Source organism: Callospermophilus lateralis, chromosome 14, assembly GCF_048772815.1.
Source record: "Callospermophilus lateralis isolate mCalLat2 chromosome 14, mCalLat2.hap1, whole genome shotgun sequence".
Lineage (NCBI taxonomy): Eukaryota > Metazoa > Chordata > Mammalia > Rodentia > Sciuridae > Callospermophilus > Callospermophilus lateralis.
In genome coordinates, this window is record NC_135318.1 from 72,272,002 (window position 1) to 72,344,090 (window position 72,089).

Genomic DNA, 72,089 nt, shown 5'->3' on the forward strand with positions numbered 1-72,089 from the left:
AAAAATAATTGAGATTTAATTAAACTCCTGGCAAGGTTGCCTCATGGGAGTGGCATCTGTTTTAGCTTTATTTTGTGGAGCATTAACTGTAGTCACAGGGTGGGAGTGAAATATAAATAAGGAGACAGAAGGCTATTACTACACCTTGGTGGGGGGGCAGATGGCAGTTATTTTAGAATGGGGCAGGTATTTGTGGAAGTGGAGGGGCTGTGTGACGGAGGGGAAGGGACGGGCTTTCTGCAGCTTTAGCCAATCAGGGCTGTGGGGGGGGTGTGGTGGGGCCTAGAGGTGGTGCAGGGCAGAAGAATGGCCCAGGGCAGTGGGGCCCCCTGCACCAAGGATGGGAAGTCCTAGGAAAATGTGGCTTTGTGTCCTTTAGGCTGGTTCGGAGCCTTGCAGGCCTGTTCCTGGATGCCCGACTTCACTCCACCATGATGCAGTAGGCCAGGCCCCTAGACTTTGCTCCACCTTGATGCCCACACCATAGGAGACTTGGATCCCTCTTGACATTATCCTTCCGAGCAATGTAAGTAAGGGGGTAGGTCATGGCAGATGACCTTGGAGGGCCTGCTAGGCTAGCTGGCACCATTGTAGGCTATCAAAGTAAATATTTGAGATTTAATTGAAAACTCCTGGCAAGGTTGCCTCAAGGGAGTGGCATCTGTTTCAGCTTTATTTTGTGGAGAATTAACTGCAGTCACAGGGTGGGAGTGAAATATAAATAAGGAGATAGGAGGCTATTACTACACCTTGGGGGGGCAGATGGCAGTTATTTTAGAATGGGGCAGGTATTTGTGGAGGTGGAGGGGCTGTGCTGGGGGAGGGGAGGAGCGTTCTGCAGCTTCAGCGAGTCAGGGCTGTGAGGGGGTGTGGTGGTGCCTAGAGGTGGTGCATGGCAGAAGAATGACACAGGGCAGAGGGGCCCCTGCACCAAGGATGGGAAGGCCTAGGAAACTGTGCCTTTGTGTCCTTTAGGATGGAGGCGGAGCCTTGTAGGCCTGCGCCTGCGCCTGGTTGCCCGACTTCATTCCACCATGATGCAGCAGGCCAGGCCCCTAGACTTTGCTCCACCTTGATGCCCACACCATAAGAAAACTTGTATCCCTCTTGTCATCATCCTTCAGAGCACTGTAAGTAAGGGGGTAGGTTGTGGCAGATGACCTTGGAGGGCCTGCTATGCTAGGGGGAACCCTTGTAGGCTGTGTCAAAGTAAAAATAATTGAGATTTAATTAAACTCCTGGCAAGGTTGCCTCAAGGGAGTGCCCTCTGTTTTAGCTTTATTGTGTGGAGCATTAACTGTAGTCACAGGGTGGGAGTGAAATATAAATAAGGAGATAGAAGGCTATTACTACACCTTGGTGGGGGGGCAGATGGCAGTTATTTTAGAATGGGGCAGGTATTTGTGGAAGTGGAGGGGCTGTGTGAGGGGAGGGAATGGGACAGGCTTTCTGCAGCTTTAGCCAGTCAGGGCTGTGTGGGCGGGTGTGGTGGGGCCTAGAGGTGGTGCAGGGCAGAAGAACGGCCCAGGGCAGTGGGGCCCCCTGCACCAAGGATGGGAAGTCCTAGGAAACTGTGGCTTTGTGTCCTTTAGGCTGGTTCGGAGCCTTGCAGGCCTGTTCCTGGATGCCCGACTTCACTCCACCATGATGCAGTAGGCCAGGCCCCTAGACTTTGCTCCACCTTGATGCCCACACCATAGGAGACTTGGATCCCTCTTGACATTATCCTTCCGAGCAATGTAAGTAAGGGGGTAGGTCATGGCAGATGACCTTGGAGGGCCTGCAAGGCTAGCTGGCACCATTGTAGGGAATCAAAGTAAATATTTGAGATTTAATTGAAAACTCCTGGCAAGGTTGCCTCAAGGGAGTGGCATCTGTTTCAGCTTTATTTTGTGGAGAATTAACTGCAGTCACAGGGTGGGAGTGAAATATAAATAAGGAGATAGGAGGCTATTACTACACCTTGGGGGGGCAGATGGCAGTTATTTTAGAATGGGGCAGGTATTTGTGGAGGTGGAGGGGCTGTGCTGGGGGAGGGGAGGAGCGTTCTGCAGCTTTAGCGAGTCAGGGCTGTGAGGGGGTGTGGTGGTGCCTACAGGTGGTGCACGGCAGAAGAATGACACAGGGCAGAGGGGCCCCTGCACCAAGGATGGGAAGGCCTAGGAAACTGTGCCTTTGTGTCCTTTAGGATGGAGGCGGAGCCTTGTAGGCCTGCGCCTGCGCCTGGTTGCCCGACTTCATTCCACCATGATGCAGGAGGCCAGGCCCCTAGACTTTGCTCCACCTTGATGCCCACACCATAAGAAAACTTGCATCCCTCTTGTCATCATCCTTCAGAGCACTGTAAGTAAGGGGGTAGGTTGTGGCAGATGACCTTGGAGGGCCTGCTATGCTAGGGGGAACCCAGTAGGCTGTGTCAAAGTAAAAATAATTGAGATTTAATTAAACTCCTGGCAAGGTTGCCTCAAGGGAGTGGCATCTGTTTCAGCTTTATTTTGTGGAGAATTAACTGCACTCACAGGGTGGGAGTGAAATATAAATAAGGAGATAGAAGGCTATTAGGACACTTTGGGGGGGCAGATGGCAGTTATTTTAGAATGGGGCAGGTATTTGTGGAGGTGGAGGGGCTGTGCAGGGGGAGGGGAGGAGCGTTCTGCAGCTTCAGCGAGTCAGGGGTGTGAGGGGGTGTGGTGGTGCCTAGAGGTGGTGCATAGCAGAAGAATGACACAGGGCAGAGGGGCCCCTGCACCAAGGATGGGAAGTCCTAGGAAACTGTGCCTTTGTGTCCCTTAGGATGGTGGCGGAGCCTTGCAGGCCTGCGCCTCCGTCTGGATGCCCGACTTCATTCCACCATGATGCAGCAGGCCAGGCCCCTAGACTTTGCTCCACCTTGATGCCCACACCATAAGAAAACTTGTATCCCTCTTGTCATCATCCTTCAGAGCACTGTAAGTAAGTGGGTAGGTTGTGGCAGATGAACTTGGAGGGCCTGCTATGCTAGGGGGAACCCTTGTAGGCTGTGTCAAAGTAAAAATAATTGAGATTTAATTAAACTCCTGGCAAGGTTGCCTCATGGGAGTGGCATCTGTTTTAGCTTTATTTTGTGGAGCATTAACTGTAGTCACAGGGTGGGAGTGAAATATAAATAAGGAGACAGAAGGCTATTACTACACCTTGGTGGGGGGGCAGATGGCAGTTATTTTAGAATGGGGCAGGTATTTGTGGAAGTGGAGGGGCTGTGTGACGGAGGGGAAGGGACGGGCTTTCTGCAGCTTTAGCCAGTCAGGGCTGTGGGGGGGGTGTGGTGGGGCCTAGAGGTGGTGCAGGGCAGAAGAATGGCCCAGGGCAGTGGGGCCCCCTGCACCAAGGATGGGAAGTCCTAGGAAAATGTGGCTTTGTGTCCTTTAGGCTGGTTCGGAGCCTTGCAGGCCTGTTCCTGGATGCCCGACTTCACTCCACCATGATGCAGTAGGCCAGGCCCCTAGACTTTGCTCCACCTTGATGCCCACACCATAGGAGACTTGGATCCCTCTTGACATTATCCTTCCGAGCAATGTAAGTAAGGGGGTAGGTCATGGCAGATGACCTTGGAGGGCCTGCTAGGCTAGCTGGCACCATTGTAGGCTATCAAAGTAAATATTTGAGATTTAATTGAAAACTCCTGGCAAGGTTGCCTCAAGGGAGTGGCATCTGTTTCAGCTTTATTTTGTGGAGAATTAACTGCAGTCACAGGGTGGGAGTGAAATATAAATAAGGAGATAGGAGGCTATTACTACACCTTGGGGGGGCAGATGGCAGTTATTTTAGAATGGGGCAGGTATTTGTGGAGGTGGAGGGGCTGTGCTGGGGGAGGGGAGGAGCGTTCTGCAGCTTCAGCGAGTCAGGGCTGTGAGGGGGTGTGGTGGTGCCTAGAGGTGGTGCATGGCAGAAGAATGACACAGGGCAGAGGGGCCCCTGCACCAAGGATGGGAAGGCCTAGGAAACTGTGCCTTTGTGTCCTTTAGGATGGAGGCGGAGCCTTGTAGGCCTGCGCCTGCGCCTGGTTGCCCGACTTCATTCCACCATGATGCAGCAGGCCAGGCCCCTAGACTTTGCTCCACCTTGATGCCCACACCATAAGAAAACTTGTATCCCTCTTGTCATCATCCTTCAGAGCACTGTAAGTAAGGGGGTAGGTTGTGGCAGATGACCTTGGAGGGCCTGCTATGCTAGGGGGAACCCTTGTAGGCTGTGTCAAAGTAAAAATAATTGAGATTTAATTAAACTCCTGGCAAGGTTGCCTCAAGGGAATGCCCTCTGTTTTAGCTTTATTGTGTGGAGCATTAACTGTAGTCACAGGGTGGGAGTGAAATATAAATAAGGAGATAGAAGGCTATTACTACACCTTGGTGGGGGGGCAGATGGCAGTTATTTTAGAATGGGGCAGGTATTTGTGGAAGTGGAGGGGCTGTGTGAGGGGAGGGAATGGGACAGGCTTTCTGCAGCTTTAGCCAGTCAGGGCTGTGTGGGCGGGTGTGGTGGGGCCTAGAGGTGGTGCAGGGCAGAAGAACGGCCCAGGGCAGTGGGGCCCCCTGCACCAAGGATGGGAAGTCCTAGGAAACTGTGGCTTTGTGTCCTTTAGGCTGGTTCGGAGCCTTGCAGGCCTGTTCCTGGATGCCCGACTTCACTCCACCATGATGCAGTAGGCCAGGCCCCTAGACTTTGCTCCACCTTGATGCCCACACCATAGGAGACTTGGATCCCTCTTGACATTATCCTTCCGAGCAATGTAAGTAAGGGGGTAGGTCGTGGCAGATGACCTTGGAGGGCCTGCAAGGCTAGCTGGCACCATTGTAGGCTATCAAAGTAAATATTTGAGATTTAATTGAAAACTCCTGGCAAGGTTGCCTCAAGGGAGTGGCATCTGTTTCAGCTTTATTTTGTGGAGAATTAACTGCAGTCACAGGGTGGGAGTGAAATATAAATAAGGAGATAGGAGGCTATTACTACACCTTGGGGGGCAGATGGCAGTTATTTTAGAATGGGGCAGGTATTTGTGGAGGTGGAGGGGCTGTGCTGGGGGAGGGGAGGAGCGTTCTGCAGCTTCAGCGAGTCAGGGCTGTGAGGGGGTGTGGTGGTGCCTAGAGGTGGTGCATGGCAGAAAATGACACAGGGCAGAGGGGCCCCTGCACCAAGGATGGGAAGGCCTAGGAAACTGTGCCTTTGTGTCCTTTAGGATGGAGGCGGAGCCTTGTAGGCCTGCGCCTGCGCCTGGTTGCCCGACTTCATTCCACCATGATGCAGGAGGCCAGGCCCCTAGACTTTGCTCCACCTTGATGCCCACACCATAAGAAAACTTGCATCCCTCTTGTCATCATCCTTCAGAGCACTGTAAGTAAGGGGGTAGGTTGTGGCAGATGACCTTGGAGGGCCTGCTATGCTAGGGGGAACCCAGTAGGCTGTGTCAAAGTAAAAATAATTGAGATTTAATTAAACTCCTGGCAAGGTTGCCTCAAGGGAGTGGCATCTGTTTCAGCTTTATTTTGTGGAGAATTAACTGCACTCACAGGGTGGGAGTGAAATATAAATAAGGAGATAGAAGGCTATTAGGACACCTTGGGGGGGCAGATGGCAGTTATTTTAGAATGGGGCAGGTATTTGTGGAGGTGGAGGGGCTGTGCAGGGGGAGGGGAGGAGCGTTCTGCAGCTTCAGCGAGTCAGGGCTGTGAGGGGGTGTGGTGGTGCCTACAGGTGGTGCACGGCAGAAGAATGACACAGGGCAGAGGGGCCCCTGCACCAAGGATGGGAAGGCCTAGGAAACTGTGCCTTTGTGTCCTTTAGGATGGTGGCGGAGCCTTGCAGGCCTGCGCCTGCGCCTGGATGCCCGACTTCATTCCACCATGATGCAGCAGGCCAGGCCCCTAGATTTTGCTCCACCTTGATGCCCACACCATAAGAAAACTTGTATCCCTCTTGTCATCATCCTTCAGAGCACTGTAAGTAAGGGGGTAGGTTGTGGCAGATGACCTTGGAGGGCCTGCTATGCTAGGGGGAACCCTTGTAGGCTGTGTCAAAGTAAAAATAATTGAGATTTAATTAAACTCCTGGCAAGGTTGCCTCATGGGAGTGGCATCTGTTTTAGCTTTATTTTGTGGAGCATTAACTGTAGTCACAGGGTGGGAGTGAAATATAAATAAGGAGACAGAAGGCTATTACTACACCTTGGTGGGGGGGCAGATGGCAGTTATTTTAGAATGGGGCAGGTATTTGTGGAAGTGGAGGGGCTGTGTGAGGGGAGGGGAAGGGACGGGCTTTCTGCAGCTTTAGCCAGTCAGGGCTGTGGGGGGGGTGTGGTGGGGCCTAGAGGTGGTGCAGGGCAGAAGAATGGCCCAGGGCAGTGGGGCCCCCTGCACCAAGGATGGGAAGTCCTAGGAAAATGTGGCTTTGTGTCCTTTAGGCTGGTTCGGAGCCTTGCAGGCCTGTTCCTGGATGCCCGACTTCACTCCACCATGATGCAGTAGGCCAGGCCCCTAGACTTTGCTCCACCTTGATGCCCACACCATAGGAGACTTGGATCCCTCTTGACATTATCCTTCCGAGCAATGTAAGTAAGGGGGTAGGTCATGGCAGATGACCTTGGAGGGCCTGCTAGGCTAGCTGGCACCATTGTAGGCTATCAAAGTAAATATTTGAGATTTAATTGAAAACTCCTGGCAAGGTTGCCTCAAGGGAGTGGCATCTGTTTCAGCTTTATTTTGTGGAGAATTAACTGCAGTCACAGGGTGGGAGTGAAATATAAATAAGGAGATAGGAGGCTATTACTACACCTTGGGGGGGCAGATGGCAGTTATTTTAGAATGGGGCAGGTATTTGTGGAGGTGGAGGGGCTGTGCTGGGGGAGGGGAGGAGCGTTCTGCAGCTTCAGCGAGTCAGGGCTGTGAGGGGGTGTGGTGGTGCCTAGAGGTGGTGCATGGCAGAAGAATGACACAGGGCAGAGTGGCCCCTGCACCAAGGATGGGAAGGCCTAGGAAACTGTGCCTTTGTGTCCTTTAGGATGGAGGCGGAGCCTTGTAGGCCTGCGCCTGCGCCTGGTTGCCCGACTTCATTCCACCATGATGCAGCAGGCCAGGCCCCTAGACTTTGCTCCACCTTGATGCCCACACCATAAGAAAACTTGTATCCCTCTTGTCATCATCCTTCAGAGCACTGTAAGTAAGGGCGTAGGTTGTGGCAGATGACCTTGGAGGGCCTGCTATGCTAGGGGGAACCCTTGTAGGCTGTGTCAAAGTAAAAATAATTGAGATTTAATTAAACTCCTGGCAAGGTTGCCTCAAGGGAGTGCCCTCTGTTTTAGCTTTATTGTGTGGAGCATTAACTGTAGTCACAGGGTGGGAGTGAAATATAAATAAGGAGATAGAAGGCTATTACTACACCTTGGTGGGGGGGCAGATGGCAGTTATTTTAGAATGGGGCAGGTATTTGTGGAAGTGGAGGGGCTGTGTGAGGGGAGGGAATGGGACAGGCTTTCTGCAGCTTTAGCCAGTCAGGGCTGTGTGGGCGGGTGTGGTGGGGCCTAGAGGTGGTGCAGGGCAGAAGAACGGCCCAGGGCAGTGGGGCCCCCTGCACCAAGGATGGGAAGTCCTAGGAAACTGTGGCTTTGTGTCCTTTAGGCTGGTTCGGAGCCTTGCAGGCCTGTTCCTGGATGCCCGACTTCACTCCACCATGATGCAGTAGGCCAGGCCCCTAGACTTTGCTCCACCTTGATGCCCACACCATAGGAGACTTGGATCCCTCTTGACATTATCCTTCCGAGCAATGTAAGTAAGGGGGTAGGTCGTGGCAGATGACCTTGGAGGGCCTGCAAGGCTAGCTGGCACCATTGTAGGCTATCAAAGTAAATATTTGAGATTTAATTGAAAACTCCTGGCAAGGTTGCCTCAAGGGAGTGGCATCTGTTTCAGCTTTATTTTGTGGAGAATTAACTGCAGTCACAGGGTGGGAGTGAAATATAAATAAGGAGATAGGAGGCTATTACTACACCTTGGGGGGGCAGATGGCAGTTATTTTAGAATGGGGCAGGTATTTGTGGAGGTGGAGGGGCTGTGCTGGGGGAGGGGAGGAGCGTTCTGCAGCTTTAGCGAGTCAGGGCTGTGAGGGGGTGTGGTGGTGCCTACAGGTGGTGCACGGCAGAAGAATGACACAGGGCAGATGGGCCCCTGCACCAAGGATGGGAAGGCCTAGGAAACTGTGCCTTTGTGTCCTTTAGGATGGTGGCGGAGCCTTGCAGGCCTGCGCCTGCGCCTGGATGCCCGACTTCATTCCACCATGATGCAGCAGGCCAGGCCCCTAGATTTTGCTCCACCTTGATGCCCACACCATAAGAAAACTTGTATCCCTCTTGTCATCATCCTTCAGAGCACTGTAAGTAAGGGGGTAGGTTGTGGCAGATGACCTTGGAGGGCCTGCTATGCTAGGGGGAACCCTTGTAGGCTGTGTCAAAGTAAAAATAATTGAGATTTAATTAAACTCCTGGCAAGGTTGCCTCATGGGAGTGGCATCTGTTTTAGCTTTATTTTGTGGAGCATTAACTGTAGTCACAGGGTGGGAGTGAAATATAAATAAGGAGACAGAAGGCTATTACTACACCTTGGTGGGGGGGCAGATGGCAGTTATTTTAGAATGGGGCAGGTATTTGTGGAAGTGGAGGGGCTGTGTGAGGGGAGGGGAAGGGACGGGCTTTCTGCAGCTTTAGCCAGTCAGGGCTGTGGGGGGGGTGTGGTGGGGCCTAGAGGTGGTGCAGGGCAGAAGAATGGCCCAGGGCAGTGGGGCCCCCTGCACCAAGGATGGGAAGTCCTAGGAAAATGTGGCTTTGTGTCCTTTAGGCTGGCTCGGAGCCTTGCAGGCCTGTTCCTGGATGCCCGACTTCACTCCACCATGATGCAGTAGGCCAGGCCCCTAGACTTTGCTCCACCTTGATGCCCACACCATAGGAGACTTGGATCCCTCTTGACATTATCCTTCCGAGCAATGTAAGTAAGGGGGTAGGTCATGGCAGATGACCTTGGAGGGCCTGCTAGGCTAGCTGGCACCATTGTAGGCTATCAAAGTAAATATTTGAGATTTAATTGAAAACTCCTGGCAAGGTTGCCTCAAGGGAGTGGCATCTGTTTCAGCTTTATTTTGTGGAGAATTAACTGCAGTCACAGGGTGGGAGTGAAATATAAATAAGGAGATAGGAGGCTATTACTACACCTTGGGGGGGCAGATGGCAGTTATTTTAGAATGGGGCAGGTATTTGTGGAGGTGGAGGGGCTGTGCTGGGGGAGGGGAGGAGCGTTCTGCAGCTTCAGCGAGTCAGGGCTGTGAGGGGGTGTGGTGGTGCCTAGAGGTGGTGCATGGCAGAAGAATGACACAGGGCAGAGGGCCCCCTGCACCAAGGATGGGAAGGCCTAGGAAACTGTGCCTTTGTGTCCTTTAGGATGGAGGCGGAGCCTTGTAGGCCTGCGCCTGCGCCTGGTTGCCCGACTTCATTCCACCATGATGCAGCAGGCCAGGCCCCTAGACTTTGCTCCACCTTGATGCCCACACCATAAGAAAACTTGCATCCCTCTTGTCATCATCCTTCAGAGCACTGTAAGTAAGGGGGTAGGTTGTGGCAGATGACCTTGGAGGGCCTGCTATGCTAGGGGGAACCCTTGTAGGCTGTGTCAAAGTAAAAATAATTGAGATTTAATTAAACTCCTGGCAAGGTTGCCTCAAGGGAGTGCCCTCTGTTTTAGCTTTATTGTGTGGAGCATTAACTGTAGTCACAGGGTGGGAGTGAAATATAAATAAGGAGATAGAAGGCTATTACTACACCTTGGTGGGGGGGCAGATGGCAGTTATTTTAGAATGGGGCAGGTATTTGTGGAAGTGGAGGGGCTGTGTGAGGGGAGGGAATGGGACAGGCTTTCTGCAGCTTTAGCCAGTCAGGGCTGTGTGGGCGGGTGTGGTGGGGCCTAGAGGTGGTGCAGGGCAGAAGAACGGCCCAGGGCAGTGGGGCCCCCTGCACCAAGGATGGGAAGTCCTAGGAAACTGTGGCTTTGTGTCCTTTAGGCTGGTTCGGAGCCTTGCAGGCCTGTTCCTGGATGCCCGACTTCACTCCACCATGATGCAGTAGGCCAGGCCCCTAGACTTTGCTCCACCTTGATGCCCACACCATAGGAGACTTGGATCCCTCTTGACATTATCCTTCCGAGCAATGTAAGTAAGGGGGTAGGTCGTGGCAGATGACCTTGGAGGGCCTGCAAGGCTAGCTGGCACCATTGTAGGCTATCAAAGTAAATATTTGAGATTTAATTGAAAACTCCTGGCAAGGTTGCCTCAAGGGAGTGGCATCTGTTTCAGCTTTATTTTGTGGAGAATTAACTGCACTCACAGGGTGGGAGTGAAATATAAATAAGGAGATAGAAGGCTATTACGACACCTTGGGGGGGCAGATGGCAGTTATTTTAGAATGGGGCAGGTATTTGTGGAGGTGGAGGGGCTGTGCAGGGGGAGGGGAGGAGCGTTCTGCAGCTTCAGCGAGTCAGGGCTGTGAGGGGGTGTGGTGGTGCCTAGAGGTGGTGCATAGCAGAAGAATGACACAGGGCAGAGGGGCCCCTGCACCAAGGATGGGAAGTCCTAGGAAACTGTGCCTTTGTGTCCCTTAGGATGGTGGCGGAGCCTTGCAGGCCTGCGCCTGCGCCTGGATGCCCGACTTCATTCCACCATGATGCAGCAGGCCAGGCCCCTAGACTTTGCTCCACCTTGATGCCCACACCATAAGAAAACTTGTATCCCTCTTGTCAACATCCTTCAGAGCACTGTAAGTAAGGGGGTATGTTGTGGCAGATGAACTTGGAGGGCCTGCTATGCTAGGGGGAACCCTTGTAGGCTGTGTCAAAGTAAAAATATTTGAGATTTAATTAAACTCCTGGCAAGGTTGCCTCAAGGCAGTGCCCTCTGTTTTAGCTTTATTGTGTGGAGCATTAACTGTAGTCACAGGGTGGGAGTGAAATATAAATAAGGAGATAGAAGGCTATTACTACACCTTGGTGGGGGGGCAGATGGCAGTTATTTTAGAATGGGGCAGGTATTTGTGGAAGTGGAGGGGCTGTGTGAGGGGAGGGGATGGGACGGGCTTTCTGCAGCTTTAGCCAGTCAGGGCTTTGGGGGCGGGTGTGGTGGGGCCCAGAGGTGGTGCAGGGCAGAAGAATGGCCCAGGGCAGAGGGGCCCCCTGCACCAAGGATGGGAAGGCCTAGGAAACTGTGCCTTTGTGTCCTTTAGGCTGGGGGCAGAGTCTTGCAGACCTGCACCTGGATGCCCGACTTCACTCCACCATGATTCAACAGGCCAGGCCCCTAGACTTTGCTCCACCTTGATGCCCACACCATAGGAAAACTTGGATCTCTCTTGACATCATCCTTCAGAGCTCTGTAAGTAAGGGGGTAGGTGGTGGCAGATAAGCTTGGAGGTCCTGCTAGACTAGGGGGCACCCTTGTAGGCTGTGTCAAAGTAAAAATATTTGAGATTTAATTGAAAACTCCTGGCAAGGTTGCCTCAAGGGAGTGGCATCTGTTTTAGCTTTATTGTGTGGAGAATTAACTGTAGTCACAGGGTGGGAGTGCAATATAAATGAGGACACAGAAGGCTATCACTATACCTTGTGGGGGGCAGATGGCAGTTATTTTAGAATGGGGCATTTATTTGTGGAGGTAGAGGGGCTGTGCAGGAGGAGGTGAGGGGAGGGGCGTTCTGTTGCTTCAGCGTGTCAGGGCTGTGGGGGGCATGTGGTGGAGCCTAGAGGTGATGCAGGGCAGAAGAATGGCCCATGGCACAGGGGCCCCCTGCACCAAGGATGGGAAGGTGTAGGAAAATGCCTTTGTGTCCTTTAGGCTGGGAATGGAACTTTGTTGGGAGTTTAAAATATATTTCCATCAGCTAGATTACAAGTACCTAGAACTCCCATTCTTGTTTATGTAATAGTGCCTTCATCAGATTAAATTCTGTACTCTGGAATAAAATAAAATACAAATAATTTACTCATAAGATTCCTACTTAAACCATCTTTATTTACAAATACTATCTTAAGAATTATAGTTTCATTGATCTTCAATGGGAGCCAAAGTATAGTCAATTACTGAAGTAAGAGCAGTTACTTAAAAACTAAAAATGAGAGATAAGTCCAATTACATTTGAAGAGGAGCAACAGCATGAGGTTTCTTGTTTGGTGCTGGATGTTGAGTAACAGGATTATTTGCAGGTGGAAGGAACCCTTCAGGGAACTCACTTGTACTTTCAGAATGTGGGTGTAGAGGGCTAAATTCCAGATCTTGGGGGAAGTTTGTGGAGGAAAACCCCCTTCTGCATAGACATTTACCATTGGAAATGGAGTGGGTGGCGGGCCTGGTGGAAAATAATCTCCAGGTTCCCATCAGTTTCCTGGGAGAGGTGGAGGAAAAAAAAAGGTCCTCTTTGGTTTTTCAGAAGCAGCCTCTTACACAGAGATGAATCCATGTTACCTAGATTGAGTTCAAACCAGTATGTGCACTGTGATTCCCATTACATTGTTCTACCTACTAATGGACAGTTAAGTTTATCCAGACCTCACCCCCTCCCCCATTAAGTAAAACCCCTGTGGAGAGACATGTAGATGCCTTTATGAACATATTGATAATTTTTTTATGGCAGTGTTTTTCCAAAAACCAGTTAGTAAAATCAATTTATTTCTTTGCATCCTGAAATTACCTTCATTAAAGTTTACTGGTATCATGAACCGCACTATAAACAGCAACTATTCACTAATAGTAGTTCAGGCAGAAGTCATTCTAGATAACAATCAGTGCGGGATCCTCCATGTATTTTACACAGCCCATGGCAGGGGACATCCATCCACTCGTTTAGAGCAACTGATGTTTTATGCTGGCAATTTAGGTTTATTTAAAGAACTGATTTGAAAACAGGTGAGACAGACTGATTAGATTTATTATGTATGTTGGCTTTGTTTTTCTAGGCCTGAATTTTTTCACATTTCAATTAATTGTAGGTCAAGTATCAGGCAGATTCTTCCTGGGCTACAAATGTGATAAAGCTGCTTCTTATTTTTAAGAAGGCCGTTGCAATCCTGCATTTATTTTACACCTCAGTGCATGTTTGACACGCAAGCACACACACCCACACACACACACACACACACATCAACAAACACACAAACACATAATTAGAGCACATTTAGCCCCCAAATAAAGCTTTAACTACTAATTCATAGCTAGGGTATTTTTTTTAATAAGTATTGTTTCTTGGTCTCTAATGGGGAAACATTGTTCAATGTGAGTTCTCTGGTTTGTTGTAGGGCAGTGAATGTTCACTTGTTGGCAATGATATAGAAATGGGGAGTAAGCGTTTAAAAGTTTTTATAGCAGGTAGGCAGAGTCAGAGTGCGGAATTTAAGAATAAGAAATTGGGGAATTTCCTCTTTGTTTCTTCATTTCAACCTCCTAATAATTCCTATGTATTTTCCAAAAGTCTCTCAGAAAGCAAGGACTAGGTCAATCCACATATCAGTGAACCATAGCAGAATGCAATTCTGAATTTCATATAAACAGTCATAAAATCAAAAAGATATTTGCTGGGGTTGTGACTCAGCACTAGAGTGCTGGCTTCGCACTTTCAAAGGTCCTGAGTTGGATCCCCAACACCATATGTGAAAGGAATGAATGAACCAATGCATGAGTGTATGATGAATGAATGAAAGGTATAAGGAGGAGGAGGAAGAGGAGGAGGAGGAAGAGAAATAGAAGAAGATGATGAGTAATTTGACAGAAGGGAAAAAGGGGAGCAGAGTGAGTTTAAAGTGTGGTTTCCAATTCCCAAACTTTAAATTACAGCAGATGGGATAGAGAGAGAAGATGGGAGGGCAGAAGAGGGGGGATAGTAGAGGATAGAAAAGGTAGCAGAATACAACAGTTACTAATATGGCATGTTGTAAAAATGTGGATGTGTAAACAATGTTATTGTGCAATGTGTATATGGGGTAAAAATGGGAGTTCATAACTCACTTGAATCTAATGTAGGAAATATGATATCTCAAGAGCTATGTAATGTTTTAAGCAACCAATATAAAAAAGAGGTCTTCATTTTTCTTTGTAGTTGAGACCTCCTGTTTCCGTGACATGTTTCGTTGTGTTCTCTCCTTTGGTCCTCCCATGCTCTAGTTATTCTGATATGGAAAAACTTGCTGATATGCCCAACCAGTCTGTAAATCAGTGACAATTTCATTAAGCCTAAAGTCACTTGACATTTGCTACAGTCATACTAAATACACTTCTTTGTTGGGAGTTTAAAACATATTTCCAGCAGCTAGATTACAAGTACCTAGAACTCCCATTCTTGTTTATATAATAGTGGCTTCATCAGATTAAATGCTGTACTCTGGAATAAAATAAAATAGGAATAATTTACTCATAAGATTCCTACGTAAACCAATTTATTTACAAAATACTATCTTAAGAATAATAGTTTCATTGAGCTTCAATTGGAGCCAAAGTATAGTCAATTACTGAAGTAAAAGCAGTTACTTATAAACTAAAAATGAGAGATAAGTCCAATTACATTTGAAGAGAGAGCAACAGCATGAGGTTTCTTGTTTGGTTCTGGATGTTGAGTAACAGGCTTATTTGCAGGTGGAAGGAACCCTTCAGGGAACTCACTTGTACTTTCAGAATGCGGGTGTAGAGGGCTGAATTCCAGCTCTTGGGGGAAGATTGTGACGAAAACCCCCTCCCTGCGTAGACATTTCCCATTGGAAATGGAGTGGGTGGCAGGCCTGGTGGAAAATGATCTCCAGGTTCCCATACACGATTCCTGGGCGAGGTGGAGGAAAAAAAAGGTCCTCTTCTCATGAACTGACCCCTTGGGTCAACTGGAAACAAGGCACCTCTTACTGGAGGGAAAGGTGCCAACACAGAGCCAGAGCCAGTTGCTTGGTTTTCAGCATGGAGTGGTGAATCAGGCACGTCAGAGTCCCTGAGATCGACTATGGTCTCCTTTCTACTGGATTGCCTTGGTAAAGACATAGGCCCATCCCATTTATCCAAAGGAGGCATATTAGGAGTTCTGTGTTCTGCTGGTCCCGATGGTCTACCACAATTTGAGTAAAACCTATCTTGCCTTTGTAGAGGAAGACGTGGATCAGAAGAATATGGTTGGCCTGGTGGAGGGATCATCAGCCTGCTGGCCTGTTCCCCTGGAGGAGAGAGGGGCCCAGTCTGAGAAGGTACTCTCTGAAAATCAGTGAACTTATGACAGCTGGATTCTCTTCCTTTACTGCTAGTCGCATGGTCCAGAGGATTCTCCAGGGCCCCTTGACCCTCTTCCTCCTCCCACTGGAGTGAAAGCTGAGAGTGTGAGTGGACCACTCTTTTCAAAATGAGGAGGTCTCCTTTCAGATGAAGGCTGACCTATTGGTGAGGGCCCATTTGGAGAAGGCTTTCTGCCCATTGCTGAGTTGGAAACATCCAGTGCATCATAGGGATCTTTTTGTACAAGTTCAAATCTAAGCTCCTTCTCAGTTAATTTTTGACTGTTGCGCGCATTTTGTTTCCTGAAATAACTGAGGTTTCTTTCAGCAATCCGAGCTGCCAACTCACTAGCATGTGCTTCTTTCTCAGAGGAAATAATCTTCCCCAGACAGGAATGAATGGTTCTCTGCAATTCTTCTTCAGGATATTGGGCTCTCTTTCTGTAGGTCTCCAGCTCTTCCATTGTATGGCTCAACTTTTCTTCGACTTTGGAAAGTTTCTCCTCTTGCTCCACCAGGGAGTTTTTCTCCACTCTTAATTTCCTGTGCAGTTTCATCATATTTTCTTGATAGTGTTCCACCATGACTTTAAAGTTCTTCTGTAGGGTCTCATTCTCACTTTGCAGCTGTGCATTTTCTGACTGCAAGGATGCCTGTTCAGTCTGCAGACTTTTAAGGTGTTCTGTAAGGTCTTCCGTGGTTTTCGCCACTTCAGATGAGAAAGTACATTTTTGATTTCTTCCTCCTGCCAAGATTTCTAAGGAGGCCTTTAGCTTAGCACCATCAACCAGGTTCCTCAAAGCTCCTTTGGACTCATCCTCCAAGTGAGCACCAATTTCTGGTTCACTCGTCCTTCCCAATTCCAGGTGACCACCATCCCTTTGGGCTCCCAGGCTTGGAGAAGACCTATCCTTCATCTTCAGCAAGCATACACTCAGAGACTCCATGTGATTTTCTGTGTCTCTTAGAACTTGTTCTCCAGCGACTTTAGAGTCCTCTAATGTGATTTTTGCTTTATATTGGACACCTCCTTGTTCCCTCTGTGCTTCACTTCTCCTTGTGTTGTTGGTCTCTGCGTTTGCGGAAGTTGGGATCCTTCATTCAAAACCTCTTTCATTGCCAGCTTCAGTTCTTCCTCATTGACTTGAAAGAGTCTCCAGTTTGTTTTAGCTTCAGCTATTTGTGATCTGAGGGATTCAGCTTCACCTTGGAGGGCCTGTATCCTTCTTGATAGATGCGCCATCGTTTCATCCTGTTGACCATGTTTAGCCTTCTGTGATTTGAGCTCTTCTTCCAGAAAGAGCATTTCAACGCCATGGCTGGATTCGGACCTATGCAGCTTTTCGTAGGTTTCCTCCAGATGTTGTGCTTCCCTTGAACCCTTCTCAAATCTGCTATCCTTTAAAGATGAATCTAAGCCTTCATGTTCTTTTTCAACAAGGCTAACTTTCTCAAGAAGTCCACATTTTTTTTCCAATAAGTCCAGCAAGATTTAGAGCCAGCTTTTTTTCTCTTCCCACGTAAAGCCTGCTACTGACCGACTGAAAACTTCTCCAGAAAAGTGAGAGAACAGCAAAAAATCCAAGAGCTGTACACATCACCAACTCCCAAGGAAAGCCATAAGAAAGATGGCCTGGCTTCATGTCTTCAGACAATGCTGCCACAACCCTGGGTGCTTCTTCCAGAACCACCCACTAGTATGGCTGAGAGGCAGCCCTTGGCTCCTCCATCACGCCAAGACGGCTTTGGCTCTTGCCACCACAACCACAGCCTGCCCAGGCAGGCCAACACAGGCTGTGGACACTCAGGTGTTTGGTCAGGAACTCCAACCTGCACCAGGCAACGGAGCAGACCACTGTGATCCCCTTCAGGGGCTGAGCGTATGGCGGGTGGTGGGCATATGGCGGTAGGAGCCATGATCAAGGGCTCCCAGGAGCCTTGTTGTGCTCAACTGCCCATCAGGGGAGTCTTGTCCCCTTCCCTACCCAGTGCATCCTCAAGTTCCACAGGTTTAGGTCCCTCCCACTCCAGCCAGAGAGAATTCCTCTCCATGCCACCCACCCCTTGATTTGGTTTAGGCCAGGCCAAGGCGGGGCTAAGTAGGAAGATTCCATCCAGTCATAATAACATTCAGTTTGATGTCACTCAAATTCTAAAGCTGTCTAAACTGTTCCAACAGCTTTTATGGCCTATATTGGTCTCTGTGTCCTTTGCCTTTTGTTTTAGTGACTCAGTCCTTTCCCTGCCCTTGTGCTCTCCCTATTTCCTTCCTTCCTTGCTTCCTTCCTCCCTTCCTGGTTTTTCTCCTTTTCTTCTTCCTTCTTTTCTACCTCCCTCCATCCCTCCAACTTTGCCTCCCTCCCTACCAACTTTCCCTCTCCCTTCCCTCCATTTTCTTTTCTTGCAAGTGTTTGGGGTGAAAGTCCATGGCAGGCCAGCCCCAAGCTAGGCAAGGTCACTGCCACTGAGCTACGACATCCCCAGACCTGCTGCCACTTCCTATGCAAGTAATCTGAATTATCTCTAAAGAGAAACTCTCACATCAGTCTACTTTCAAAGTAATTTCAGAAGAGTTGCTAACATGGGCACAAGTCAGTTCTGAGAAGTCATTTTTGAAAAGCCCGGCATAGCTAATGTTCCAAAAAAGAAGGAGTTGAAAACTTTAGTTGGTTTTCATGTCAGCATTTCTAGATTAGTATTTGTTGAAAATTCGTCAAACTCTTCTTTCAGATTTTTTTTTTTTTTTTTTTGGCCTTTTCATGGGCTTGAAAACATCTAAGGAAGCTGGCTGGTCCTTAAAAATATATAGCCAAGAGAAGGATGGATATGACTCTCTGAAATGGATGTAACTCCTGAACATTAATTATATTGTTGATGTTAAGACAAAGAGTTCATGGCTTGATGTACAAAAAGGACATCCCAACATATTGTTTTCCTCCCAAGTTAACACTTGACTAGTTGATGATTCACATATGAGGTTCGAAGGAGAAGATGCACAAGTAATCACTGGTTTTGTAAGCATGCAAGTTCCAAGCCCATAGGCCACCATGCATGATGAGAGCTGTTGTTATTTACACTTACATGGCCAGAGCTGTATCACTGTCTAAAAGTTGCCAAATGAGAGTAGCTTGTTTTCCTCTGCAGTACCTGTATCAAATGACCAGCTCTCAAGTGCACTTCCCTGAGCCTTTTCAGTAACTGAACATGCGAGTCCAAAACACTTTAGTCCTACTACTAAGAAGGATACTCACTGTAACACTGTTTTTCTGACCATTAAATGGACAATAATATGACCCTGGAGTGCAAAGAACAGGACTCAGTGAAGATGTACTGCCTGTTGGTGCATGACACTTTTCTAGGTTTTACGGGCCATGTGGAGGAATCAGCCCAAACACCTTGAAATAGCACTCAATTCATAGTTTACTTAAGGACACATGTGGCTTAGGGAGAACTTCTTTCCTCTGAAAGTGTTTCTTCAAACGAGATGAGAGTCAAAAAGAAGGTATTGAGAACACTAAGTAAAATGGCTGTGCTTTGTGGAATTGGCAGGATTCATCAATACATGTAACAATGTTTGTCACTGCCTTTGGACCTAACACGTATCAGTGTAGATGAACAGAGGCACAGTAAGAAAGAGAGCCTGCATAAAACTCCAAGGGGAAGGGGCTAAGCTGTCTTACTAGGTTTACTTTTTTCACTCTGGTGGCACTTTCTGTTGTCTGCATGAACAGAGTTTCCAAGTACTTTCCCACTTAGCCGGCCTCTCTGTTATTCATACAGTTGAACTACCAGGGAGAGATGGATCAGTTTACCACCTGTGAGGCCTTTTCTTCCACATTTTCTGCCCATTGCATGCTTTTGTTTTTTTTTTTCAGCTCTTCCTACAAGCCCCCCTCATCCTGATCTCTCCTTAGTCCTTATGATTTCTTTAAGTGTCCCCTTTGCTCCTGTTCATGGAGTCATGTGTACAGATATTATACCTGGTTCTATTGAACTCTTCTTAATTCTTTCTCACCTCTGTGCTCCTTTTACCAAGTCACTTCTCAACACTTACTGTAACCCTTTGAATTTTCTGTCCATTGTCATTTAAAAAACTCTTTAAAAATTGAACCATCTCGCATGCAGATACAGTCTTCTTGATCTGGTATTAATCTCCCACTACTGACATTGTAAGTTATTGAAATGTACACTTCTAGACCGTTTTCAGATTTTTGATTTCTGTATATCTATCTGTCTGTCTATTTACAAACATAACATGGTATTCTGAAAGTATCGTTCTGCTTTTGGAGCTCTACATTGTGTTTTTCAGAAGCAGGCCTCTTACACAGAGATGAATCCATGTTACCTAGATTGAGTTCAAACCAGTATGTGCACTGTGATTCCCATTACATTGTTCTACCTACTAATGGACAGTTAAGTTATATCCAGACCTCACCCCCTCCCCCATTAAGTAAAACCCCTGTGGAGAGACATGTAGATGCCTTTATGAACATATTGATAATTTTTTTATGGCAGTGTTTTTCCAAAAACCAGTTAGTAAAATCAATTTATTTCTTTGCATCCTGAAATTACCTTCATTAAAGTTTACTGGTATCAGAACCGCACTATAACAGCAACTATTCACTAATAGTAGTTCAGGCAGAAGTCATTCTAGATAACAATCAGTGCGGGATCCTCCATGTATTTTACACAGCCCATGGCAGGGGACATCCATCCACTCGTTTAGAGCAACTGATGTTTTATGCTGGCAATTTAGGTTTATTTAAAGAACTGATTTGAAAACAGGTGAGACAGACTGATTAGATTTATTATGTATGTTGGCTTTGTTTTTCTAGGCCTGAATTTTTCACATTTCAATTAATTGTAGGTCAAGTATCAGGCAGATTCTTCCCTGGGCTACAAATGTGATAAAGCTGCTTCTTATTTTTAAGAAGGCCGTTGCAATCCTGCATTTATTTTACACCTCAGTGCATGTTTGACACGCAAGCACACACACCCACACACACACACACACACACATCAACAAACACACAAACACATAATTAGAGCACATTTAGCCCCCAAATAAAGCTTTAACTACTAATTCATAGCTAGGGTATTTTTTTTAATAAGTATTGTTTCTTGGTCTCTAATGGGGAAACATTGTTCAATGTGAGTTCTCTGGTTTGTTGTAGGGCAGTGAATGTTCACTTGTTGGCAATGATATAGAAATGGGGAGTAAGCGTTTAAAAGTTTTTATAGCAGGTAGGCAGAGTCAAGAGTGCGGAATTTAAGAATAAGAAATTGGGGAATTTCCTCTTTGTTTCTTCATTTCAACCTCCTAATAATTCCTATGTATTTTCCAAAAGTCTCTCAGAAAGCAAGGACTAGGTCAATCCACATATCAGTGAACCATAGCAGAATGCAATTCTGAATTTCATATAAACAGTCATAAAATCAAAAAGATATTTGCTGGGGTTGTGACTCAGCACTAGAGTGCTGGCTTCGCACTTTCAAAGGTCCTGAGTTGGATCCCCAACACCATATGTGAAAGGAATGAATGAACCAATGCATGAGTGTATGATGAATGAATGAAAGGTATAAGGAGGAGGAGGAAGAGGAGGAGGAGGAAGAGGAATAGAAGAAGATGATGAGTAATTTGACAGAAGGGAAAAAGGGGAGCAGAGTGAGTTTAAAGTGTGGTTTCCAATTCCCAAACTTTAAATTACAGCAGATGGGATAGAGAGAGAAGATGGGAGGGCAGAAGAGGGGGGATAGTAGAGGATAGAAAAGGTAGCAGAATACAACAGTTACTAATATGGCATGTTGTAAAAATGTGGATGTGTAAACAATGTTATTGTGCAATGTGTATATGGGGTAAAAATGGGAGTTCATAACTCACTTGAATCTAATGTAGGAAATATGATATCTCAAGAGCTATGTAATGTTTTAAGCAACCAATATAAAAAAGAGGTCTTCATTTTTCTTTGTAGTTGAGACCTCCTGTTTCCGTGACATGTTTCGTTGTGTTCTCTCCTTTGGTCCTCCCATGCTCTAGTTATTCTGATATGGAAAAACTTGCTGATATGCCCAACCAGTCTGTAAATCAGTGACAATTTCATTAAGCCTAAAGTCACTTGACATTTGCTACAGTCATACTAAATACACTTCTTTGTTGGGAGTTTAAAACATATTTCCAGCAGCTAGATTACAAGTACCTAGAACTCCCATTCTTGTTTATATAATAGTGGCTTCATCAGATTAAATGCTGTACTCTGGAATAAAATAAAATAGGAATAATTTACTCATAAGATTCCTACGTAAACCAATTTATTTACAAAATACTATCTTAAGAATAATAGTTTCATTGAGCTTCAATTGGAGCCAAAGTATAGTCAATTACTGAAGTAAAAGCAGTTACTTATAAACTAAAAATGAGAGATAAGTCCAATTACATTTGAAGAGAGAGCAACAGCATGAGGTTTCTTGTTTGGTTCTGGATGTTGAGTAACAGGCTTATTTGCAGGTGGAAGGAACCCTTCAGGGAACTCACTTGTACTTTCAGAATGCGGGTGTAGAGGGCTGAATTCCAGCTCTTGGGGGAAGATTGTGACGAAAACCCCCTCCCTGCGTAGACATTTCCCATTGGAAATGGAGTGGGTGGCAGGCCTGGTGGAAGATGATCTCCAGGTTCCCATACACGATTCCTGGGCGAGGTGGAGGAAAAAAAAGGTCCTCTTCTCATGAACTGACCCCTTGGGTCAACTGGAAACAAGGCACCTCTTACTGGAGGGAAAGGTGCCAACACAGAGCCAGAGCCAGTTGCTTGGTTTTCAGCATGGAGTGGTGAATCAGGCACGTCAGAGTCCCTGAGATCGACTATGGTCTCCTTTCTACTGGATTGCCTTGGTAAAGACATAGGCCCATCCCATTTATCCAAAGGAGGCATATTAGGAGTTCTGTGTTCTGCTGGTCCCGATGGTCTACCACAATTTGAGTAAAACCTATCTTGCCTTTGTAGAGGAAGACGTGGATCAGAAGAATATGGTTGGCCTGGTGGAGGGATCATCAGCCTGCTGGCCTGTTCCCCTGGAGGAGAGAGGGGCCCAGTCTGAGAAGGTACTCTCTGAAAATCAGTGAACTTATGACAGCTGGATTCTCTTCCTTTACTGCTAGTCGCATGGTCCAGAGGATTCTCCAGGGCCCCTTGACCCTCTTCCTCCTCCCACTGGAGTGAAAGCTGAGAGCGTGAGTGGACCACTCTTTTCAAAATGAGGAGGTCTCCTTTCAGATGAAGGCTGACCTATTGGTGAGGGCCCATTTGGAGAAGGCTTTCTGCCCATTGCTGAGTTGGAAACATCCAGTGCATCATAGGGATCTTTTTGTACAAGTTCAAATCTAAGCTCCTTCTCAGTTAATTTTTGACTGTTGCGCGCATTTTGTTTCCTGAAATAACTGAGGTTTCTTTCAGCAATCCGAGCTGCCAACTCACTAGCATGTGCTTCTTTCTCAGAGGAAATAATCTTCCCCAGACAGGAATGAATGGTTCTCTGCAATTCTTCTTCAAGATATTGGGCTCTCTTTCTGTAGGTCTCCAGCTCTTCCATTGTATGGCTCAACTTTTCTTCGACTTTGGAAAGTTTCTCCTCTTGCTCCACCAGGGAGTTTTTCTCCACTCTTAATTTCCTGTGCAGTTTCATCATATTTTCTTGATAGCGTTCCACCATGACTTTAAAGTTCTTCTGTAGGGTCTCATTCTCACTTTGCAGCTGTGCATTTTCTGACTGCAAGGATGCCTGTTCAGTCTGCAGACTTTTAAGGTGTTCTGTAAGGTCTTCCGTGGTTTTCGCCACTTCAGATGAGAAAGTACATTTTTGATTTCTTCCTCCTGCCAAGATTTCTAAGGAGGCCTTTAGCTTAGCACCATCAACCAGGTTCCTCAAAGCTCCTTTGGACTCATCCTCCAAGTGAGCACCAATTTCTGGTTCACTCGTCCTTCCCAATTCCAGGTGACCACCATCCCTTTGGGCTCCCAGGCTTGGAGAAGACCTATCCTTCATCTTCAGCAAGCATACACTCAGAGACTCCATGTGATTTTCTGTGTCTCTTAGAACTTGTTCTCCAGCGACTTTAGAGTCCTCTAATGTGATTTTTGCTTTATATTGGACACCTCCTTGTTCCCTCTGTGCTTCACTTCTCCTTGTGTTGTTGGTCTCTGCGTTTGCGGAAGTTGGGATCCTTCATTCAAAACCTCTTTCATTGCCAGCTTCAGTTCTTCCTCATTGACTTGAAAGAGTCTCCAGTTTGTTTTAGCTTCAGCTATTTGTGATCTGAGGGATTCAGCTTCACCTTGGAGGGCCTGTATCCTTCTTGATAGATGCGCCATCGTTTCATCCTGTTGACCATGTTTAGCCTTCTGTGATTTGAGCTCTTCTTCCAGAAAGAGCATTTCAACGCCATGGCTGGATTCGGACCTATGCAGCTTTTCGTAGGTTTCCTCCAGATGTTGTGCTTCCCTTGAACCCTTCTCAAATCTGCTATCCTTTAAAGATGAATCTAAGCCTTCATGTTCTTTTTCAACAAGGCTAACTTTCTCAAGAAGTCCACATTTTTTTTTCAATAAGTCCAGCAAGATTTAGAGCCAGCTTTTTTTCTCTTCCCACGTAAAGCCTGCTACTGACCGACTGAAAACTTCTCCAGAAAAGTGAGAGAACAGCAAAAAATCCAAGAGCTGTACACATCACCAACTCCCAAGGAAAGCCATAAGAAAGATGGCCTGGCTTCATGTCTTCAGACAATGCTGCCACAACCCTGGGTGCTTCTTCCAGAACCACCCACTAGTATGGCTGAGAGGCAGCCCTTGGCTCCTCCATCACGCCAAGACGGCTTTGGCTCTTGCCACCACAACCACAGCCTGCCCAGGCAGGCCAACACAGGCTGTGGACACTCAGGTGTTTGGTCAGGAACTCCAACCTGCACCAGGCAACGGAGCAGACCACTGTGATCCCCTTCAGGGGCTGAGCGTATGGCGGGTGGTGGGCATATGGCGGTAGGAGCCATGATCAAGGGCTCCCAGGAGCCTTGTTGTGCTCAACTGCCCATCAGGGGAGTCTTGTCCCCTTCCCTACCCAGTGCATCCTCAAGTTCCACAGGTTTAGGTCCCTCCCACTCCAGCCAGAGAGAATTCCTCTCCATGCCACCCACCCCTTGATTTGGTTTAGGCCAGGCCAAGGCGGGGCTAAGTAGGAAGATTCCATCCAGTCATAATAACATTCAGTTTGATGTCACTCAAATTCTAAAGCTGTCTAAACTGTTCCAACAGCTTTTATGGCCTATATTGGTCTCTGTGTCCTTTGCCTTTTGTTTTAGTGACTCAGTCCTTTCCCTGCCCTTGTGCTCTCCCTATTTCCTTCCTTCCTTGCTTCCTTCCTCCCTTCCTGGTTTTTCTCCTTTTCTTCTTCCTTCTTTTCTACCTCCCTCCATCCCTCCAACTTTGCCTCCCTCCCTTCCAACTTTCCCTCTCCCTTCCCTCCATTTTCTTTTCTTGCAAGTGTTTGGGGTGAAAGTCCATGGCAGGCCAGCCCCAAGCTAGGCAAGGTCACTGCCACTGAGCTACGACATCCCCAGACCTGCTGCCACTTCCTATGCAAGTAATCTGAATTATCTCTAAAGAGAAACTCTCACATCAGTCTACTTTCAAAGTAATTTCAGAAGAGTTGCTAACATGGGCACAAGTCAGTTCTGAGAAGTCATTTTTGAAAAGCCCGGCATAGCTAATGTTCCAAAAAAGAAGGAGTTGAAAACTTTAGTTGGTTTTCATGTCAGCATTTCTAGATTAGTATTTGTTGAAAATTCGTCAAACTCTTCTTTCAGATTTTTTTTTTTTTTTTTTTTGGCCTTTTCATGGGCTTGAAAACATCTAAGGAAGCTGGCTGGTCCTTAAAAATATATAGCCAAGAGAAGGATGGATATGACTCTCTGAAATGGATGTAACTCCTGAACATTAATTATATTGTTGATGTTAAGACAAAGAGTTCATGGCTTGATGTACAAAAAGGACATCCCAACATATTGTTTTCCTCCCAAGTTAACACTTGACTAGTTGATGATTCACATATGAGGTTCGAAGGAGAAGATGCACAAGTAATCACTGGTTTTGTAAGCATGCAAGTTCCAAGCCCATAGGCCACCATGCATGATGAGAGCTGTTGTTATTTACACTTACATGGCCAGAGCTGTATCACTGTCTAAAAGTTGCCAAATGAGAGTAGCTTGTTTTCCTCTGCAGTACCTGTATCAAATGACCAGCTCTCAAGTGCACTTCCCTGAGCCTTTTCAGTAACTGAACATGCGAGTCCAAAACACTTTAGTCCTACTACTAAGAAGGATACTCACTGTAACACTGTTTTTCTGACCATTAAATGGACAATAATATGACCCTGGAGTGCAAAGAACAGGACTCAGTGAAGATGTACTGCCTGTTGGTGCATGACACTTTTCTAGGTTTTACGGGCCATGTGGAGGAATCAGCCCAAACACCTTGAAATAGCACTCAATTCATAGTTTACTTAAGGACACATGTGGCTTAGGGAGAACTTCTTTCCTCTGAAAGTGTTTCTTCAAACGAGATGAGAGTCAAAAAGAAGGTATTGAGAACACTAAGTAAAATGGCTGTGCTTTGTGGAATTGGCAGGATTCATCAATACATGTAACAATGTTTGTCACTGCCTTTGGACCTAACACGTATCAGTGTAGATGAACAGAGGCACAGTAAGAAAGAGAGCCTGCATAAAACTCCAAGGGGAAGGGGCTAAGCTGTCTTACTAGGTTTACTTTTTTCACTCTGGTGGCACTTTCTGTTGTCTGCATGAACAGAGTTTCCAAGTACTTTCCCACTTAGCCGGCCTCTCTGTTATTCATACAGTTGAACTACCAGGGAGAGATGGATCAGTTTACCACCTGTGAGGCCTTTTCTTCCACATTTTCTGCCCATTGCATGCTTTTGTTTTTTTTTTTCAGCTCTTCCTACAAGCCCCCCTCATCCTGATCTCTCCTTAGTCCTTATGATTTCTTTAAGTGTCCCCTTTGCTCCTGTTCATGGAGTCATGTGTACAGATATTATACCTGGTTCTATTGAACTCTTCTTAATTCTTTCTCACCTCTGTGCTCCTTTTACCAAGTCACTTCTCAACACTTACTGTAACCCTTTGAATTTTCTGTCCATTGTCATTTAAAAAACTCTTTAAAAATTGAACCATCTCGCATGCAGATACAGTCTTCTTGATCTGGTATTAATCTCCCACTACTGACATTGTAAGTTATTGAAATGTACACTTCTAGACCGTTTTCAGATTTTTGATTTCTGTATATCTATCTGTCTGTCTATTTACAAACATAACATGGTATTCTGAAAGTATCGTTCTGCTTTTGGAGCTCTACATTGTGTTTTTCAGAAGCAGGCCTCTTACACAGAGATGAATCCATGTTACCTAGATTGAGTTCAAACCAGTATGTGCACTGTGATTCCCATTACATTGTTCTACCTACTAATGGACAGTTAAGTTATATCCAGACCTCACCCCCTCCCCCATTAAGTAAAACCCCTGTGGAGAGACATGTAGATGCCTTTATGAACATATTGATAATTTTTTTATGGCAGTGTTTTTCCAAAAACCAGTTAGTAAAATCAATTTATTTCTTTGCATCCTGAAATTACCTTCATTAAAGTTTACTGGTATCAGAACCGCACTATAACAGCAACTATTCACTAATAGTAGTTCAGGCAGAAGTCATTCTAGATAACAATCAGTGCGGGATCCTCCATGTATTTTACACAGCCCATGGCAGGGGACATCCATCCACTCGTTTAGAGCAACTGATGTTTTATGCTGGCAATTTAGGTTTATTTAAAGAACTGATTTGAAAACAGGTGAGACAGACTGATTAGATTTATTATGTATGTTGGCTTTGTTTTTCTAGGCCTGAATTTTTCACATTTCAATTAATTGTAGGTCAAGTATCAGGCAGATTCTTCCCTGGGCTACAAATGTGATAAAGCTGCTTCTTATTTTTAAGAAGGCCGTTGCAATCCTGCATTTATTTTACACCTCAGTGCATGTTTGACACGCAAGCACACACACCCACACACACACACACACACACATCAACAAACACACAAACACATAATTAGAGCACATTTAGCCCCCAAATAAAGCTTTAACTACTAATTCATAGCTAGGGTATTTTTTTTAATAAGTATTGTTTCTTGGTCTCTAATGGGGAAACATTGTTCAATGTGAGTTCTCTGGTTTGTTGTAGGGCAGTGAATGTTCACTTGTTGGCAATGATATAGAAATGGGGAGTAAGCGTTTAAAAGTTTTTATAGCAGGTAGGCAGAGTCAAGAGTGCGGAATTTAAGAATAAGAAATTGGGGAATTTCCTCTTTGTTTCTTCATTTCAACCTCCTAATAATTCCTATGTATTTTCCAAAAGTCTCTCAGAAAGCAAGGACTAGGTCAATCCACATATCAGTGAACCATAGCAGAATGCAATTCTGAATTTCATATAAACAGTCATAAAATCAAAAAGATATTTGCTGGGGTTGTGACTCAGCACTAGAGTGCTGGCTTCGCACTTTCAAAGGTCCTGAGTTGGATCCCCAACACCATATGTGAAAGGAATGAATGAACCAATGCATGAGTGTATGATGAATGAATGAAAGGTATAAGGAGGAGGAGGAAGAGGAGGAGGAGGAAGAGGAATAGAAGAAGATGATGAGTAATTTGACAGAAGGGAAAAAGGGGAGCAGAGTGAGTTTAAAGTGTGGTTTCCAATTCCCAAACTTTAAATTACAGCAGATGGGATAGAGAGAGAAGATGGGAGGGCAGAAGAGGGGGGATAGTAGAGGATAGAAAAGGTAGCAGAATACAACAGTTACTAATATGGCATGTTGTAAAAATGTGGATGTGTAAACAATGTTATTGTGCAATGTGTATATGGGGTAAAAACTCACTTGAATCTAATGTAGGAAATATGATATCTCAAGAGCTATGTAATGTTTTAAGCAACCAATATAAAAAAGAGGTCTTCATTTTTCTTTGTAGTTGAGACCTCCTGTTTCCGTGACATGTTTCGTTGTGTTCTCTCCTTTGGTCCTCCCATGCTCTAGTTATTCTGATATGGAAAAACTTGCTGATATGCCCAACCAGTCTGTAAATCAGTGACAATTTCATTAAGCCTAAAGTCACTTGACATTTGCTACAGTCATACTAAATACACTTCTTTGTTGGGAGTTTAAAACATATTTCCAGCAGCTAGATTACAAGTACCTAGAACTCCCATTCTTGTTTATATAATAGTGGCTTCATCAGATTAAATGCTGTACTCTGGAATAAAATAAAATAGGAATAATTTACTCATAAGATTCCTACGTAAACCAATTTATTTACAAAATACTATCTTAAGAATAATAGTTTCATTGAGCTTCAATTGGAGCCAAAGTATAGTCAATTACTGAAGTAAAAGCAGTTACTTATAAACTAAAAATGAGAGATAAGTCCAATTACATTTGAAGAGAGAGCAACAGCATGAGGTTTCTTGTTTGGTTCTGGATGTTGAGTAACAGGCTTATTTGCAGGTGGAAGGAACCCTTCAGGGAACTCACTTGTACTTTCAGAATGCGGGTGTAGAGGGCTGAATTCCAGCTCTTGGGGGAAGATTGTGACGAAAACCCCCTCCCTGCGTAGACATTTCCCATTGGAAATGGAGTGGGTGGCAGGCCTGGTGGAAGATGATCTCCAGGTTCCCATACACGATTCCTGGGCGAGGTGGAGGAAAAAAAAGGTCCTCTTCTCATGAACTGACCCCTTGGGTCAACTGGAAACAAGGCACCTCTTACTGGAGGGAAAGGTGCCAACACAGAGCCAGAGCCAGTTGCTTGGTTTTCAGCATGGAGTGGTGAATCAGGCACGTCAGAGTCCCTGAGATCGACTATGGTCTCCTTTCTACTGGATTGCCTTGGTAAAGACATAGGCCCATCCCATTTATCCAAAGGAGGCATATTAGGAGTTCTGTGTTCTGCTGGTCCCGATGGTCTACCACAATTTGAGTAAAACCTATCTTGCCTTTGTAGAGGAAGACGTGGATCAGAAGAATATGGTTGGCCTGGTGGAGGGATCATCAGCCTGCTGGCCTGTTCCCCTGGAGGAGAGAGGGGCCCAGTCTGAGAAGGTACTCTCTGAAAATCAGTGAACTTATGACAGCTGGATTCTCTTCCTTTACTGCTAGTCGCATGGTCCAGAGGATTCTCCAGGGCCCCTTGACCCTCTTCCTCCTCCCACTGGAGTGAAAGCTGAGAGTGTGAGTGGACCACTCTTTTCAAAATGAGGAGGTCTCCTTTCAGATGAAGGCTGACCTATTGGTGAGGGCCCATTTGGAGAAGGCTTTCTGCCCATTGCTGAGTTGGAAACATCCAGTGCATCATAGGGATCTTTTTGTACAAGTTCAAATCTAAGCTCCTTCTCAGTTAATTTTTGACTGTTGCGCGCATTTTGTTTCCTGAAATAACTGAGGTTTCTTTCAGCAATCCGAGCTGCCAACTCACTAGCATGTGCTTCTTTCTCAGAGGAAATAATCTTCCCCAGACAGGAATGAATGGTTCTCTGCAATTCTTCTTCAAGATATTGGGCTCTCTTTCTGTAGGTCTCCAGCTCTTCCATTGTATGGCTCAACTTTTCTTCGACTTTGGAAAGTTTCTCCTCTTGCTCCACCAGGGAGTTTTTCTCCACTCTTAATTTCCTGTGCAGTTTCATCATATTTTCTTGATAGCGTTCCACCATGACTTTAAAGTTCTTCTGTAGGGTCTCATTCTCACTTTGCAGCTGTGCATTTTCTGACTGCAAGGATGCCTGTTCAGTCTGCAGACTTTTAAGGTGTTCTGTAAGGTCTTCCGTGGTTTTCGCCACTTCAGATGAGAAAGTACATTTTTGATTTCTTCCTCCTGCCAAGATTTCTAAGGAGGCCTTTAGCTTAGCACCATCAACCAGGTTCCTCAAAGCTCCTTTGGACTCATCCTCCAAGTGAGCACCAATTTCTGGTTCACTCGTCCTTCCCAATTCCAGGTGACCACCATCCCTTTGGGCTCCCAGGCTTGGAGAAGACCTATCCTTCATCTTCAGCAAGCATACACTCAGAGACTCCATGTGATTTTCTGTGTCTCTTAGAACTTGTTCTCCAGCGACTTTAGAGTCCTCTAATGTGATTTTTGCTTTATATTGGACACCTCCTTGTTCCCTCTGTGCTTCACTTCTCCTTGTGTTGTTGGTCTCTGCGTTTGCGGAAGTTGGGATCCTTCATTCAAAACCTCTTTCATTGCCAGCTTCAGTTCTTCCTCATTGACTTGAAAGAGTCTCCAGTTTGTTTTAGCTTCAGCTATTTGTGATCTGAGGGATTCAGCTTCACCTTGGAGGGCCTGTATCCTTCTTGATAGATGCGCCATCGTTTCATCCTGTTGACCATGTTTAGCCTTCTGTGATTTGAGCTCTTCTTCCAGAAAGAGCATTTCAACGCCATGGCTGGATTCGGACCTATGCAGCTTTTCGTAGGTTTCCTCCAGATGTTGTGCTTCCCTTGAACCCTTCTCAAATCTGCTATCCTTTAAAGATGAATCTAAGCCTTCATGTTCTTTTTCAACAAGGCTAACTTTCTCAAGAAGTCCACATTTTTTTTTCAATAAGTCCAGCAAGATTTAGAGCCAGCTTTTTTTCTCTTCCCACGTAAAGCCTGCTACTGACCGACTGAAAACTTCTCCAGAAAAGTGAGAGAACAGCAAAAAATCCAAGAGCTGTACACATCACCAACTCCCAAGGAAAGCCATAAGAAAGATGGCCTGGCTTCATGTCTTCAGACAATGCTGCCACAACCCTGGGTGCTTCTTCCAGAACCACCCACTAGTATGGCTGAGAGGCAGCCCTTGGCTCCTCCATCACGCCAAGACGGCTTTGGCTCTTGCCACCACAACCACAGCCTGCCCAGGCAGGCCAACACAGGCTGTGGACACTCAGGTGTTTGGTCAGGAACTCCAACCTGCACCAGGCAACGGAGCAGACCACTGTGATCCCCTTCAGGGGCTGAGCGTATGGCGGGTGGTGGGCATATGGCGGTAGGAGCCATGATCAAGGGCTCCCAGAAGCCTTGTTGTGCTCAACTGCCCATCAGGGGAGTCTTGTCCCCTTCCCTACCCAGTGCATCCTCAAGTTCCACAGGTTTAGGTCCCTCCCACTCCAGCCAGAGAGAATTCCTCTCCATGCCACCCACCCCTTGATTTGGTTTAGGCCAGGCCAAGGCGGGGCTAAGTAGGAAGATTCCATCCAGTCATAATAACATTCAGTTTGATGTCACTCAAATTCTAAAGCTGTCTAAACTGTTCCAACAGCTTTTATGGCCTATATTGGTCTCTGTGTCCTTTGCCTTTTGTTTTAGTGACTCAGTCCTTTCCCTGCCCTTGTGCTCTCCCTATTTCCTTCCTTCCTTGCTTCCTTCCTCCCTTCCTGGTTTTTCTCCTTTTCTTCTTCCTTCTTTTCTACCTCCCTCCATCCCTCCAACTTTGCCTCCCTCCCTTCCAACTTTCCCTCTCCCTTCCCTCCATTTTCTTTTCTTGCAAGTGTTTGGGGTGAAAGTCCATGGCAGGCCAGCCCCAAGCTAGGCAAGGTCACTGCCACTGAGCTACGACATCCCCAGACCTGCTGCCACTTCCTATGCAAGTAATCTGAATTATCTCTAAAGAGAAACTCTCACATCAGTCTACTTTCAAAGTAATTTCAGAAGAGTTGCTAACATGGGCACAAGTCAGTTCTGAGAAGTCATTTTTGAAAAGCCCGGCATAGCTAATGTTCCAAAAAAGAAGGAGTTGAAAACTTTAGTTGGTTTTCATGTCAGCATATCTAGATTAGTATTTGTTGAAAATTCGTCAAACTCTTCTTTCAGACTTTTTTTTTTTTTTTTTTTTGGCCTTTTCATGGGCTTGAAAACATCTAAGGAAGCTGGCTGGTCCTTAAAAATATATAGCCAAGAGAAGGATGGATATGACTCTCTGAAATGGATGTAACTCCTGAACATTAATTATATTGTTGATGTTAAGACAAAGAGTTCATGGCTTGATGTACAAAAAGGACATCCCAACATATTGTTTTCCTCCCAAGTTAACACTTGACTAGTTGATGATTCACATATGAGGTTCGAAGGAGAAGATGCACAAGTAATCACTGGTTTTGTAAGCATGCAAGTTCCAAGCCCATAGGCCACCATGCATGATGAGAGCTGTTGTTATTTACACTTACATGGCCAGAGCTGTATCACTGTCTAAAAGTTGCCAAATGAGAGTAGCTTGTTTTCCTCTGCAGTACCTGTATCAAATGTCCAGCTCTCAAGTGCACTTCCCTGAGCCTTTTCAGTAACTGAACATGCGAGTCCAAAACACTTTAGTCCTACTACTAAGAAGGATACTCACTGTAACACTGTTTTTCTGACCATTAAATGGACAATAATATGACCCTGGAGTGCAAAGAACAGGACTCAGTGAAGATGTACTGCCTGTTGGTGCATGACACTTTTCTAGGTTTTACGGGCCATGTGGAGGAATCAGCCCAAACACCTTGAAATAGCACTCAATTCATAGTTTACTTAAGGACACATGTGGCTTAGGGAGAACTTCTTTCCTCTGAAAGTGTTTCTTCAAACGAGATGAGAGTCAAAAAGAAGGTATTGAGAACACTAAGTAAAATGGCTGTGCTTTGTGGAATTGGCAGGATTCATCAATACATGTAACAATGTTTGTCACTGCCTTTGGACCTAACACGTATCAGTGTAGATGAACAGAGGCACAGTAAGAAAGAGAGCCTGCATAAAACTCCAAGGGGAAGGGGCTAAGCTGTCTTACTAGGTTTACTTTTTTCACTCTGGTGGCACTTTCTGTTGTCTGCATGAACAGAGTTTCCAAGTACTTTCCCACTTAGCCGGCCTCTCTGTTATTCATACAGTTGAACTACCAGGGAGAGATGGATCAGTTTACCACCTGTGAGGCCTTTTCTTCCACATTTTCTGCCCATTGCATGCTTTTGTTTTTTTTTTTCAGCTCTTCCTACAAGCCCCCCTCATCCTGATCTCTCCTTAGTCCTTATGATTTCTTTAAGTGTCCCCTTTGCTCCTGTTCATGGAGTCATGTGTACAGATATTATACCTGGTTCTATTGAACTCTTCTTAATTCTTTCTCACCTCTGTGCTCCTTTTACCAAGTCACTTCTCAACACTTACTGTAACCCTTTGAATTTTCTGTCCATTGTCATTTAAAAAACTCTTTAAAAATTGAACCATCTCGCATGCAGATACAGTCTTCTTGATCTGGTATTAATCTCCCACTACTGACATTGTAAGTTATTGAAATGTACACTTCTAGACCGTTTTCAGATTTTTGATTTCTGTATATCTATCTGTCTGTCTATTTACAAACATAACATGGTATTCTGAAAGTATCGTTCTGCTTTTGGAGCTCTACATTGTGTTTTTCAGAAGCAGGCCTCTTACACAGAGATGAATCCATGTTACCTAGATTGAGTTCAAACCAGTATGTGCACTGTGATTCCCATTACATTGTTCTACCTACTAATGGACAGTTAAGTTATATCCAGACCTCACCCCCTCCCCCATTAAGTAAAACCCCTGTGGAGAGACATGTAGATGCCTTTATGAACATATTGATAATTTTTTTATGGCAGTGTTTTTCCAAAAACCAGTTAGTAAAATCAATTTATTTCTTTGCATCCTGAAATTACCTTCATTAAAGTTTACTGGTATCAGAACCGCACTATAACAGCAACTATTCACTAATAGCAGTTCAGGCAGAAGTCATTCTAGATAACAATCAGTGCGGGATCCTCCATGTATTTTACACAGCCCATGGCAGGGGACATCCATCCACTCGTTTAGAGCAACTGATGTTTTATGCTGGCAATTTAGGTTTATTTAAAGAACTGATTTGAAAACAGGTGAGACAGACTGATTAGATTTATCATGTATGTTGGCTTTGTTTTTCTAGGCCTGAATTTTTCACATTTCAATTAATTGTAGGTCAAGTATCAGGCAGATTCTTCCCTGGGCTACAAATGTGATAAAGCTGCTTCTTATTTTTAAGAAGGCCGTTGCAATCCTGCATTTATTTTACACCTCAGTGCATGTTTGACACGCAAGCACACACACCCACACACACACACACACACACATCAACAAACACACAAACACATAATTAGAGCACATTTAGCCCCCAAATAAAGCTTTAACTACTAATTCATAGCTAGGGTATTTTTTTTAATAAGTATTGTTTCTTGGTCTCTAATGGGGAAACATTGTTCAATGTGAGTTCTCTGGTTTGTTGTAGGGCAGTGAATGTTCACTTGTTGGCAATGATATAGAAATGGGGAGTAAGCGTTTAAAAGTTTTTATAGCAGGTAGGCAGAGTCAAGAGTGCGGAATTTAAGAATAAGAAATTGGGGAATTTCCTCTTTGTTTCTTCATTTCAACCTCCTAATAATTCCTATGTATTTTCCAAAAGTCTCTCAGAAAGCAAGGACTAGGTCAATCCACATATCAGTGAACCATAGCAGAATGCAATTCTGAATTTCATATAAACAGTCATAAAATCAAAAAGATATTTGCTGGGGTTGTGACTCAGCACTAGAGTGCTGGCTTCGCACTTTCAAAGGTCCTGAGTTGGATCCCCAACACCATATGTGAAAGGAATGAATGAACCAATGCATGAGTGTATGATGAATGAATGAAAGGTATAAGGAGGAGGAGGAAGAGGAGGAGGAGGAAGAGGAATAGAAGAAGATGATGAGTAATTTGACAGAAGGGAAAAAGGGGAGCAGAGTGAGTTTAAAGTGTGGTTTCCAATTCCCAAACTTTAAATTACAGCAGATGGGATAGAGAGAGAAGATGGGAGGGCAGAAGAGGGGGGATAGTAGAGGATAGAAAAGGTAGCAGAATACAACAGTTACTAATATGGCATGTTGTAAAAATGTGGATGTGTAAACAATGTTATTGTGCAATGTGTATATGGGGTAAAAATGGGAGTTCATAACTCACTTGAATCTAATGTAGGAAATATGATATCTCAAGAGCTATGTAATGTTTTAAGCAACCAATATAAAAAAGAGGTCTTCATTTTTCTTTGTAGTTGAGACCTCCTGTTTCCGTGACATGTTTCGTTGTGTTCTCTCCTTTGGTCCTCCCATGCTCTAGTTATTCTGATATGGAAAAACTTGCTGATATGCCCAACCAGTCTGTAAATCAGTGACAATTTCATTAAGCCTAAAGTCACTTGACATTTGCTACAGTCATACTAAATACACTTCTTTGTTGGGAGTTTAAAACATATTTCCAGCAGCTAGATTACAAGTACCTAGAACTCCCATTCTTGTTTATATAATAGTGGCTTCATCAGATTAAATGCTGTACTCTGGAATAAAATAAAATAGGAATAATTTACTCATAAGATTCCTACGTAAACCAATTTATTTACAAAATACTATCTTAAGAATAATAGTTTCATTGAGCTTCAATTGGAGCCAAAGTATAGTCAATTACTGAAGTAAAAGCAGTTACTTATAAACTAAAAATGAGAGATAAGTCCAATTACATTTGAAGAGAGAGCAACAGCATGAGGTTTCTTGTTTGGTTCTGGATGTTGAGTAACAGGCTTATTTGCAGGTGGAAGGAACCCTCCAGGGAACTCACTTGTACTTTCAGAATGCGGGTGTAGAGGGCTGAATTCCAGCTCTTGGGGGAAGATTGTGACGAAAACCCCCTCCCTGCGTAGACATTTCCCATTGGAAATGGAGTGGGTGGCAGGCCTGGTGGAAAATGATCTCCAGGTTCCCATACACGATTCCTGGGCGAGGTGGAGGAAAAAAAAGGTCCTCTTCTCATGAACTGACCCCTTGGGTCAACTGGAAACAAGGCACCTCTTACTGGAGGGAAAGGTGCCAACACAGAGCCAGAGCCAGTTGCTTGGTTTTCAGCATGGAGTGGTGAATCAGGCACGTCAGAGTCCCTGAGATCGACTATGGTCTCCTTTCTACTGGATTGCCTTGGTAAAGACATAGGCCCATCCCATTTATCCAAAGGAGGCATATTAGGAGTTCTGTGTTCTGCTGGTCCCGATGGTCTACCACAATTTGAGTAAAACCTATCTTGCCTTTGTAGAGGAAGACGTGGATCAGAAGAATATGGTTGGCCTGGTGGAGGGATCATCAGCCTGCTGGCCTGTTCCCCTGGAGGAGAGAGGGGCCCAGTCTGAGAAGGTACTCTCTGAAAATCAGTGAACTTATGACAGCTGGATTCTCTTCCTTTACTGGTAGTCGCATGGTCCAGAGGATTCTCCAGGGCCCCTTGACCCTCTTCCTCCTCCCACTGGAGTGAAAGCTGAGAGTGTGAGTGGACCACTCTTTTCAAAATGAGGAGGTCTCCTTTCAGATGAAGGCTGACCTATTGGTGAGGGCCCATTTGGAGAAGGCTTTCTGCCCATTGCTGAGTTGGAAACATCCAGTGCATCATAGGGATCTTTTTGTACAAGTTCAAATCTAAGCTCCTTCTCAGTTAATTTTTGACTGTTGCGCGCATTTTGTTTCCTGAAATAACTGAGGTTTCTTTCAGCAATCCGAGCTGCCAACTCACTAGCATGTGCTTCTTTCTCAGAGGAAATAATCTTCCCCAGACAGGAATGAATGGTTCTCTGCAATTCTTCTTCAAGATATTGGGCTCTCTTTCTGTAGGTCTCCAGCTCTTCCATTGTATGGCTCAACTTTTCTTCGACTTTGGAAAGTTTCTCCTCTTGCTCCACCAGGGAGTTTTTCTCCACTCTTAATTTCCTGTGCAGTTTCATCATATTTTCTTGATAGCGTTCCACCATGACTTTAAAGTTCTTCTGTAGGGTCTCATTCTCACTTTGCAGCTGTGCATTTTCTGACTGCAAGGATGCCTGTTCAGTCTGCAGACTTTTAAGGTGTTCTGTAAGGTCTTCCGTGGTTTTCGCCACTTCAGATGAGAAAGTACATTTTTGATTTCTTCCTCCTGCCAAGATTTCTAAGGAGGCCTTTAGCTTAGCACCATCAACCAGGTTCCTCAAAGCTCCTTTGGACTCATCCTCCAAGTGAGCACCAATTTCTGGTTCACTCGTCCTTCCCAATTCCAGGTGACCACCATCCCTTTGGGCTCCCAGGCTTGGAGAAGACCTATCCTTCATCTTCAGCAAGCATACACTCAGAGACTCCATGTGATTTTCTGTGTCTCTTAGAACTTGTTCTCCAGCGACTTTAGAGTCCTCTAATGTGATTTTTGCTTTATATTGGACACCTCCTTGTTCCCTCTGTGCTTCACTTCTCCTTGTGTTGTTGGTCTCTGCGTTTGCGGAAGTTGGGATCCTTCATTCAAAACCTCTTTCATTGCCAGCTTCAGTTCTTCCTCATTGACTTGAAAGAGTCTCCAGTTTGTTTTAGCTTCAGCTATTTGTGATCTGAGGGATTCAGCTTCACCTTGGAGGGCCTGTATCCTTCTTGATAGATGCGCCATCGTTTCATCCTGTTGACCATGTTTAGCCTTCTGTGATTTGAGCTCTTCTTCCAGAAAGAGCATTTCAACGCCATGGCTGGATTCGGACCTATGCAGCTTTTCGTAGGTTTCCTCCAGATGTTGTGCTTCCCTTGAACCCTTCTCAAATCTGCTATCCTTTAAAGATGAATCTAAGCCTTCATGTTCTTTTTCAACAAGGCTAACTTTCTCAAGAAGTCCACATTTTTTTTTCAATAAGTCCAGCAAGATTTAGAGCCAGCTTTTTTTCTCTTCCCACGTAAAGCCTGCTACTGACCGACTGAAAACTTCTCCAGAAAAGTGAGAGAACAGCAAAAAATCCAAGAGCTGTACACATCACCAACTCCCAAGGAAAGCCATAAGAAAGATGGCCTGGCTTCATGTCTTCAGACAATGCTGCCACAACCCTGGGTGCTTCTTCCAGAACCACCCACTAGTATGGCTGAGAGGCAGCCCTTGGCTCCTCCATCACGCCAAGACGGCTTTGGCTCTTGCCACCACAACCACAGCCTGCCCAGGCAGGCCAACACAGGCTGTGGACACTCAGGTGTTTGGTCAGGAACTCCAACCTGCACCAGGCAACGGAGCAGACCACTGTGATCCCCTTCAGGGGCTGAGCGTATGGCGGGTGGTGGGCATATGGCGGTAGGAGCCATGATCAAGGGCTCCCAGGAGCCTTGTTGTGCTCAACTGCCCATCAGGGGAGTCTTGTCCCCTTCCCTACCCAGTGCATCCTCAAGTTCCACAGGTTTAGGTCCCTCCCACTCCAGCCAGAGAGAATTCCTCTCCATGCCACCCACCCCTTGATTTGGTTTAGGCCAGGCCAAGGCGGGGCTAAGTAGGAAGATTCCATCCAGTCATAATAACATTCAGTTTGATGTCACTCAAATTCTAAAGCTGTCTAAACTGTTCCAACAGCTTTTATGGCCTATATTGGTCTCTGTGTCCTTTGCCTTTTGTTTTAGTGACTCAGTCCTTTCCCTGCCCTTGTGCTCTCCCTATTTCCTTCCTTCCTTGCTTCCTTCCTCCCTTCCTGGTTTTTCTCCTTTTCTTCTTCCTTCTTTTCTACCTCCCTCCATCCCTCCAACTTTGCCTCCCTCCCTTCCAACTTTCCCTCTCCCTTCCCTCCATTTTCTTTTCTTGCAAGTGTTTGGGGTGAAAGTCCATGGCAGGCCAGCCCCAAGCTAGGCAAGGTCACTGCCACTGAGCTACGACATCCCCAGACCTGCTGCCACTTCCTATGCAAGTAATCTGAATTATCTCTAAAGAGAAACTCTCACATCAGTCTACTTTCAAAGTAATTTCAGAAGAGTTGCTAACATGGGCACAAGTCAGTTCTGAGAAGTCATTTTTGAAAAGCCCGGCATAGCTAATGTTCCAAAAAAGAAGGAGTTGAAAACTTTAGTTGGTTTTCATGTCAGCATATCTAGATTAGTATTTGTTGAAAATTCGTCAAACTCTTCTTTCAGACTTTTTTTTTTTTTTTTGGCCTTTTCATGGGCTTGAAAACATCTAAGGAAGCTGGCTGGTCCTTAAAAATATATAGCCAAGAGAAGGATGGATATGACTCTCTGAAATGGATGTAACTCCTGAACATTAATTATATTGTTGATGTTAAGACAAAGAGTTCATGGCTTGATGTACAAAAAGGACATCCCAACATATTGTTTTCCTCCCAAGTTAACACTTGACTAGTTGATGATTCACATATGAGGTTCGAAGGAGAAGATGCACAAGTAATCACTGGTTTTGTAAGCATGCAAGTTCCAAGCCCATAGGCCACCATGCATGATGAGAGCTGTTGTTATTTACACTTACATGGCCAGAGCTGTATCACTGTCTAAAAGTTGCCAAATGAGAGTAGCTTGTTTTCCTCTGCAGTACCTGTATCAAATGACCAGCTCTCAAGTGCACTTCCCTGAGCCTTTTCAGTAACTGAACATGCGAGTCCAAAACACTTTAGTCCTACTACTAAGAAGGATACTCACTGTAACACTGTTTTTCTGACCATTAAATGGACAATAATATGACCCTGGAGTGCAAAGAACAGGACTCAGTGAAGATGTACTGCCTGTTGGTGCATGACACTTTTCTAGGTTTTACGGGCCATGTGGAGGAATCAGCCCAAACACCTTGAAATAGCACTCAATTCATAGTTTACTTAAGGACACATGTGGCTTAGGGAGAACTTCTTTCCTCTGAAAGTGTTTCTTCAAACGAGATGAGAGTCAAAAAGAAGGTATTGAGAACACTAAGTAAAATGGCTGTGCTTTGTGGAATTGGCAGGATTCATCAATACATGTAACAATGTGTGTCACTGCCTTTGGACCTAACACGTATCAGTGTAGATGAACAGAGGCACAGTAAGAAAGAGAGCCTGCATAAAACTCCAAGGGGAAGGGGCTAAGCTGTCTTACTAGGTTTACTTTTTTCACTCTGGTGGCACTTTATGTTGTCTGCATGAACAGAGTTTCCAAGTACTTTCCCACTTAGCCGGCCTCTCTGTTATTCATACAGTTGAACTACCAGGGAGAGATGGATCAGTTTACCACCTGTGAGGCCTTTTCTTCCACATTTTCTGCCCATTGCATGCTTTTGTTTTTTTTTTTCAGCTCTTCCTACAAGCCCCCCTCATCCTGATCTCTCCTTAGTCCTTATGATTTCTTTAAGTGTCCCCTTTGCTCCTGTTCATGGAGTCATGTGTACAGATATTATACCTGGTTCTATTGAACTCTTCTTAATTCTTTCTCACCTCTGTGCTCCTTTTACCAAGTCACTTCTCAACACTTACTGTAACCCTTTGAATTTTCTGTCCATTGTCATTTAAAAAACTCTTTAAAAATTGAACCATCTCGCATGCAGATACAGTCTTCTTGATCTGGTATTAATCTCCCACTACTGACATTGTAAGTTATTGAAATGTACACTTCTAGACCGTTTTCAGATTTTTGATTTCTGTATATCTATCTGTCTGTCTATTTACAAACATAACATGGTATTCTGAAAGTATCGTTCTGCTTTTGGAGCTCTACATTGTGTTTTTCAGAAGCAGGCCTCTTACACAGAGATGAATCCATGTTACCTAGATTGAGTTCAAACCAGTATGTGCACTGTGATTCCCATTACATTGTTCTACCTACTAATGGACAGTTAAGTTATATCCAGACCTCACCCCCTCCCCCATTAAGTAAAACCCCTGTGGAGAGACATGTAGATGCCTTTATGAACATATTGATAATTTTTTTATGGCAGTGTTTTTCCAAAAACCAGTTAGTAAAATCAATTTATTTCTTTGCATCCTGAAATTACCTTCATTAAAGTTTACTGGTATCAGAACCGCACTATAACAGCAACTATTCACTAATAGTAGTTCAGGCAGAAGTCATTCTAGATAACAATCAGTGCGGGATCCTCCATGTATTTTACACAGCCCATGGCAGGGGACATCCATCCACTCGTTTAGAGCAACTGATGTTTTATGCTGGCAATTTAGGTTTATTTAAAGAACTGATTTGAAAACAGGTGAGACAGACTGATTAGATTTATTATGTATGTTGGCTTTGTTTTTCTAGGCCTGAATTTTTCACATTTCAATTAATTGTAGGTCAAGTATCAGGCAGATTCTTCCCTGGGCTACAAATGTGATAAAGCTGCTTCTTATTTTTAAGAAGGCCGTTGCAATCCTGCATTTATTTTACACCTCAGTGCATGTTTGACACGCAAGCACACACACCCACACACACACACACACACACACATCAACAAACACACAAACACATAATTAGAGCACATTTAGCCCCCAAATAAAGCTTTAACTACTAATTCATAGCTAGGGTATTTTTTTTAATAAGTATTGTTTCTTGGTCTCTAATGGGGAAACATTGTTCAATGTGAGTTCTCTGGTTTGTTGTAGGGCAGTGAATGTTCACTTGTTGGCAATGATATAGAAATGGGGAGTAAGCGTTTAAAAGTTTTTATAGCAGGTAGGCAGAGTCAAGAGTGCGGAATTTAAGAATAAGAAATTGGGGAATTTCCTCTTTGTTTCTTCATTTCAACCTCCTAATAATTCCTATGTATTTTCCAAAAGTCTCTCAGAAAGCAAGGACTAGGTCAATCCACATATCAGTGAACCATAGCAGAATGCAATTCTGAATTTCATATAAACAGTCATAAAATCAAAAAGATATTTGCTGGGGTTGTGACTCAGCACTAGAGTGCTGGCTTCGCACTTTCAAAGGTCCTGAGTTGGATCCCCAACACCATATGTGAAAGGAATGAATGAACCAATGCATGAGTGTATGATGAATGAATGAAAGGTATAAGGAGGAGGAGGAAGAGGAGGAGGAGGAAGAGGAATAGAAGAAGATGATGAGTAATTTGACAGAAGGGAAAAAGGGGAGCAGAGTGAGTTTAAAGTGTGGTTTCCAATTCCCAAACTTTAAATTACAGCAGATGGGATAGAGAGAGAAGATGGGAGGGCAGAAGAGGGGGGATAGTAGAGGATAGAAAAGGTAGCAGAATACAACAGTTACTAATATGGCATGTTGTAAAAATGTGGATGTGTAAACAATGTTATTGTGCAATGTGTATATGGGGTAAAAATGGGAGTTCATAACTCACTTGAATCTAATGTAGGAAATATGATATCTCAAGAGCTATGTAATGTTTTAAGCAACCAATATAAAAAAGAGGTCTTCATTTTTCTTTGTAGTTGAGACCTCCTGTTTCCGTGACATGTTTCGTTGTGTTCTCTCCTTTGGTCCTCCCATGCTCTAGTTATTCTGATATGGAAAAACTTGCTGATATGCCCAACCAGTCTGTAAATCAGTGACAATTTCATTAAGCCTAAAGTCACTTGACATTTGCTACAGTCATACTAAATACACTTCTTTGTTGGGAGTTTAAAACATATTTCCAGCAGCTAGATTACAAGTACCTAGAACTCCCATTCTTGTTTATATAATAGTGGCTTCATCAGATTAAATGCTGTACTCTGGAATAAAATAAAATAGGAATAATTTACTCATAAGATTCCTACGTAAACCAATTTATTTACAAAATACTATCTTAAGAATAATAGTTTCATTGAGCTTCAATTGGAGCCAAAGTATAGTCAATTACTGAAGTAAAAGCAGTTACTTATAAACTAAAAATGAGAGATAAGTCCAATTACATTTGAAGAGAGAGCAACAGCATGAGGTTTCTTGTTTGGTTCTGGATGTTGAGTAACAGGCTTATTTGCAGGTGGAAGGAACCCTTCAGGGAACTCACTTGTACTTTCAGAATGCGGGTGTAGAGGGCTGAATTCCAGCTCTTGGGGGAAGATTGTGACGAAAACCCCCTCCCTGCGTAGACATTTCCCATTGGAAATGGAGTGGGTGGCAGGCCTGGTGGAAGATGATCTCCAGGTTCCCATACACGATTCCTGGGCGAGGTGGAGGAAAAAAAAGGTCCTCTTCTCATGAACTGACCCCTTGGGTCAACTGGAAACAAGGCACCTCTTACTGGAGGGAAAGGTGCCAACACAGAGCCAGAGCCAGTTGCTTGGTTTTCAGCATGGAGTGGTGAATCAGGCACGTCAGAGTCCCTGAGATCGACTATGGTCTCCTTTCTACTGGATTGCCTTGGTAAAGACATAGGCCCATCCCATTTATCCAAAGGAGGCATATTAGGAGTTCTGTGTTCTGCTGGTCCCGATGGTCTACCACAATTTGAGTAAAACCTATCTTGCCTTTGTAGAGGAAGACGTGGATCAGAAGAATATGGTTGGCCTGGTGGAGGGATCATCAGCCTGCTGGCCTGTTCCCCTGGAGGAGAGAGGGGCCCAGTCTGAGAAGGTACTCTCTGAAAATCAGTGAACTTATGACAGCTGGATTCTCTTCCTTTACTGCTAGTCGCATGGTCCAGAGGATTCTCCAGGGCCCCTTGACCCTCTTCCTCCTCCCACTGGAGTGAAAGCTGAGAGCGTGAGTGGACCACTCTTTTCAAAATGAGGAGGTCTCCTTTCAGATGAAGGCTGACCTATTGGTGAGGGCCCATTTGGAGAAGGCTTTCTGCCCATTGCTGAGTTGGAAACATCCAGTGCATCATAGGGATCTTTTTGTACAAGTTCAAATCTAAGCTCCTTCTCAGTTAATTTTTGACTGTTGCGCGCATTTTGTTTCCTGAAATAACTGAGGTTTCTTTCAGCAATCCGAGCTGCCAACTCACTAGCATGTGCTTCTTTCTCAGAGGAAATAATCTTCCCCAGACAGGAATGAATGGTTCTCTGCAATTCTTCTTCAAGATATTGGGCTCTCTTTCTGTAGGTCTCCAGCTCTTCCATTGTATGGCTCAACTTTTCTTCGACTTTGGAAAGTTTCTCCTCTTGCTCCACCAGGGAGTTTTTCTCCACTCTTAATTTCCTGTGCAGTTTCATCATATTTTCTTGATAGCGTTCCACCATGACTTTAAAGTTCTTCTGTAGGGTCTCATTCTCACTTTGCAGCTGTGCATTTTCTGACTGCAAGGATGCCTGTTCAGTCTGCAGACTTTTAAGGTGTTCTGTAAGGTCTTCCGTGGTTTTCGCCACTTCAGATGAGAAAGTACATTTTTGATTTCTTCCTCCTGCCAAGATTTCTAAGGAGGCCTTTAGCTTAGCACCATCAACCAGGTTCCTCAAAGCTCCTTTGGACTCATCCTCCAAGTGAGCACCAATTTCTGGTTCACTCGTCCTTCCCAATTCCAGGTGACCACCATCCCTTTGGGCTCCCAGGCTTGGAGAAGACCTATCCTTCATCTTCAGCAAGCATACACTCAGAGACTCCATGTGATTTTCTGTGTCTCTTAGAACTTGTTCTCCAGCGACTTTAGAGTCCTCTAATGTGATTTTTGCTTTATATTGGACACCTCCTTGTTCCCTCTGTGCTTCACTTCTCCTTGTGTTGTTGGTCTCTGCGTTTGCGGAAGTTGGGATCCTTCATTCAAAACCTCTTTCATTGCCAGCTTCAGTTCTTCCTCATTGACTTGAAAGAGTCTCCAGTTTGTTTTAGCTTCAGCTATTTGTGATCTGAGGGATTCAGCTTCACCTTGGAGGGCCTGTATCCTTCTTGATAGATGCGCCATCGTTTCATCCTGTTGACCATGTTTAGCCTTCTGTGATTTGAGCTCTTCTTCCAGAAAGAGCATTTCAACGCCATGGCTGGATTCGGACCTATGCAGCTTTTCGTAGGTTTCCTCCAGATGTTGTGCTTCCCTTGAACCCTTCTCAAATCTGCTATCCTTTAAAGATGAATCTAAGCCTTCATGTTCTTTTTCAACAAGGCTAACTTTCTCAAGAAGTCCACATTTTTTTTTCAATAAGTCCAGCAAGATTTAGAGCCAGCTTTTTTTCTCTTCCCACGTAAAGCCTGCTACTGACCGACTGAAAACTTCTCCAGAAAAGTGAGAGAACAGCAAAAAATCCAAGAGCTGTACACATCACCAACTCCCAAGGAAAGCCATAAGAAAGATGGCCTGGCTTCATGTCTTCAGACAATGCTGCCACAACCCTGGGTGCTTCTTCCAGAACCACCCACTAGTATGGCTGAGAGGCAGCCCTTGGCTCCTCCATCACGCCAAGACGGCTTTGGCTCTTGCCACCACAACCACAGCCTGCCCAGGCAGGCCAACACAGGCTGTGGACACTCAGGTGTTTGGTCAGGAACTCCAACCTGCACCAGGCAACGGAGCAGACCACTGTGATCCCCTTCAGGGGCTGAGCGTATGGCGGGTGGTGGGCATATGGCGGTAGGAGCCATGATCAAGGGCTCCCAGGAGCCTTGTTGTGCTCAACTGCCCATCAGGGGAGTCTTGTCCCCTTCCCTACCCAGTGCATCCTCAAGTTCCACAGGTTTAGGTCCCTCCCACTCCAGCCAGAGAGAATTCCTCTCCATGCCACCCACCCCTTGATTTGGTTTAGGCCAGGCCAAGGCGGGGCTAAGTAGGAAGATTCCATCCAGTCATAATAACATTCAGTTTGATGTCACTCAAATTCTAAAGCTGTCTAAACTGTTCCAACAGCTTTTATGGCCTATATTGGTCTCTGTGTCCTTTGCCTTTTGTTTTAGTGACTCAGTCCTTTCCCTGCCCTTGTGCTCTCCCTATTTCCTTCCTTCCTTGCTTCCTTCCTCCCTTCCTGGTTTTTCTCCTTTTCTTCTTCCTTCTTTTCTACCTCCCTCCATCCCTCCAACTTTGCCTCCCTCCCTTCCAACTTTCCCTCTCCCTTCCCTCCATTTTCTTTTCTTGCAAGTGTTTGGGGTGAAAGTCCATGGCAGGCCAGCCCCAAGCTAGGCAAGGTCACTGCCACTGAGCTACGACATCCCCAGACCTGCTGCCACTTCCTATGCAAGTAATCTGAATTATCTCTAAAGAGAAACTCTCACATCAGTCTACTTTCAAAGTAATTTCAGAAGAGTTGCTAACATGGGCACAAGTCAGTTCTGAGAAGTCATTTTTGAAAAGCCCGGCATAGCTAATGTTCCAAAAAAGAAGGAGTTGAAAACTTTAGTTGGTTTTCATGTCAGCATATCTAGATTAGTATTTGTTGAAAATTCGTCAAACTCTTCTTTCAGACTTTTTTTTTTTTTTTTTTGGCCTTTTCATGGGCTTGAAAACATCTAAGGAAGCTGGCTGGTCCTTAAAAATATATAGCCAAGAGAAGGATGGATATGACTCTCTGAAATGGATGTAACTCCTGAACATTAATTATATTGTTGATGTTAAGACAAAGAGTTCATGGCTTGATGTACAAAAAGGACATCCCAACATATTGTTTTCCTCCCAAGTTAACACTTGACTAGTTGATGATTCACATATGAGGTTCGAAGGAGAAGATGCACAAGTAATCACTGGTTTTGTAAGCATGCAAGTTCCAAGCCCATAGGCCACCATGCATGATGAGAGCTGTTGTTATTTACACTTACATGGCCAGAGCTGTATCACTGTCTAAAAGTTGCCAAATGAGAGTAGCTTGTTTTCCTCTGCAGTACCTGTATCAAATGTCCAGCTCTCAAGTGCACTTCCCTGAGCCTTTTCAGTAACTGAACATGCGAGTCCAAAACACTTTAGTCCTACTACTAAGAAGGATACTCACTGTAACACTGTTTTTCTGACCATTAAATGGACAATAATATGACCCTGGAGTGCAAAGAACAGGACTCAGTGAAGATGTACTGCCTGTTGGTGCATGACACTTTTCTAGGTTTTACGGGCCATGTGGAGGAATCAGCCCAAACACCTTGAAATAGCACTCAATTCATAGTTTACTTAAGGACACATGTGGCTTAGGGAGAACTTCTTTCCTCTGAAAGTGTTTCTTCAAACGAGATGAGAGTCAAAAAGAAGGTATTGAGAACACTAAGTAAAATGGCTGTGCTTTGTGGAATTGGCAGGATTCATCAATACATGTAACAATGTTTGTCACTGCCTTTGGACCTAACACGTATCAGTGTAGATGAACAGAGGCACAGTAAGAAAGAGAGCCTGCATAAAACTCCAAGGGGAAGGGGCTAAGCTGTCTTACTAGGTTTACTTTTTTCACTCTGGTGGCACTTTCTGTTGTCTGCATGAACAGAGTTTCCAAGTACTTTCCCACTTAGCCGGCCTCTCTGTTATTCATACAGTTGAACTACCAGGGAGAGATGGATCAGTTTACCACCTGTGAGGCCTTTTCTTCCACATTTTCTGCCCATTGCATGCTTTTGTTTTTTTTTTTTCAGCTCTTCCTACAAGCCCCCCTCATCCTGATCTCTCCTTAGTCCTTATGATTTCTTTAAGTGTCCCCTTTGCTCCTGTTCATGGAGTCATGTGTACAGATATTATACCTGGTTCTATTGAACTCTTCTTAATTCTTTCTCACCTCTGTGCTCCTTTTACCAAGTCACTTCTCAACACTTACTGTAACCCTTTGAATTTTCTGTCCATTGTCATTTAAAAAACTCTTTAAAAATTGAACCATCTCGCATGCAGATACAGTCTTCTTGATCTGGTATTAATCTCCCACTACTGACATTGTAAGTTATTGAAATGTACACTTCTAGACCGTTTTCAGATTTTTGATTTCTGTATATCTATCTGTCTGTCTATTTACAAACATAACATGGTATTCTGAAAGTATCGTTCTGCTTTTGGAGCTCTACATTGTGTTTTTCAGAAGCAGGCCTCTTACACAGAGATGAATCCATGTTACCTAGATTGAGTTCAAACCAGTATGTGCACTGTTTCCCATTACATTGTTCTACCTACTAATGGACAGTTAAGTTATATCCAGACCTCACCCCCTCCCCCATTAAGTAAAACCCCTGTGGAGAGACATGTAGATGCCTTTATGAACATATTGATAATTTTTTTATGGCAGTGTTTTTCCAAAAACCAGTTAGTAAAATCAATTTATTTCTTTGCATCCTGAAATTACCTTCATTAAAGTTTACTGGTATCAGAACCGCACTATAACAGCAACTATTCACTAATAGTAGTTCAGGCAGAAGTCATTCTAGATAACAATCAGTGCGGGATCCTCCATGTATTTTACACAGCCCATGGCAGGGGACATCCATCCACTCGTTTAGAGCAACTGATGTTTTATGCTGGCAATTTAGGTTTATTTAAAGAACTGATTTGAAAACAGGTGAGACAGACTGATTAGATTTATTATGTAGGTTGGCTTTGTTTTTCTAGGCCTGAATTTTTCACATTTCAATTAATTGTAGGTCAAGTATCAGGCAGATTCTTCCCTGGGCTACAAATGTGATAAAGCTGCTTCTTATTTTTAAGAAGGCCGTTGCAATCCTGCATTTATTTTACACCTCAGTGCATGTTTGACACGCAAGCACACACACCCACACACACACACACACACACATCAACAAACACACAAACACATAATTAGAGCACATTTAGCCCCCAAATAAAGCTTTAACTACTAATTCATAGCTAGGGTATTTTTTTTAATAAGTATTGTTTCTTGGTCTCTAATGGGGAAACATTGTTCAATGTGAGTTCTCTGGTTTGTTGTAGGGCAGTGAATGTTCACTTGTTGGCAATGATATAGAAATGGGGAGTAAGCGTTTAAAAGTTTTTATAGCAGGTAGGCAGAGTCAAGAGTGCGGAATTTAAGAATAAGAAATTGGGGAATTTCCTCTTTGTTTCTTCATTTCAACCTCCTAATAATTCCTATGTATTTTCCAAAAGTCTCTCAGAAAGCAAGGACTAGGTCAATCCACATATCAGTGAACCATAGCAGAATGCAATTCTGAATTTCATATAAACAGTCATAAAATCAAAAAGATATATTTGCTGGGGTTGTGACTCAGCACTAGAGTGCTGGCTTCGCACTTTCAAAGGTCCTGAGTTGGATCCCCAACACCATATGTGAAAGGAATGAATGAACCAATGCATGAGTGTATGATGAATGAATGAAAGGTATAAGGAGGAGGAGGAAGAGGAGGAGGAGGAAGAGGAATAGAAGAAGATGATGAGTAATTTGACAGAAGGGAAAAAGGGGAGCAGAGTGAGTTTAAAGTGTGGTTTCCAATTCCCAAACTTTAAATTACAGCAGATGGGATAGAGAGAGAAGATGGGAGGGCAGAAGAGGGGGGATAGTAGAGGATAGAAAAGGTAGCAGAATACAACAGTTACTAATATGGCATGTTGTAAAAATGTGGATGTGTAAACAATGTTATTGTGCAATGTGTATATGGGGTAAAAATGGGAGTTCATAACTCACTTGAATCTAATGTAGGAAATATGATATCTCAAGAGCTATGTAATGTTTTAAGCAACCAATATAAAAAAGAGGTCTTCATTTTTCTTTGTAGTTGAGACCTCCTGTTTCCGTGACATGTTTCGTTGTGTTCTCTCCTTTGGTCCTCCCATGCTCTAGTTATTCTGATATGGAAAAACTTGCTGATATGCCCAACCAGTCTGTAAATCAGTGACAATTTCATTAAGCCTAAAGTCACTTGACATTTGCTACAGTCATACTAAATACACTTCTTTGTTGGGAGTTTAAAACATATTTCCAGCAGCTAGATTACAAGTACCTAGAACTCCCATTCTTGTTTATATAATAGTGGCTTCATCAGATTAAATGCTGTACTCTGGAATAAAATAAAATAGGAATAATTTACTCATAAGATTCCTACGTAAACCAATTTATTTACAAAATACTATCTTAAGAATAATAGTTTCATTGAGCTTCAATTGGAGCCAAAGTATAGTCAATTACTGAAGTAAAAGCAGTTACTTATAAACTAAAAATGAGAGATAAGTCCAATTACATTTGAAGAGAGAGCAACAGCATGAGGTTTCTTGTTTGGTTCTGGATGTTGAGTAACAGGCTTATTTGCAGGTGGAAGGAACCCTTCAGGGAACTCACTTGTACTTTCAGAATGCGGGTGTAGAGGGCTGAATTCCAGCTCTTGGGGGAAGATTGTGACGAAAACCCCCTCCCTGCGTAGACATTTCCCATTGGAAATGGAGTGGGTGGCAGGCCTGGTGGAAGATGATCTCCAGGTTCCCATACACGATTCCTGGGCGAGGTGGAGGAAAAAAAAGGTCCTCTTCTCATGAACTGACCCCTTGGGTCAACTGGAAACAAGGCACCTCTTACTGGAGGGAAAGGTGCCAACACAGAGCCAGAGCCAGTTGCTTGGTTTTCAGCATGGAGTGGTGAATCAGGCACGTCAGAGTCCCTGAGATCGACTATGGTCTCCTTTCTACTGGATTGCCTTGGTAAAGACATAGGCCCATCCCATTTATCCAAAGGAGGCATATTAGGAGTTCTGTGTTCTGCTGGTCCCGATGGTCTACCACAATTTGAGTAAAACCTATCTTGCCTTTGTAGAGGAAGACGTGGATCAGAAGAATATGGTTGGCCTGGTGGAGGGATCATCAGCCTGCTGGCCTGTTCCCCTGGAGGAGAGAGGGGCCCAGTCTGAGAAGGTACTCTCTGAAAATCAGTGAACTTATGACAGCTGGATTCTCTTCCTTTACTGCTAGTCGCATGGTCCAGAGGATTCTCCAGGGCCCCTTGACCCTCTTCCTCCTCCCACTGGAGTGAAAGCTGAGAGTGTGAGTGGACCACTCTTTTCAAAATGAGGAGGTCTCCTTTCAGATGAAGGCTGACCTATTGGTGAGGGCCCATTTGGAGAAGGCTTTCTGCCCATTGCTGAGTTGGAAACATCCAGTGCATCATAGGGATCTTTTTGTACAAGTTCAAATCTAAGCTCCTTCTCAGTTAATTTTTGACTGTTGCGCGCATTTTGTTTCCTGAAATAACTGAGGTTTCTTTCAGCAATCCGAGCTGCCAACTCACTAGCATGTGCTTCTTTCTCAGAGGAAATAATCTTCCCCAGACAGGAATGAATGGTTCTCTGCAATTCTTCTTCAAGATATTGGGCTCTCTTTCTGTAGGTCTCCAGCTCTTCCATTGTATGGCTCAACTTTTCTTCGACTTTGGAAAGTTTCTCCTCTTGCTCCACCAGGGAGTTTTTCTCCACTCTTAATTTCCTGTGCAGTTTCATCATATTTTCTTGATAGCGTTCCACCATGACTTTAAAGTTCTTCTGTAGGGTCTCATTCTCACTTTGCAGCTGTGCATTTTCTGACTGCAAGGATGCCTGTTCAGTCTGCAGACTTTTAAGGTGTTCTGTAAGGTCTTCCGTGGTTTTCGCCACTTCAGATGAGAAAGTACATTTTTGATTTCTTCCTCCTGCCAAGATTTCTAAGGAGGCCTTTAGCTTAGCACCATCAACCAGGTTCCTCAAAGCTCCTTTGGACTCATCCTCCAAGTGAGCACCAATTTCTGGTTCACTCGTCCTTCCCAATTCCAGGTGACCACCATCCCTTTGGGCTCCCAGGCTTGGAGAAGACCTATCCTTCATCTTCAGCAAGCATACACTCAGAGACTCCATGTGATTTTCTGTGTCTCTTAGAACTTGTTCTCCAGCGACTTTAGAGTCCTCTAATGTGATTTTTGCTTTATATTGGACACCTCCTTGTTCCCTCTGTGCTTCACTTCTCCTTGTGTTGTTGGTCTCTGCGTTTGCGGAAGTTGGGATCCTTCATTCAAAACCTCTTTCATTGCCAGCTTCAGTTCTTCCTCATTGACTTGAAAGAGTCTCCAGTTTGTTTTAGCTTCAGCTATTTGTGATCTGAGGGATTCAGCTTCACCTTGGAGGGCCTGTATCCTTCTTGATAGATGCGCCATCGTTTCATCCTGTTGACCATGTTTAGCCTTCTGTGATTTGAGCTCTTCTTCCAGAAAGAGCATTTCAACGCCATGGCTGGATTCGGACCTATGCAGCTTTTCGTAGGTTTCCTCCAGATGTTGTGCTTCCCTTGAACCCTTCTCAAATCTGCTATCCTTTAAAGATGAATCTAAGCCTTCATGTTCTTTTTCAACAAGGCTAACTTTCTCAAGAAGTCCACATTTTTTTTTCAATAAGTCCAGCAAGATTTAGAGCCAGCTTTTTTTCTCTTCCCACGTAAAGCCTGCTACTGACCGACTGAAAACTTCTCCAGAAAAGTGAGAGAACAGCAAAAAATCCAAGAGCTGTACACATCACCAACTCCCAAGGAAAGCCATAAGAAAGATGGCCTGGCTTCATGTCTTCAGACAATGCTGCCACAACCCTGGGTGCTTCTTCCAGAACCACCCACTAGTATGGCTGAGAGGCAGCCCTTGGCTCCTCCATCACGCCAAGACGGCTTTGGCTCTTGCCACCACAACCACAGCCTGCCCAGGCAGGCCAACACAGGCTGTGGACACTCAGGTGTTTGGTCAGGAACTCCAACCTGCACCAGGCAACGGAGCAGACCACTGTGATCCCCTTCAGGGGCTGAGCGTATGGCGGGTGGTGGGCATATGGCGGTAGGAGCCATGATCAAGGGCTCCCAGGAGCCTTGTTGTGCTCAACTGCCCATCAGGGGAGTCTTGTCCCCTTCCCTACCCAGTGCATCCTCAAGTTCCACAGGTTTAGGTCCCTCCCACTCCAGCCAGAGAGAATTCCTCTCCATGCCACCCACCCCTTGATTTGGTTTAGGCCAGGCCAAGGCGGGGCTAAGTAGGAAGATTCCATCCAGTCATAATAACATTCAGTTTGATGTCACTCAAATTCTAAAGCTGTCTAAACTGTTCCAACAGCTTTTATGGCCTATATTGGTCTCTGTGTCCTTTGCCTTTTGTTTTAGTGACTCAGTCCTTTCCCTGCCCTTGTGCTCTCCCTATTTCCTTCCTTCCTTGCTTCCTTCCTCCCTTCCTGGTTTTTCTCCTTTTCTTCTTCCTTCTTTTCTACCTCCCTCCATCCCTCCAACTTTGCCTCCCTCCCTTCCAACTTTCCCTCTCCCTTCCCTCCATTTTCTTTTCTTGCAAGTGTTTGGGGTGAAAGTCCATGGCAGGCCAGCCCCAAGCTAGGCAAGGTCACTGCCACTGAGCTACGACATCCCCAGACCTGCTGCCACTTCCTATGCAAGTAATCTGAATTATCTCTAAAGAGAAACTCTCACATCAGTCTACTTTCAAAGTAATTTCAGAAGAGTTGCTAACATGGGCACAAGTCAGTTCTGAGAAGTCATTTTTGAAAAGCCCGGCATAGCTAATGTTCCAAAAAAGAAGGAGTTGAAAACTTTAGTTGGTTTTCATGTCAGCATATCTAGATTAGTATTTGTTGAAAATTCGTCAAACTCTTCTTTCAGATTTTTTTTTTTTTTTTGGCCTTTTCATGGGCTTGAAAACATCTAAGGAAGCTGGCTGGTCCTTAAAAATATATAGCCAAGAGAAGGATGGATATGACTCTCTGAAATGGATGTAACTCCTGAACATTAATTATATTGTTGATGTTAAGACAAAGAGTTCATGGCTTGATGTACAAAAAGGACATCCCAACATATTGTTTTCCTCCCAAGTTAACACTTGACTAGTTGATGATTCACATATGAGGTTCGAAGGAGAAGATGCACAAGTAATCACTGGTTTTGTAAGCATGCAAGTTCCAAGCCCATAGGCCACCATGCATGATGAGAGCTGTTGTTATTTACACTTACATGGCCAGAGCTGTATCACTGTCTAAAAGTTGCCAAATGAGAGTAGCTTGTTTTCCTCTGCAGTACCTGTATCAAATGACCAGCTCTCAAGTGCACTTCCCTGAGCCTTTTCAGTAACTGAACATGCGAGTCCAAAACACTTTAGTCCTACTACTAAGAAGGATACTCACTGTAACACTGTTTTTCTGACCATTAAATGGACAATAATATGACCCTGGAGTGCAAAGAACAGGACTCAGTGAAGATGTACTGCCTGTTGGTGCATGACACTTTTCTAGGTTTTACGGGCCATGTGGAGGAATCAGCCCAAACACCTTGAAATAGCACTCAATTCATAGTTTACTTAAGGACACATGTGGCTTAGGGAGAACTTCTTTCCTCTGAAAGTGTTTCTTCAAACGAGATGAGAGTCAAAAAGAAGGTATTGAGAACACTAAGTAAAATGGCTGTGCTTTGTGGAATTGGCAGGATTCATCAATACATGTAACAATGTTTGTCACTGCCTTTGGACCTAACACGTATCAGTGTAGATGAACAGAGGCACAGTAAGAAAGAGAGCCTGCATAAAACTCCAAGGGGAAGGGGCTAAGCTGTCTTACTAGGTTTACTTTTTTCACTCTGGTGGCACTTTCTGTTGTCTGCATGAACAGAGTTTCCAAGTACTTTCCCACTTAGCCGGCCTCTCTGTTATTCATACAGTTGAACTACCAGGGAGAGATGGATCAGTTTACCACCTGTGAGGCCTTTTCTTCCACATTTTCTGCCCATTGCATGCTTTTGTTTTTTTTTTTTTTCAGCTCTTCCTACAAGCCCCCCTCATCCTGATCTCTCCTTAGTCCTTATGATTTCTTTAAGTGTCCCCTTTGCTCCTGTTCATGGAGTCATGTGTACAGATATTATACCTGGTTCTATTGAACTCTTCTTAATTCTTTCTCACCTCTGTGCTCCTTTTACCAAGTCACTTCTCAACACTTACTGTAACCCTTTGAATTTTCTGTCCATTGTCATTTAAAAAACTCTTTAAAAATTGAACCATCTCGCATGCAGATACAGTCTTCTTGATCTGGTATTAATCTCCCACTACTGACATTGTAAGTTATTGAAATGTACACTTCTAGACCGTTTTCAGATTTTTGATTTCTGTATATCTATCTGTCTGTCTATTTACAAACATAACATGGTATTCTGAAAGTATCCTTCTGCTTTTGGAGCTCTACATTGTGTTTTTCAGAAGCAGGCCTCTTACACAGAGATGAATCCATGTTACCTAGATTGAGTTCAAACCAGTATGTGCACTGTGATTCCCATTACATTGTTCTACCTACTAATGGACAGTTAAGTTATATCCAGACCCCACCCCCTCCCCCATTAAGTAAAACCCCTGTGGAGAGACATGTAGATGCCTTTATGAACATATTGATAATTTTTTTATGGCAGTGTTTTTCCAAAAACCAGTTAGTAAAATCAATTTATTTCTTTGCATCCTGAAATTACCTTCATTAAAGTTTACTGGTATCAGAACCGCACTATAACAGCAACTATTCACTAATAGTAGTTCAGGCAGAAGTCATTCTAGATAACAATCAGTGCGGGATCCTCCATGTATTTTACACAGCCCATGGCAGGGGACATCCATCCACTCGTTTAGAGCAACTGATGTTTTATGCTGGCAATTTAGGTTTATTTAAAGAACTGATTTGAAAACAGGTGAGACAGACTGATTAGATTTATTATGTATGTTGGCTTTGTTTTTCTAGGCCTGAATTTTTCACATTTCAATTAATTGTAGGTCAAGTATCAGGCAGATTCTTCCCTGGGCTACAAATGTGATAAAGCTGCTTCTTATTTTTAAGAAGGCCGTTGCAATCCTGCATTTATTTTACACCTCAGTGCATGTTTGACACGCAAGCACACACACCCACACACACACACACACACACATCAACAAACACACAAACACATAATTAGAGCACATTTAGCCCCCAAATAAAGCTTTAACTACTAATTCATAGCTAGGGTATTTTTTTTAATAAGTATTGTTTCTTGGTCTCTAATGGGGAAACATTGTTCAATGTGAGTTCTCTGGTTTGTTGTAGGGCAGTGAATGTTCACTTGTTGGCAATGATATAGAAATGGGGAGTAAGCGTTTAAAAGTTTTTATAGCAGGTAGGCAGAGTCAAGAGTGCGGAATTTAAGAATAAGAAATTGGGGAATTTCCTCTTTGTTTCTTCATTTCAACCTCCTAATAATTCCTATGTATTTTCCAAAAGTCTCTCAGAAAGCAAGGACTAGGTCAATCCACATATCAGTGATCCATAGCAGAATGCAATTCTGAATTTCATATAAACAGTCATAAAATCAAAAAGATATATTTGCTGGGGTTGTGACTCAGCACTAGAGTGCTGGCTTCGCACTTTCAAAGGTCCTGAGTTGGATCCCCAACACCATATGTGAAAGGAATGAATGAACCAATGCATGAGTGTATGATGAATGAATGAAAGGTATAAGGAGGAGGAGGAAGAGGAGGAGGAGGAAGAGGAATAGAAGAAGATGATGAGTAATTTGACAGAAGGGAAAAAGGGGAGCAGAGTGAGTTTAAAGTGTGGTTTCCAATTCCCAAACTTTAAATTACAGCAGATGGGATAGAGAGAGAAGATGGGAGGGCAGAAGAGGGGGGATAGTAGAGGATAGAAAAGGTAGCAGAATACAACAGTTACTAATATGGCATGTTGTAAAAATGTGGATGTGTAAACAATGTTATTGTGCAATGTGTATATGGGGTAAAAATGGGAGTTCATAACTCACTTGAATCTAATGTAGGAAATATGATATCTCAAGAGCTATGTAATGTTTTAAGCAACCAATATAAAAAAGAGGTCTCCATTTTTCTTTGTAGTTGAGACCTCCTGTTTCCGTGACATGTTTCGTTGTGTTCTCTCCTTTGGTCCTCCCATGCTCTAGTTATTCTGATATGGAAAAACTTGCTGATATGCCCAACCAGTCTGTAAATCAGTGACAATTTCATTAAGCCTAAAGTCACTTGACATTTGCTACAGTCATACTAAATACACTTCTTTGTTGGGAGTTTAAAACATATTTCCAGCAGCTAGATTACAAGTACCTAGAACTCCCATTCTTGTTTATATAATAGTGGCTTCATCAGATTAAATGCTGTACTCTGGAATAAAATAAAATAGGAATAATTTACTCATAAGATTCCTACGTAAACCAATTTATTTACAAAATACTATCTTAAGAATAATAGTTTCATTGAGCTTCAATTGGAGCCAAAGTATAGTCAATTACTGAAGTAAAAGCAGTTACTTATAAACTAAAAATGAGAGATAAGTCCAATTACATTTGAAGAGAGAGCAACAGCATGAGGTTTCTTGTTTGGTTCTGGATGTTGAGTAACAGGCTTATTTGCAGGTGGAAGGAACCCTTCAGGGAACTCACTTGTACTTTCAGAATGCGGGTGTAGAGGGCTGAATTCCAGCTCTTGGGGGAAGATTGTGACGAAAACCCCCTCCCTGCGTAGACATTTCCCATTGGAAATGGAGTGGGTGGCAGGCCTGGTGGAAGATGATCTCCAGGTTCCCATACACGATTCCTGGGCGAGGTGGAGGAAAAAAAAGGTCCTCTTCTCATGAACTGACCCCTTGGGTCAACTGGAAACAAGGCACCTCTTACTGGAGGGAAAGGTGCCAACACAGAGCCAGAGCCAGTTGCTTGGTTTTCAGCATGGAGTGGTGAATCAGGCACGTCAGAGTCCCTGAGATCGACTATGGTCTCCTTTCTACTGGATTGCCTTGGTAAAGACATAGGCCCATCCCATTTATCCAAAGGAGGCATATTAGGAGTTCTGTGTTCTGCTGGTCCCGATGGTCTACCACAATTTGAGTAAAACCTATCTTGCCTTTGTAGAGGAAGACGTGGATCAGAAGAATATGGTTGGCCTGGTGGAGGGATCATCAGCCTGCTGGCCTGTTCCCCTGGAGGAGAGAGGGGCCCAGTCTGAGAAGGTACTCTCTGAAAATCAGTGAACTTATGACAGCTGGATTCTCTTCCTTTACTGCTAGCCGCATGGTCCAGAGGATTCTCCAGGGCCCCTTGACCCTCTTCCTCCTCCCACTGGAGTGAAAGCTGAGAGTGTGAGTGGACCACTCTTTTCAAAATGAGGAGGTCTCCTTTCAGATGAAGGCTGACCTATTGGTGAGGGCCCATTTGGAGAAGGCTTTCTGCCCATTGCTGAGTTGGAAACATCCAGTGCATCATAGGGATCTTTTTGTACAAGTTCAAATCTAAGCTCCTTCTCAGTTAATTTTTGACTGTTGCGCGCATTTTGTTTCCTGAAATAACTGAGGTTTCTTTCAGCAATCCGAGCTGCCAACTCACTAGCATGTGCTTCTTTCTCAGAGGAAATAATCTTCCCCAGACAGGAATGAATGGTTCTCTGCAATTCTTCTTCAAGATATTGGGCTCTCTTTCTGTAGGTCTCCAGCTCTTCCATTGTATGGCTCAACTTTTCTTCGACTTTGGAAAGTTTCTCCTCTTGCTCCACCAGGGAGTTTTTCTCCACTCTTAATTTCCTGTGCAGTTTCATCATATTTTCTTGATAGCGTTCCACCATGACTTTAAAGTTCTTCTGTAGGGTCTCATTCTCACTTTGCAGCTGTGCATTTTCTGACTGCAAGGATGCCTGTTCAGTCTGCAGACTTTTAAGGTGTTCTGTAAGGTCTTCCGTGGTTTTCGCCACTTCAGATGAGAAAGTACATTTTTGATTTCTTCCTCCTGCCAAGATTTCTAAGGAGGCCTTTAGCTTAGCACCATCAACCAGGTTCCTCAAAGCTCCTTTGGACTCATCCTCCAAGTGAGCACCAATTTCTGGTTCACTCGTCCTTCCCAATTCCAGGTGACCACCATCCCTTTGGGCTCCCAGGCTTGGAGAAGACCTATCCTTCATCTTCAGCAAGCATACACTCAGAGACTCCATGTGATTTTCTGTGTCTCTTAGAACTTGTTCTCCAGCGACTTTAGAGTCCTCTAATGTGATTTTTGCTTTATATTGGACACCTCCTTGTTCCCTCTGTGCTTCACTTCTCCTTGTGTTGTTGGTCTCTGCGTTTGCGGAAGTTGGGATCCTTCATTCAAAACCTCTTTCATTGCCAGCTTCAGTTCTTCCTCATTGACTTGAAAGAGTCTCCAGTTTGTTTTAGCTTCAGCTATTTGTGATCTGAGGGATTCAGCTTCACCTTGGAGGGCCTGTATCCTTCTTGATAGATGCGCCATCGTTTCATCCTGTTGACCATGTTTAGCCTTCTGTGATTTGAGCTCTTCTTCCAGAAAGAGCATTTCAACGCCATGGCTGGATTCGGACCTATGCAGCTTTTCGTAGGTTTCCTCCAGATGTTGTGCTTCCCTTGAACCCTTCTCAAATCTGCTATCCTTTAAAGATGAATCTAAGCCTTCATGTTCTTTTTCAACAAGGCTAACTTTCTCAAGAAGTCCACATTTTTTTTTCAATAAGTCCAGCAAGATTTAGAGCCAGCTTTTTTTCTCTTCCCACGTAAAGCCTGCTACTGACCGACTGAAAACTTCTCCAGAAAAGTGAGAGAACAGCAAAAAATCCAAGAGCTGTACACATCACCAACTCCCAAGGAAAGCCATAAGAAAGATGGCCTGGCTTCATGTCTTCAGACAATGCTGCCACAACCCTGGGTGCTTCTTCCAGAACCACCCACTAGTATGGCTGAGAGGCAGCCCTTGGCTCCTCCATCACGCCAAGACGGCTTTGGCTCTTGCCACCACAACCACAGCCTGCCCAGGCAGGCCAACACAGGCTGTGGACACTCAGGTGTTTGGTCAGGAACTCCAACCTGCACCAGGCAACGGAGCAGACCACTGTGATCCCCTTCAGGGGCTGAGCGTATGGCGGGTGGTGGGCATATGGCGGTAGGAGCCATGATCAAGGGCTCCCAGGAGCCTTGTTGTGCTCAACTGCCCATCAGGGGAGTCTTGTCCCCTTCCCTACCCAGTGCATCCTCAAGTTCCACAGGTTTAGGTCCCTCCCACTCCAGCCAGAGAGAATTCCTCTCCATGCCACCCACCCCTTGATTTGGTTTAGGCCAGGCCAAGGCGGGGCTAAGTAGGAAGATTCCATCCAGTCATAATAACATTCAGTTTGATGTCACTCAAATTCTAAAGCTGTCTAAACTGTTCCAACAGCTTTTATGGCCTATATTGGTCTCTGTGTCCTTTGCCTTTTGTTTTAGTGACTCAGTCCTTTCCCTGCCCTTGTGCTCTCCCTATTTCCTTCCTTCCTTGCTTCCTTCCTCCCTTCCTGGTTTTTCTCCTTTTCTTCTTCCTTCTTTTCTACCTCCCTCCATCCCTCCAACTTTGCCTCCCTCCCTTCCAACTTTCCCTCTCCCTTCCCTCCATTTTCTTTTCTTGCAAGTGTTTGGGGTGAAAGTCCATGGCAGGCCAGCCCCAAGCTAGGCAAGGTCACTGCCACTGAGCTACGACATCCCCAGACCTGCTGCCACTTCCTATGCAAGTAATCTGAATTATCTCTAAAGAGAAACTCTCACATCAGTCTACTTTCAAAGTAATTTCAGAAGAGTTGCTAACATGGGCACAAGTCAGTTCTGAGAAGTCATTTTTGAAAAGCCCGGCATAGCTAATGTTCCAAAAAAGAAGGAGTTGAAAACTTTAGTTGGTTTTCATGTCAGCATATCTAGATTAGTATTTGTTGAAAATTCGTCAAACTCTTCTTTCAGACTTTTTTTTTTTTTTTTTTTTTTGGCCTTTTCATGGGCTTGAAAACATCTAAGGAAGCTGGCTGGTCCTTAAAAATATATAGCCAAGAGAAGGATGGATATGACTCTCTGAAATGGATGTAACTCCTGAACATTAATTATATTGTTGATGTTAAGACAAAGAGTTCATGGCTTGATGTACAAAAAGGACATCCCAACATATTGTTGTCCTCCCAAGTTAACACTTGACTAGTTGATGATTCACATATGAGGTTCGAAGGAGAAGATGCACAAGTAATCACTGGTTTTGTAAGCATGCAAGTTCCAAGCCCATAGGCCACCATGCATGATGAGAGCTGTTGTTATTTACACTTACATGGCCAGAGCTGTATCACTGTCTAAAAGTTGCCAAATGAGAGTAGCTTGTTTTCCTCTGCAGTACCTGTATCAAATGACCAGCTCTCAAGTGCACTTCCCTGAGCCTTTTCAGTAACTGAACATGCGAGTCCAAAACACTTTAGTCCTACTACTAAGAAGGATACTCACTGTAACACTGTTTTTCTGACCATTAAATGGACAATAATATGACCCTGGAGTGCAAAGAACAGGACTCAGTGAAGATGTACTGCCTGTTGGTGCATGACACTTTTCTAGGTTTTACGGGCCATGTGGAGGAATCAGCCCAAACACCTTGAAATAGCACTCAATTCATAGTTTACTTAAGGACACATGTGGCTTAGGGAGAACTTCTTTCCTCTGAAAGTGTTTCTTCAAACGAGATGAGAGTCAAAAAGAAGGTATTGAGAACACTAAGTAAAATGGCTGTGCTTTGTGGAATTGGCAGGATTCATCAATACATGTAACAATGTTTGTCACTGCCTTTGGACCTAACACGTATCAGTGTAGATGAACAGAGGCACAGTAAGAAAGAGAGCCTGCATAAAACTCCAAGGGGAAGGGGCTAAGCTGTCTTACTAGGTTTACTTTTTTCACTCTGGTGGCACTTTCTGTTGTCTGCATGAACAGAGTTTCCAAGTACTTTCCCACTTAGCCGGCCTCTCTGTTATTCATACAGTTGAACTACCAGGGAGAGATGGATCAGTTTACCACCTGTGAGGCCTTTTCTTCCACATTTTCTGCCCATTGCATGCTTTTGTTTTTTTTTTTCAGCTCTTCCTACAAGCCCCCCTCATCCTGATCTCTCCTTAGTCCTTATGATTTCTTTAAGTGTCCCCTTTGCTCCTGTTCATGGAGTCATGTGTACAGATATTATACCTGGTTCTATTGAACTCTTCTTAATTCTTTCTCACCTCTGTGCTCCTTTTACCAAGTCACTTCTCAACACTTACTGTAACCCTTTGAATTTTCTGTCCATTGTCATTTAAAAAACTCTTTAAAAATTGAACCATCTCGCATGCAGATACAGTCTTCTTGATCTGGTATTAATCTCCCACTACTGACATTGTAAGTTATTGAAATGTACACTTCTAGACCGTTTTCAGATTTTTGATTTCTGTATATCTATCTGTCTGTCTATTTACAAACATAACATGGTATTCTGAAAGTATCGTTCTGCTTTTGGAGCTCTACATTGTGTTTTTCAGAAGCAGGCCTCTTACACAGAGATGAATCCATGTTACCTAGATTGAGTTCAAACCAGTATGTGCACTGTGATTCCCATTACATTGTTCTACCTACTAATGGACAGTTAAGTTATATCCAGACCTCACCCCCTCCCCCATTAAGTAAAACCCCTGTGGAGAGACATGTAGATGCCTTTATGAACATATTGATAATTTTTTTATGGCAGTGTTTTTCCAAAAACCAGTTAGTAAAATCAATTTATTTCTTTGCATCCTGAAATTACCTTCATTAAAGTTTACTGGTATCAGAACCGCACTATAACAGCAACTATTCACTAATAGTAGTTCAGGCAGAAGTCATTCTAGATAACAATCAGTGCGGGATCCTCCATGTATTTTACACAGCCCATGGCAGGGGACATCCATCCACTCGTTTAGAGCAACTGATGTTTTATGCTGGCAATTTAGGTTTATTTAAAGAACTGATTTGAAAACAGGTGAGACAGACTGATTAGATTTATTATGTATGTTGGCTTTGTTTTTCTAGGCCTGAATTTTTCACATTTCAATTAATTGTAGGTCAAGTATCAGGCAGATTCTTCCCTGGGCTACAAATGTGATAAAGCTGCTTCTTATTTTTAAGAAGGCCGTTGCAATCCTGCATTTATTTTACACCTCAGTGCATGTTTGACACGCAAGCACACACACCCACACACACACACACACACGCACATCAACAAACACACAAACACATAATTAGAGCACATTTAGCCCCCAAATAAAGCTTTAACTACTAATTCATAGCTAGGGTATTTTTTTTAATAAGTATTGTTTCTTGGTCTCTAATGGGGAAACATTGTTCAATGTGAGTTCTCTGGTTTGTTGTAGGGCAGTGAATGTTCACTTGTTGGCAATGATATAGAAATGGGGAGTAAGCGTTTAAAAGTTTTTATAGCAGGTAGGCAGAGTCAAGAGTGCGGAATTTAAGAATAAGAAATTGGGGAATTTCCTCTTTGTTTCTTCATTTCAACCTCCTAATAATTCCTATGTATTTTCCAAAAGTCTCTCAGAAAGCAAGGACTAGGTCAATCCACATATCAGTGAACCATAGCAGAATGCAATTCTGAATTTCATATAAACAGTCATAAAATCAAAAAGATATATTTGCTGGGGTTGTGACTCAGCACTAGAGTGCTGGCTTCGCACTTTCAAAGGTCCTGAGTTGGATCCCCAACACCATATGTGAAAGGAATGAATGAACCAATGCATGAGTGTATGATGAATGAATGAAAGGTATAAGGAGGAGGAGGAAGAGGAGGAGGAGGAAGAGGAATAGAAGAAGATGATGAGTAATTTGACAGAAGGGAAAAAGGGGAGCAGAGTGAGTTTAAAGTGTGGTTTCCAATTCCCAAACTTTAAATTACAGCAGATGGGATAGAGAGAGAAGATGGGAGGGCAGAAGAGGGGGGATAGTAGAGGATAGAAAAGGTAGCAGAATACAACAGTTACTAATATGGCATGTTGTAAAAATGTGGATGTGTAAACAATGTTATTGTGCAATGTGTATATGGGGTAAAAATGGGAGTTCATAACTCACTTGAATCTAATGTAGGAAATATGATATCTCAAGAGCTATGTAATGTTTTAAGCAACCAATATAAAAAAGAGGTCTTCATTTTTCTTTGTAGTTGAGACCTCCTGTTTCCGTGACATGTTTCGTTGTGTTCTCTCCTTTGGTCCTCCCATGCTCTAGTTATTCTGATATGGAAAAACTTGCTGATATGCCCAACCAGTCTGTAAATCAGTGACAATTTCATTAAGCCTAAAGTCACTTGACATTTGCTACAGTCATACTAAATACACTTCTTTGTTGGGAGTTTAAAACATATTTCCAGCAGCTAGATTACAAGTACCTAGAACTCCCATTCTTGTTTATATAATAGTGGCTTCATCAGATTAAATGCTGTACTCTGGAATAAAATAAAATAGGAATAATTTACTCATAAGATTCCTACGTAAACCAATTTATTTACAAAATACTATCTTAAGAATAATAGTTTCATTGAGCTTCAATTGGAGCCAAAGTATAGTCAATTACTGAAGTAAAAGCAGTTACTTATAAACTAAAAATGAGAGATAAGTCCAATTACATTTGAAGAGAGAGCAACAGCATGAGGTTTCTTGTTTGGTTCTGGATGTTGAGTAACAGGCTTATTTGCAGGTGGAAGGAACCCTCCAGGGAACTCACTTGTACTTTCAGAATGCGGGTGTAGAGGGCTGAATTCCAGCTCTTGGGGGAAGATTGTGACGAAAACCCCCTCCCTGCGTAGACATTTCCCATTGGAAATGGAGTGGGTGGCAGGCCTGGTGGAAGATGATCTCCAGGTTCCCATACACGATTCCTGGGCGAGGTGGAGGAAAAAAAAGGTCCTCTTCTCATGAACTGACCCCTTGGGTCAACTGGAAACAAGGCACCTCTTACTGGAGGGAAAGGTGCCAACACAGAGCCAGAGCCAGTTGCTTGGTTTTCAGCATGGAGTGGTGAATCAGGCACGTCAGAGTCCCTGAGATCGACTATGGTCTCCTTTCTACTGGATTGCCTTGGTAAAGACATAGGCCCATCCCATTTATCCAAAGGAGGCATATTAGGAGTTCTGTGTTCTGCTGGTCCCGATGGTCTACCACAATTTGAGTAAAACCTATCTTGCCTTTGTAGAGGAAGACGTGGATCAGAAGAATATGGTTGGCCTGGTGGAGGGATCATCAGCCTGCTGGCCTGTTCCCCTGGAGGAGAGAGGGGCCCAGTCTGAGAAGGTACTCTCTGAAAATCAGTGAACTTATGACAGCTGGATTCTCTTCCTTTACTGCTAGTCGCATGGTCCAGAGGATTCTCCAGGGCCCCTTGACCCTCTTCCTCCTCCCACTGGAGTGAAAGCTGAGAGCGTGAGTGGACCACTCTTTTCAAAATGAGGAGGTCTCCTTTCAGATGAAGGCTGACCTATTGGTGAGGGCCCATTTGGAGAAGGCTTTCTGCCCATTGCTGAGTTGGAAACATCCAGTGCATCATAGGGATCTTTTTGTACAAGTTCAAATCTAAGCTCCTTCTCAGTTAATTTTTGACTGTTGCGCGCATTTTGTTTCCTGAAATAACTGAGGTTTCTTTCAGCAATCCGAGCTGCCAACTCACTAGCATGTGCTTCTTTCTCAGAGGAAATAATCTTCCCCAGACAGGAATGAATGGTTCTCTGCAATTCTTCTTCAAGATATTGGGCTCTCTTTCTGTAGGTCTCCAGCTCTTCCATTGTATGGCTCAACTTTTCTTCGACTTTGGAAAGTTTCTCCTCTTGCTCCACCAGGGAGTTTTTCTCCACTCTTAATTTCCTGTGCAGTTTCATCATATTTTCTTGATAGCGTTCCACCATGACTTTAAAGTTCTTCTGTAGGGTCTCATTCTCACTTTGCAGCTGTGCATTTTCTGACTGCAAGGATGCCTGTTCAGTCTGCAGACTTTTAAGGTGTTCTGTAAGGTCTTCCGTGGTTTTCGCCACTTCAGATGAGAAAGTACATTTTTGATTTCTTCCTCCTGCCAAGATTTCTAAGGAGGCCTTTAGCTTAGCACCATCAACCAGGTTCCTCAAAGCTCCTTTGGACTCATCCTCCAAGTGAGCACCAATTTCTGGTTCACTCGTCCTTCCCAATTCCAGGTGACCACCATCCCTTTGGGCTCCCAGGCTTGGAGAAGACCTATCCTTCATCTTCAGCAAGCATACACTCAGAGACTCCATGTGATTTTCTGTGTCTCTTAGAACTTGTTCTCCAGCGACTTTAGAGTCCTCTAATGTGATTTTTGCTTTATATTGGACACCTCCTTGTTCCCTCTGTGCTTCACTTCTCCTTGTGTTGTTGGTCTCTGCGTTTGCGGAAGTTGGGATCCTTCATTCAAAACCTCTTTCATTGCCAGCTTCAGTTCTTCCTCATTGACTTGAAAGAGTCTCCAGTTTGTTTTAGCTTCAGCTATTTGTGATCTGAGGGATTCAGCTTCACCTTGGAGGGCCTGTATCCTTCTTGATAGATGCGCCATCGTTTCATCCTGTTGACCATGTTTAGCCTTCTGTGATTTGAGCTCTTCTTCCAGAAAGAGCATTTCAACGCCATGGCTGGATTCGGACCTATGCAGCTTTTCGTAGGTTTCCTCCAGATGTTGTGCTTCCCTTGAACCCTTCTCAAATCTGCTATCCTTTAAAGATGAATCTAAGCCTTCATGTTCTTTTTCAACAAGGCTAACTTTCTCAAGAAGTCCACATTTTTTTTTCAATAAGTCCAGCAAGATTTAGAGCCAGCTTTTTTTCTCTTCCCACGTAAAGCCTGCTACTGACCGACTGAAAACTTCTCCAGAAAAGTGAGAGAACAGCAAAAAATCCAAGAGCTGTACACATCACCAACTCCCAAGGAAAGCCATAAGAAAGATGGCCTGGCTTCATGTCTTCAGACAATGCTGCCACAACCCTGGGTGCTTCTTCCAGAACCACCCACTAGTATGGCTGAGAGGCAGCCCTTGGCTCCTCCATCACGCCAAGACGGCTTTGGCTCTTGCCACCACAACCACAGCCTGCCCAGGCAGGCCAACACAGGCTGTGGACACTCAGGTGTTTGGTCAGGAACTCCAACCTGCACCAGGCAACGGAGCAGACCACTGTGATCCCCTTCAGGGGCTGAGCGTATGGCGGGTGGTGGGCATATGGCGGTAGGAGCCATGATCAAGGGCTCCCAGGAGCCTTGTTGTGCTCAACTGCCCATCAGGGGAGTCTTGTCCCCTTCCCTACCCAGTGCATCCTCAAGTTCCACAGGTTTAGGTCCCTCCCACTCCAGCCAGAGAGAATTCCTCTCCATGCCACCCACCCCTTGATTTGGTTTAGGCCAGGCCAAGGCGGGGCTAAGTAGGAAGATTCCATCCAGTCATAATAACATTCAGTTTGATGTCACTCAAATTCTAAAGCTGTCTAAACTGTTCCAACAGCTTTTATGGCCTATATTGGTCTCTGTGTCCTTTGCCTTTTGTTTTAGTGACTCAGTCCTTTCCCTGCCCTTGTGCTCTCCCTATTTCCTTCCTTCCTTGCTTCCTTCCTCCCTTCCTGGTTTTTCTCCTTTTCTTCTTCCTTCTTTTCTACCTCCCTCCATCCCTCCAACTTTGCCTCCCTCCCTTCCAACTTTCCCTCTCCCTTCCCTCCATTTTCTTTTCTTGCAAGTGTTTGGGGTGAAAGTCCATGGCAGGCCAGCCCCAAGCTAGGCAAGGTCACTGCCACTGAGCTACGACATCCCCAGACCTGCTGCCACTTCCTATGCAAGTAATCTGAATTATCTCTAAAGAGAAACTCTCACATCAGTCTACTTTCAAAGTAATTTCAGAAGAGTTGCTAACATGGGCACAAGTCAGTTCTGAGAAGTCATTTTTGAAAAGCCCGGCATAGCTAATGTTCCAAAAAAGAAGGAGTTGAAAACTTTAGTTGGTTTTCATGTCAGCATATCTAGATTAGTATTTGTTGAAAATTCGTCAAACTCTTCTTTCAGACTTTTTTTTTTTTTTTTTTTTTTGGCCTTTTCATGGGCTTGAAAACATCTAAGGAAGCTGGCTGGTCCTTAAAAATATATAGCCAAGAGAAGGATGGATATGACTCTCTGAAATGGATGTAACTCCTGAACATTAATTATATTGTTGATGTTAAGACAAAGAGTTCATGGCTTGATGTACAAAAAGGACATCCCAACATATTGTTGTCCTCCCAAGTTAACACTTGACTAGTTGATGATTCACATATGAGGTTCGAAGGAGAAGATGCACAAGTAATCACTGGTTTTGTAAGCATGCAAGTTCCAAGCCCATAGGCCACCATGCATGATGAGAGCTGTTGTTATTTACACTTACATGGCCAGAGCTGTATCACTGTCTAAAAGTTGCCAAATGAGAGTAGCTTGTTTTCCTCTGCAGTACCTGTATCAAATGACCAGCTCTCAAGTGCACTTCCCTGAGCCTTTTCAGTAACTGAACATGCGAGTCCAAAACACTTTAGTCCTACTACTAAGAAGGATACTCACTGTAACACTGTTTTTCTGACCATTAAATGGACAATAATATGACCCTGGAGTGCAAAGAACAGGACTCAGTGAAGATGTACTGCCTGTTGGTGCATGACACTTTTCTAGGTTTTACGGGCCATGTGGAGGAATCAGCCCAAACACCTTGAAATAGCACTCAATTCATAGTTTACTTAAGGACACATGTGGCTTAGGGAGAACTTCTTTCCTCTGAAAGTGTTTCTTCAAACGAGATGAGAGTCAAAAAGAAGGTATTGAGAACACTAAGTAAAATGGCTGTGCTTTGTGGAATTGGCAGGATTCATCAATACATGTAACAATGTTTGTCACTGCCTTTGGACCTAACACGTATCAGTGTAGATGAACAGAGGCACAGTAAGAAAGAGAGCCTGCATAAAACTCCAAGGGGAAGGGGCTAAGCTGTCTTACTAGGTTTACTTTTTTCACTCTGGTGGCACTTTCTGTTGTCTGCATGAACAGAGTTTCCAAGTACTTTCCCACTTAGCCGGCCTCTCTGTTATTCATACAGTTGAACTACCAGGGAGAGATGGATCAGTTTACCACCTGTGAGGCCTTTTCTTCCACATTTTCTGCCCATTGCATGCTTTTGTTTTTTTTTTTCAGCTCTTCCTACAAGCCCCCCTCATCCTGATCTCTCCTTAGTCCTTATGATTTCTTTAAGTGTCCCCTTTGCTCCTGTTCATGGAGTCATGTGTACAGATATTATACCTGGTTCTATTGAACTCTTCTTAATTCTTTCTCACCTCTGTGCTCCTTTTACCAAGTCACTTCTCAACACTTACTGTAACCCTTTGAATTTTCTGTCCATTGTCATTTAAAAAACTCTTTAAAAATTGAACCATCTCGCATGCAGATACAGTCTTCTTGATCTGGTATTAATCTCCCACTACTGACATTGTAAGTTATTGAAATGTACACTTCTAGACCGTTTTCAGATTTTTGATTTCTGTATATCTATCTGTCTGTCTATTTACAAACATAACATGGTATTCTGAAAGTATCGTTCTGCTTTTGGAGCTCTACATTGTGTTTTTCAGAAGCAGGCCTCTTACACAGAGATGAATCCATGTTACCTAGATTGAGTTCAAACCAGTATGTGCACTGTGATTCCCATTACATTGTTCTACCTACTAATGGACAGTTAAGTTATATCCAGACCTCACCCCCTCCCCCATTAAGTAAAACCCCTGTGGAGAGACATGTAGATGCCTTTATGAACATATTGATAATTTTTTTATGGCAGTGTTTTTCCAAAAACCAGTTAGTAAAATCAATTTATTTCTTTGCATCCTGAAATTACCTTCATTAAAGTTTACTGGTATCAGAACCGCACTATAACAGCAACTATTCACTAATAGTAGTTCAGGCAGAAGTCATTCTAGATAACAATCAGTGCGGGATCCTCCATGTATTTTACACAGCCCATGGCAGGGGACATCCATCCACTCGTTTAGAGCAACTGATGTTTTATGCTGGCAATTTAGGTTTATTTAAAGAACTGATTTGAAAACAGGTGAGACAGACTGATTAGATTTATTATGTATGTTGGCTTTGTTTTTCTAGGCCTGAATTTTTCACATTTCAATTAATTGTAGGTCAAGTATCAGGCAGATTCTTCCCTGGGCTACAAATGTGATAAAGCTGCTTCTTATTTTTAAGAAGGCCGTTGCAATCCTGCATTTATTTTACACCTCAGTGCATGTTTGACACGCAAGCACACACACCCACACACACACACACACACACATCAACAAACACACAAACACATAATTAGAGCACATTTAGCCCCCAAATAAAGCTTTAACTACTAATTCATAGCTAGGGTATTTTTTTTAATAAGTATTGTTTCTTGGTCTCTAATGGGGAAACATTGTTCAATGTGAGTTCTCTGGTTTGTTGTAGGGCAGTGAATGTTCACTTGTTGGCAATGATATAGAAATGGGGAGTAAGCGTTTAAAAGTTTTTATAGCAGGTAGGCAGAGTCAAGAGTGCGGAATTTAAGAATAAGAAATTGGGGAATTTCCTCTTTGTTTCTTCATTTCAACCTCCTAATAATTCCTATGTATTTTCCAAAAGTCTCTCAGAAAGCAAGGACTAGGTCAATCCACATATCAGTGAACCATAGCAGAATGCAATTCTGAATTTCATATAAACAGTCATAAAATCAAAAAGATATATTTGCTGGGGTTGTGACTCAGCACTAGAGTGCTGGCTTCGCACTTTCAAAGGTCCTGAGTTGGATCCCCAACACCATATGTGAAAGGAATGAATGAACCAATGCATGAGTGTATGATGAATGAATGAAAGGTATAAGGAGGAGGAGGAAGAGGAGGAGGAGGAAGAGGAATAGAAGAAGATGATGAGTAATTTGACAGAAGGGAAAAAGGGGAGCAGAGTGAGTTTAAAGTGTGGTTTCCAATTCCCAAACTTTAAATTACAGCAGATGGGATAGAGAGAGAAGATGGGAGGGCAGAAGAGGGGGGATAGTAGAGGATAGAAAAGGTAGCAGAATACAACAGTTACTAATATGGCATGTTGTAAAAATGTGGATGTGTAAACAATGTTATTGTGCAATGTGTATATGGGGTAAAAATGGGAGTTCATAACTCACTTGAATCTAATGTAGGAAATATGATATCTCAAGAGCTATGTAATGTTTTAAGCAACCAATATAAAAAAGAGGTCTTCATTTTTCTTTGTAGTTGAGACCTCCTGTTTCCGTGACATGTTTCGTTGTGTTCTCTCCTTTGGTCCTCCCATGCTCTAGTTATTCTGATATGGAAAAACTTGCTGATATGCCCAACCAGTCTGTAAATCAGTGACAATTTCATTAAGCCTAAAGTCACTTGACATTTGCTACAGTCATACTAAATACACTTCTTTGTTGGGAGTTTAAAACATATTTCCAGCAGCTAGATTACAAGTACCTAGAACTCCCATTCTTGTTTATATAATAGTGGCTTCATCAGATTAAATGCTGTACTCTGGAATAAAATAAAATAGGAATAATTTACTCATAAGATTCCTACGTAAACCAATTTATTTACAAAATACTATCTTAAGAATAATAGTTTCATTGAGCTTCAATTGGAGCCAAAGTATAGTCAATTACTGAAGTAAAAGCAGTTACTTATAAACTAAAAATGAGAGATAAGTCCAATTACATTTGAAGAGAGAGCAACAGCATGAGGTTTCTTGTTTGGTTCTGGATGTTGAGTAACAGGCTTATTTGCAGGTGGAAGGAACCCTCCAGGGAACTCACTTGTACTTTCAGAATGCGGGTGTAGAGGGCTGAATTCCAGCTCTTGGGGGAAGATTGTGACGAAAACCCCCTCCCTGCGTAGACATTTCCCATTGGAAATGGAGTGGGTGGCAGGCCTGGTGGAAAATGATCTCCAGGTTCCCATACACGATTCCTGGGCGAGGTGGAGGAAAAAAAAGGTCCTCTTCTCATGAACTGACCCCTTGGGTCAACTGGAAACAAGGCACCTCTTACTGGAGGGAAAGGTGCCAACACAGAGCCAGAGCCAGTTGCTTGGTTTTCAGCATGGAGTGGTGAATCAGGCACGTCAGAGTCCCTGAGATCGACTATGGTCTCCTTTCTACTGGATTGCCTTGGTAAAGACATAGGCCCATCCCATTTATCCAAAGGAGGCATA